Genomic DNA, 62790 nt, shown 5'->3' with positions numbered 1-62790 from the left:
CATCGAATAAACTTGAAGCAACCAGAAACAGGATTCAAGAAAGGGAGCCAGCAAAGCAGGATCGATCCCTTCCTTGGCTGGTTGGATGCTCTGGGTCGGATCCTCTTTGTGTGAAGCAGCAGGCATTGCAATAATCCATCACCATAATTTTGCTTTCCTTCCTTCCGCTCTTTCCCCTCATCCTCCTGCCCTTGGATTGCACCCCCAAAAATAGACCTGAAGGTTCGTTTTACCTCTGTCTTCAAAGGTCCCCCTGGCTAAGAAGGGGAATAGCTACAGGGTTTTGGTGAGGATTAATGAGCTCACATCTAAGAAAGCCCTTCGAACACTGGAAAGAACTGAAAAAGTGTTGGTGATGATTCTCAGACTCAAGAACTGGTCTTCGGTCTCCCCCCTGCATGAAAGTTTCCTATTAAAACAAAACAAAACAAAACAAAACAAAGTGCATCTTGAAAGAGGACCTCAAAAGCAGCCCAGTAAGCATTGAATATGCACCAACATTGTATAGGGCCGTACACCAGGTGCTATGTGACACACGTCCAATTAGACACGTCCCAGGCCCTGGGAGACTGTGGTGTGGTGAGGCTCCAAGAAAGAAAACACAGATGTAAGGAATGATAATCCCAGGGGCCCTGCATTAAAAATAGCACAGAGTGAGGGGAAAGGGGGAGTGGGGGAGGGAAGGGTTAATTCTGGGAAGGGTGGTCTGAGAGGGGCTTGTTGAGGAGTCATTTGAGCAGAGCCTTGAAAGGGTAAGAATGCCATTTGTCCTGGGTTTTACCATTCACCGAGCATTCTCCATATCCGTGATCTCACTGAGACCTCAGCAGAGTTCCAGGATGTGGGTCGGGTACCCCCAATTTTACAGGTTGGAGGACCAATGTTGAGGGCTCCAGCTTGCCTGGGCTGGATGCATAGACAGAGGCAGAGGAGACCTGAGCTCTTCCGCTTAGGGTCTGCGTCATCTTGGGCAAGTTGGCTGAGGATAGGTTGGTTTTCAAAGACAGGGATGGGTACGTTACTGAAGAAGCAACATAAGCCAAGGTCCTGAGGCAGAGATCTCAGAGACCTCTAAAATTGGGGGTATGTGACCCACATCCCGGAACTCTGCTGAGGGTCAGTGAGATCACAGATATGGAGAATGCTCGGTGAATGGTAAAACCCAGGGCAAGTGGCATTCTTACCCTTTCAAAGCTCTGCTCTACTGTTGGAGAGAAGTTGGATGGACAAGATAGGGGCTGGATGAGGATCCCTGGGTGGCTCAGCGGTTTAGCGCCTGCCGTCAGCCCGGGGCCTGATCCTGGAGTCCCGGGATTGAGTCCCACGTTGGGCTCCCTGCATGGAGCCTGCTTCTCCCTCTTCCTGTGTCTCTGCCTCTGTGTGTCTCTCATGAATAAATAAAATCTTAAAAAAAAAAAAAAAAGATATAGGACCAGACCACATGGTCAACAGTGCCAGGCTGCTGTTTCACTGCAGCACGCAGGCAGGGGGACCTGCCCAAGGCTTCTGCATGCTTCTGCTCAGGTCTGTGCTCTGAGATTACTGCGCAGTGATGTGAAGGGTGCAGGACAAGGTGGGGTCAGCTGGGAGGTGGAGGCCAAGATCCAGGAGAGAGACCCCCATACCTGGCCTGAAGGAGAAGGCAAGGAGGCAGGTGCAGATTTCCTGGGGCCACCGTGGCCCCCCCACATAGAGGAAGCATGCAGAGTAGCAGGAGGGGACTTGGGATGGTACGGATTTGACTTCTCATGAGTGTTCCTGTTGTAGGCTCCATTTCCCAAGAGCCTTCCCTGTGCCCTCTGCAGAAGGCACCCTCTATTTCTTGTGGCCCCAAAGAGGTGAGTCCAGCCATCCCCACTTTACAGATGAGTACACTGGCGCCCAAAGTGGCTCCGTGACCTGCCCAAGCTGCATAGCTACAGCTGCAGCATCCACGCACATCGGTGCCCGACACAGTCCCATTCGTGATTGCCACCCTGTGTGATATTTAGCAGTGGCCTGTTTTACTCTCCAACGTGTCCCAGCCCAGATGGCTAGTTGTATGGCCAGCCCGCTGCAGGAAAGGGGTGGAATTCAAGCCCCTCCAGTTTTCATGGCTCCAGAGCCTGCTGTCTTCCACTTCGTCTCACCCCGGCCTGGTGCCCCATTATCTAGAGCAGCGGCCGGAGGTCAGGATCGAAGGCTGGGGCACGGGTGCAGGGGACTCAGGTTCCAGCAGGGCCGGGCCACAGGACAACCTCAGCGTCACAGACTATGACCCTGCTTCCTGCAAACGGGTGGCCAGGCCCCATCCGGTCGCTAGCGCACCAGCTCAGAGCCTGCACAGTGTATCTGGGAGGCACCTGCCACACACCGACAGGCTTGGGCCTGGAGTCAGCTGCCTGCGAGCATCTCCTGGGATGTGGCTGCACAAGCCTCGCTCTAAGCTCACCAGCCCCGAGGGACAGGAACGCCATCCCCTGATCCTGGAGTCACCCTCTCCTCGGAGGTCCCGTATCACACACACTCCAAGTAACTAGTTAAGTTTAGATGGTACTGGATCAGGGTGGGCCCTAACTCCAATAGGACCGGTGTGCTTGTCAGAAGAGGAGAGGAGGGACCCAGACACACACAGGGATGATGCCATGTGATGACAGAGACAGAGATCAGAGTCCATAAGCCAAGGAATGCCAAGGATTGTCAGAAGCTGGGAGGGAGGAAGCTTGGGTAGGATCCTCCTCCTCCGGAAGGACTAGCCCCGTGGACACCTGGATTTAGGACTTCTGGCCTCCGGACTGTGAAAGAATGCCTTTCTGGGGCGCCTGGGTGCTCAGTGGGTGAAGCGTCTGCCTTCAGCTCAGGTCATGATCTCAGGGTCCTGGGATCGAGTCCTGCATTGGGCTCTCTGCTCAGCGATGTGTCTGCTTCTCCCTCTACCCCTCCTCCCTGCTCAGGTTCTCTCTCTCTCAAGCTCTCTCTCACAAATAAGTAAATAAAATCTTTTTTAAAAAAGAAAGAGAATACCTCTATTTTTTAAGCCCCCATCGTGTGGTACCTCATCAGGGGAGCCTGGGAAACCCACAAGCAGCATGGGCCTCCCTTCTGATGCGCAGACAGGCTCGGGTCCAGGTCCCCCCGCCCTGCAGCCTTGTGGGCTCATGGGCCTTTCCCAGACCCTCGCTCCTGCATCTCCTGGGGAGAAGAGACGAGCACAGGGCGGGGTATATTCAGATCCAACGTGACCCAGAGCCTCTCAGGCTCTAGAATCACGTGATGTGTGTACCAAACGCCTCCAATGTCTCTAGGGGACCAGTGCATCACCCAATAATCACACACCTCGGTATTTCCACAGCCAAACATACAAACACCCACCGGAAGGGGAACGAGAGCCACTGAGTGACGTCCTGTCAGCTCAGGTCAGCGTTCGCTGCCAAATAAGTGTGAACTTCAAACCTACCAGCATGAAACTGAGCACGTTTGGGGCCTCAGACGAACACATAAGGGACCGTGCACACAGTCTGCCCGCTGAGAACTCATTGATTTCCCTTAGTCACCTCCCTGGCGCTGGCCCCACTGCATCTCTAACCGATTCCATCCATACACACAGCAGCTCCCAGGAGGAAAGGCATTATTGCTCTCTTGCTACCAGTGGGGAAACTGAGGCAAGGAGAAGTTAATGGGACCCCCTCGCCATCGCCCAGAGCCCAGGATAGCACAGCCTCCGCACCGTGGACCCTCGCCGATGCTCCCGCCCTGTCCAGGCACCAGACATCACCCACCCCCCCTGCGGCCATCAGGTCGGGGCATCTGCTCCAAGCACAGATACCTGTGCCTCCTCTTTCTCAAAGTGCTGTTTTCTCTCCGAGCAAAACGTTCCCAAGAAGAAAGTTCCTCCATTGAGTGTCGGTCCACCAGCGGCCCTCACTGAATCCCCCCCACCCCTTGCCTCTCCGTAGAGAGAAATCCAGCAGCTCAGTGGTTGGTTAGAGCCCCCCTCACCTGATGGGAATAACTCAGTGTGTGACCGGCCCAGAGCAGAAGTAGTAGTCCCCGGCCCATGTATTCGTTCGGGGCGGGGGGATGCTGTTACGAAGCACCACACACTGTTGGGGTGGGGGTCTGCATCCACAGAGATCTGTCCTCTCACAGCTCGGCGGCTGGAAGTCCAAGAACAAGGGGAGGCAGGGCTGGTTCCTTCTGAGGCTGTGGGGGACACTCCATTCCAGGCCTCTCCCAGCTTCTGGGGTTTGCTGGCGTCTTTAGCATCACCCCAATCTCTGCCTCCACTTCTGAATGACAGTCTCCCTCTGGACATGCCTCTGTGTCCAAATTTCCTCTCTTCATGAGGGCACCAGTCTTGTTGGACCAGGGGCAACCCTAATGACATCATTTTAATGTGGTGACTTTTATGAAAACCCTGTTTCTGGAGCACCTGGGTGGCTCAGTGGTTGAGTGGCTGCCTTTAGCTCAGGGCATGATCCTGGGGTCCTGGGATTAAGTCCCGCATCAGGCAGGAGGCAGGGAGCCTGCCTCTCCCTCTGCCTGTGTCTTTGCCTCTCTCTGTGTGACTCTCATGAATAAATTGAGGGCACCTGGATGGCTCAGTCAATTAAGCATCCAACTCTTGGTTTCAGCTCAGGTCATGATCTCAGGGTCCTCAGATTGAACCCTGTGTCAGGTTCTGCGCTCATCACAAGTCCGCTTGAGAGTCTCCTTTCCCTCTCCCTCTGCCCCTCCCCTACTCTCTCTCAAATAAATAAGTCTTAATTTTTTTTTTTTAAAGTAACCTCTACACCTAACGTTAGGCTCAAATCCATGATCAAGAGTCACATGCTCTACCAACTGAGCCAGCCAGGCACCCCTACAGTTTGACTTTTTTTTTTTTTTTTTCTAAACACAGTTATTCCCAGAAGTCTCAAAGCTTACATTGCTCTGCGGGGCATTTCTAAACTATATACCTATTGCTAAGTCAGCTAAAGATGTAAGAGAAGTCCTCCGTGTTATGGATTGTATGTTGATGATGAACTGGAGACCGGCTTGTTCCTGCCATCCAAAATCCCCTTCAAACTGCTCTGGAGGCTGGGTGAGTGCCCGCAGGGCGGGGGCGGGGGGGCGCCCCTTTCCAGGCTGGGGAAAATGTTTGGTGGGTCTGGTCCAAGGCTGAGCCTCCCTGGATATTTGGAGAGGTAGGAGATGAGGAAGGAGCCAGCACGGACAGGTCACCCCTCACTGGGTGCACCTACCCCAGGCTCACGGACTGTTTCACCACATCATCGTTTATACCAATCTTGTGTCCTGCCCCCTGACTGGCAGGTGTAATTACTCACTATTTGGAAAGGAAGCCCAAGGAGGCTAAAGTGTCGTCCCAGATCTTGGCCTGTGTGTGCTAGACTCAGGATTCAAACTCAGGGCTGTCTGATTGCAAAGCCAGGCCGGTTCCACTGCCTCTGGCCACCTCCCCTTCTAGCTGGGTCTCCACCCTGGTATCATTTCAAGTTTGGAGTCAAAAAGCCTTCAGGGCAGCCCTGGTGGCGCAGCGGTTTAGCACCGCCTGCAGCCCAGGGCGTGATCCTGGAGACCCTGGATGGAGTCCCACATCGGGCTCCCTGCATGGAGCCTGCTTCTCCCTCTGCCTATGTCTCTGCCTCTCTCACACTCTCTCTCTCTGTGTCTCTATGAATAAATAAATAAAATCTTAAAAAAAAAAAAGCCTTTCAAAGGGTTTATTTCCTATCCCCCGATGTATCTTCTTACCTCCCCTGCGAACAACAGTAGTTTTCAAAGGCCAGATTCAAAACCCAGAGAAACCACGTTAGTGAAGCATGCCTGGCTCACATGTAGAAAGCTGTACACTCAACGTGCGTGACTTGGTGAGCTGGGAAGTGTGTACTCGTGAGGCCATCACCATAGTCAGGGCCATGAACTGACCCAGCATCTCCAAACATTTCCCGCTGCCCTTGCTATTTAAGACTTTTTAAAATTTTACTTTTTTTCTTTTGTGATGACGGCACATAACGTGGGATCTTGCACCTTGGCAAAATTTTGATTGCACAGGCTGGTATTGCTAACTGTAGGCCTGTGTCCCTCTGCCTCAGCCCCCTGTGAACATCTTCATTCCCCCATGGACTCAGCCCTGAAAGGGGGAACAGACATGTGGACTGGGCTGAGAGAGAGGGTCAGAACTGACCAGGTGGCAGCTGGATGGGGAGGAGACCACTGACTTAGCATGCATGCATGCACACATGCTATGTGATGGACGATTCCGTAATAGCCCCGGGAAGTTTTAACACTGTGCCTGTTCACAGAGGAGACACTGAGGTGTACCAATGTGACTCAACAACCCAAAGACACCCAGTCTATACATCAGGTGGGAGCCCTATGTTCAAATCCAGGTCTGCTGGATCCCCAAATGGCAGCTCCCAATTCAAGAGAAGCACCTGCTAAAGGAAAGGTCTCCGGTCCCCAGGGTTGGGAGTTGTAGCAGCTGATCGGGGGGGTGGGGGGAGCCCAGCGTTTGGAATCTTCAGCCTTTCTTCTGGGAGGTGTGGCCACCATGCTGACAGCCTCGGGGGGGAACCATCCTCACCACCTCCCAGTACGAGTTTCCCTGGAGGGAAGGAGGGAGTGGGGAGGCAGGTACCTATCCCATCATCCTCAGAGTCAGAAACTGTGGGCTGGCGGCCTGGCAGGTGCCTGTGGACTCTTGGCTTCACCTCTGGGAGCTCAGATTCCTCCTGGTAAAAGCGGTTGATGTGGACATCCAGTAGGAAAATGGCCAGGGAAGGACAGGGGCTTTCCAGGTGCAGCCCGACCGCCTGCAGCCCCACCGCAGGAGCCGCAGAGACAAGTGCAATCCCCCACAGGAGCCAGGCCCTGGTACCGCCTAAAATGTTTCTGTCCCAAAGCTTCTATTATTAGCAGAACCATCCTAATTAGTACTTTCACACCCACATCGTAGATTCTAAGTCAGAGGTTCAATTCTCTTTTGAGAATGAGTCAATGTGTTGTACATATATGTAGGATGCTCTTTATAAGGAGAAGTAAAGTTCCCCCGGAACCCACTGTGGGCTAAGCCTTATTTCTCTCCCACCTTTACGCCTGGAAGACTCAAGAAGTCGCAAGGGTAGAATCGCTTCTCTGATTTTCTTGCTCACACTGGGTGATGTTTTTACTTCCAGGCTTCTGGCCAAGCAGTGACTCTCACCCTGGAACATCTTTGGACAAAGCTAAGGTGCATCTGGGGGAGTAATTATTGAAGGACAGAGGGAGGAAAAATGGGATTTCATTCCAAGGCATCTTGCGTGGGTCCTACTATGTTTCAGGCATCGTGCTGGAACCTATGAGGACATGGGATGCTTCTAGGGGCTCCCAGTCTGATGGGGACAGGTTCCCACCCACCACCTCACAGGTGGGCCCCAAACAGATGCTGACGAGAGGAATGAACAGGGCCTGGAAAGCACCCAGGAGGGAGTCCCCATTCTCACTGGCAGCCTTCATACACCATCATTTGGCCCCTTCAACACCCTGGGGAGGAGGTGGGGTATTGCTGTCGCCTCCACCCTTCCTGGGTGAAACTGAGGCTCCAAGCAGTTAGGTTATTCACAAGTCACCTAGTTGCTGGACGTCAGTGAGAATTTAGGTGCAGAGGCACGAATGCACAGGTAGGTTTGGGCACATATGTGCCGAGAGAGGAGAGCGATGGTGGCTTAGCTGGGATCTAAGCCAGAAGATGGCCCCCGAGTAGGATCTGAGCGGTGAGGTGGGAGGGGATCCAGGGAGGTGATCCCAGGAAGCACCTGTGGGTATGGGAAATGGCCCGGGGAAAGGAAGGAAGCCCAAGCAAGGTGAGACAAGGAGCAGGTTCGCAGGGCCACAGGCTCTATCTGGGAGACCACGAGGCCCTCACCTCTGACTCGTCCTACTCAAGAGGAGAGAGCTGGGGCGGTTCTCCCCCAACTCTCTCCCTGGCAATGGTCAAGAGCTGCTCCCAGGGGACATTCTCCTCACACCTGCTTCCGAGGCTGCAGCATTGCAGATGAGCACAGTAGGAGCTTCAGGGCACATGGAAGGAAGGCAGGAGGGTGGGAGGAATGGGCCAGGGTGCCGCAGCATCTGCCCAACAAGATAGGATCAGAGATACACGGGGAACGGAGACAGACGCCAAATGCCCCCTAAGGCAGTTAGACAGTGGCAGGCATGGATGGGGAAGCGGGGAAGCGCTCCGTGCTGATGTCTGCGGAATTCAGACGAGGGGGTGAGGGGGCCGTCTAGACCGTCTAGACCTTGCTCCGGTAGCACAGGTGGGAGAGGCAGCTGGGGCGAGGAGCTGTGCAGTGAAAGCAGAGGCTGGAGGCCACATGGATGTGGTGAGTACCCGGACAAGAGGCTCCGCAATGCTTCTGCCGGCCTGACTGTGGGACCAAGTGGGCAATGAGCTGCCCCCACACAACCTGGGTGGGCGAGCCGGGAGGCAGGTCTGGGAGGGGCTGTGGCCCAGGCAGATGGCCGGGCGCCTGGGCGGGATGTGGAGTGGACAGCTGCAGGTTTGGTCCAGAGCGCCAAGGGACGAACTCAGGGATGCTCAGTTGTCCCCGACATGATGCCTCGAAACTGCCCTGGATTTTGGCCTCCCCAGGGGCTGATGATGGTGCTCCCAGGACGTCCCTCTGGGACCCTGCACATGTCCTTTCTGAGAGGTAAAGGAGTGGGACAGCCCAGCAGGCTGAGGTCTGGGGAGGAGGGTTCTGAAGCCTGGCTGTCACCCTGGCTGAATGACGTCTGGGCAGCTGCTTGCCCCGAGGCCCCATTTCTCCTCCTACACAGCGGAGGAGACATTCAGGAGTCAGCTGAGAGTGCACACCATGTGCCAGTGGGAATGTAAAGTGAGTCAATGGAGTGAGTGCCTAATTCTCGGTGACGCAGGACTGTTTGTCCTGGGCTCAGCTGGATCCCAAAGTGTAGACAGCACACCTGGGAGGCAGCCACCTAGCAGAGGACCTGGCTTTAGAGGCCAAGAAGATGGGCCTTAAAGGTTTGGGGCCAGGACCTGTGGGTCATTGGCTGTCCTCGATGAAGGGGTGGTGGCCCCCAACCCCGGTGGCTGGAACAGGAATGAAGCAGTGGGACCCATGGGTGAAGGTAATGGTGGGTAGGAGAGGTGGGTAACTAGACGGTAGAGTGGGATTGGGGAGGTTGGAGAGATGATGAGGTTGGGGAGCTAAGGCCCTGAGGCCTGAGCTAAGGCAGGCTTGTCTGGGGGACACGTTGTGACCCATAAAGGGCCGAGTTTCAGTGCTGGGGGAGGCAGGCAGGGGGAAAGGAAGTGAGGTTGGGGGTCGTTTTCTTCCCTGTACGGAGTTGGATATGCCCTCACAAAATTCACATCACTCCCAGAACCCCAGAACATGGCCTCATTTGGAAATAGATGAAGATGTGCCCAAGCTAGGATGAGGTCATCCTGGAGGAGGATGGGCCCCAAGTCCAATGACTGGTGTCCTTACTATTGCTATTAGTATTTATTTTTATTTTCAAAATAATTATTAAAAAGTGTCCTACCGGGGCAGCCCGGGTGGCTCAGTGGTTTAGCGTCACATTTAGCCCAGGGCATGATCCTGGAGACCCAGGATGCAGTCCCACGTCGGGCTCCCTGCATGGAGCCTGCTTCTCCCTCTGCCTGGGTCTCTGCCTCTCTCTCTCTCTCTCTCTCTCTCTGTCTCTCATGAATAAATAAATAAAATCTTTTTTAAAAAAAGTGTCCTACGGCTTTACCAACACAGCTCAGATGTGGCACAGGAGAGACATGGCAAGGCCAGCCTGGCATCCCCTTTGCCACAGCAAAGCCGAGCTCATGTGTTTGGCCCGCACCCCGAGAGGGCAGCAGGCATCTCCCGACAGCGGGGTGGGCAGCAGAGCAATGGGGTGGCTGGGTGGCACTGCTTTCTCGAGTCACAGCACACAGCAGGCCCACCTCATGATGTGGCCATAAATCCTCTAAACAGCCTCGTTTCCTTAAAAATAAAATAAAATTGCCACCCAGTAAAGCTGGAATCCAAGAACAGAGGAGTAACTGAATGCAAAGTTGGTGGCCCCACCCATGGCCTCCTGGGGCCGGCCCCGATTGAGCTCCGCCTTGATCCTGTCACCTGGGAGGGTGACCAGAGGCCATCGTGTGGTGACAGATGCAGAGAACTGCTAGGGCGCCTGTAACCCCAGAAACCAGGAGAAGCATGAACAGATTCCGCCCAGGAGCCTGCAGAGGAAGCACAGCTCTGCTAACACCTGGGTTTCCGACCCCAGACTTTCTGTTTAGAGCCGCCCGCAACCTTGGTGCCCATTGTTCTCCGATCCTGCGAGTTCCCGCTTCCGTAGCCCATGTTTGCCGGCTTAGAAAGTCGAGTTCAATTATTCATGCACACAGTCAGCATATTTTTTCCCCACACTTCATTGAAAACTTTCAAGGACTTTCAAAAAGAAAAAAAAGAAAGAAAGAAATCTCTTTCATTCTCTCCCCGTTTTCATCAGCCGAATGCCAGGACAGCAGAACGCAACGGCGTCCTGGCTCCCGTTTCACCCCCACCCACCTCCCCGCTACTTGTCTGAGCTTGCAAATTCCAAATTAAAGAGCATTTATTAGGCACCCATCATGTGTCAGGTACCACGGTAGACACTGTACGTTGTAATAGTAATAATCGGAAAATGTGTTGAATGTGTATGTATTTAGGTGCCAAGCGTTATGCTAAGGGCTTCCATGTGTCTGTATTTTAATCATCTTAATCCTTGACAAAGACCCTCTGGGTAGGTATTATTGACCCCATTGTGTAGATGTGCAAACTGAGACCAACATACATGGAGTGGCTTACCTAAGGAAGAATGACTGGCAAGTCATGGTTTCTGACCAAAAGAGACCCGAGTCCAGGCCAGCGAGCTACCTGCTACGTTGCAGCTGTGCTCGGCTTGCCAAGGATGCGCAGCCAACACTGGCCAGCAGGCTGACTGCCACGGCCCGTGGACAACACAGCCCCAGAGGCTGAAATACGGGCATCTAGCCCCAGTTTACCTCCCTCTGGGGAGCACATGGGTAAAAAAAAAAAAAAAATCTTTCAACAACCACGAGGCAGTCACCAGCGAGTGGTGGTAGAGGAGTTCCGAGTGATGAACAGCATCTATCACAATGAAATGAAGACCGTTATCAAGACCATGAGAGGTGCCACGAGCTAGTATTCATTGCGGTAATTGCTCATTTATTGGGGAAATATGAAGCTGATTCAAGGTTTGTGAATCAGGGAGGAATGAAAAAGGTAACCATGCGAGACAACGCGTGAATTTGGGAGTTCTGAATATCTGCCCGACAAGTGGTCAGAGGAGAATCTCAAAACAATTGCTTTTGATGGTCACTCCAGGATCATTCCAGCCAGGCTAAGGTGGCGGCTGAGCTGTAGAGCATCCGGGGTGCATGGAGAGGCAGGGGCGCTGTGCATCCCCTGCTGACTTACACTGGGACCAGCCCAAGGCCCACGTCCAGGCGGCCGATCACCGAAGTCGTCGTGACTGTGATTTCTGTGAGTCGCGCCGTCACGAATGGGCACCAAGTTGGGGGCATTCCATCCAGCTAACCACTGGCGTGGCCCCCCACTCATCTTGGGTGGGGGCCAGCACAGGCTTCAGTTTTTACACTCAGGTGTGTACGTGTGTGTGTATTTATCTGTGCGCCTCTGTGTTCCAATAGGGATCCAACTCGGTGCTAAATAAATATGTTAAAAACTGGAGAGCATACGCTTGTGGCTTGTCATTAAATAAATTTTCAATTTGAAACCAGGCACTCCAAAAGATTCCAGTTGCGAGATCTTACAGATGCTTCGTTGTTTATGGATGTGAAAGTTGTGGCCCCTGCCCACCGCGGCTCGCAAAGGTGTGAGGAGGGATCCAGAAGGGGCGATGGGAAGAACGTGGAAATGGACCCACAGCTCCTCACGTCAGGTCCTTAATCCGACCTCCCCGCCGCCCTCTGCTGCATCCACAGAACCCTAGGGGCTGCAGGACTGACCCTGACCAGCTCGAGAAGCAACAACTCCGTATAGAATGCCATCCTGGATCCTAATCCCCTTCACAGGTCACCGGGAACGGGCATGGGGCACATGAGAACCAGCCCCAGGGAGGTGCCCTCCGCAGTCCTGAGTGTCCAGAGTATCGGCCTGCACCTCTGCCTGAACCACCCGTGTCGCCCAGAAGGTAACAGGCACAGCCCGGAGGAGGCACCAGAGGCTGCAGCACCTATATCTTTTGGAAGGGAGACGTGTGTGATGGGGCAAGGCCATGAACCTTCGCCAGGGGATCTCCGGCTGCAAATAAAGACTGAGCCTTCAGACAGCACATTAAGACTGAATCATCCCAGGCTTTCAAAATCAGGGTCTCGTTCAAGTGAGCAAAGCGTTCGTATCAAAGAGAGAGGGGCCACTATGTCCAAGTTAATTCAATTTGGCCCAATGGAAGCTTCCTGACGTGGGGTCATAGAGAAAATGCGATGTGGAAGGAAGGTGGCCATAAGGCGAGCACTTTCCATATGTGACCTGAGCGTCCGTGGGAGGAAGAATGGGGGCAGGGCAGTATGGTAGGAGGAACAGCCCATGCAAAGGCCCCGGGGCAGGGACCACAGGGGGGCCAGTGGCGTAGGAGGTAAGTGGCTAGGATAGAAGGGATGTAGGGGATTAGGTCAAGAGATCACCAAGCCTAAAATTTGTCAGGCCTGGTGGCCCCGGTGGAAGACAGTAGATTTGATCCTGCAAGTGATGGAGGTTGTGCAGGGGACACGAAGCTTGGGCTAGGCAGAGAGGGTGGCATGGAAGCAGGGGGCCCCGATGGGTGGCCAATCAAGGACAGAGAGGAACACTGTTGGCTGGGGCAGGAGGTGGGGAGGCCGGAATCCAGGAAACAGCGGGGAGGCGGCGGGGAGGCTGCTGGGACAGTCCCACAGCCGTTCGGGTGGGACCCCTGGCCTGGGCTCTGGGGCCTGTGGGTGGTTCCCAAGTGCAGTGGGCTGGATACCTGCTGGCCCCTGCCCGTGGGGTCCTGCTTCCACCTGCCCAAACCTTCGATTCTCTCTGGGCAAATGCCTGTGTAGACATGCTCTTCTCTCTACGGCCAAGACCTTGTTTGCACCTGCTGTTTTACAACTTATAAAACCCTTTCACTCACATAAGCTCCCGACAGTCCTGTCTCGGGATATTTTGGTCAAGAAATGACAGTTCAGAAAGGCCAAAGTCGCACTGCTGGGGGTGACTCTGGAGGGACCTGGTCCCGGCTCCCACCTGTCCCTTGTCCACCTGCAAGCATTCTCTCGCTGTCTCCTGACGCACGTCCCAGGATACACGCCCCCCACCCCCGGTCCCACCCGCACCCAGAGGAAGGCTGGGCACCCTCCGAGCTGGCCCCCAGAGGCTCTGCCTTGGACACACCCCGCATCCCCTGCAAGGCGACACTTGACAGAACATTGTCAGTGGTTCACTTTCATTCTGGTTTCTGCAATGTTGAATTTTCTGTGATGACAATTAGGAGGATTCCTGATTATTTGTTATCTGTGTCCCTGTGTTGGGACCAGTGATTGCTGAAGTGAGTCATTTGATCATCCCGGTGATGCTGTGAGCAAAAGACTGGCTGACCCCGTGCTGTGGGTGGCATGTCTGTGTCCTCCCATGGTCACGTGAAAGCCCTAAGCCCTGATGTGGCTGTAACCGGAGGGGGCCTTTAAGGAGGTCATTAAGGTCATATGGCTGGGGCCCTCATCCCACAGGACTGGGGCCCTCGTAAGGAGAGGGAGAGACACCAGGGGGTGTCATTCGGTCCCTCCATCCCCCTACCTGTCTTTCTCTTTCTCTCACCAGTTTTGGATAGGGAAACCGAGGCACAGAGCGGCCTGGGGACTCCTCCAAGGGCGTTCTGACCTCTCGGATACAAGGGAAGCCCTCCCAAGCCCCACGAGCAGTGTCCTGGGCCCTGCTCCTCCCTCCGAGGCCCGGGCTGTCTGTGGGGCTGCAGAAAGGCGGCGGCGGCGGTCCCTCACGGCCCCAGCCCCCCTTCAGTGCTTTCTGGGCGGCCACCCCCGGGGTCAGGAGGCTTCCTTCTCCCTTCCTCTGGGCCCCACACCGTCGGGGTCACTTTCCCCACCCTGGGAGAGCATCTGGGCATCTGGGTGGATGTCTGTCTGTCTGGCGTCCAGGACAGCGTCCTGCCCAGGTCTCCATGGGTGGACCACCCTCGCAGCCGTGCTGGACGGGCCCGGGCAAGAGGAGGGTGGGGGCCCCGGGTGCGGGCGCCTTTGCAGCTCTGAGTGCCCATCGCACCTGGAAGTTTATAGAGTCTGAAGGGTAAAAATATACCTGAGAAGAACAGGAGGCGCCGGGACCAGAGACAGTTCCTCCTCCCTTGTCGGGGTGACAAGGGTGACCGGCCTGAACCGTGTCGCTGGCCACCTGGACGCATGAGCCAAATTCCACTGGAGTAACCTGCCCCCGTCCCGGCTGCTCCTGCACCCGCTCCAGACCTTCTGTGCCCTGTGGGTCTCCCTCAGGGGTTCAGAAAGGACTTCCGGCAAGTGCACGAAGTAGGTGCCCTAGGTATACAGTAGGCATTCCATAAATGCGGTCTGGAGTTGACCAGGTCAGTGGGGGGACTCTCTGAGGAGAAGCACAGCAGGGGGTGTGGGGCCTGCACCTGTTCGCTGGGTGCCCGGCCAGAAGCTTCCTGCCTGCAAGCCCGGGGAGACCATCCCGGGTCCAGAGCAGCAGGGACCCCACTCCCAGGGCCCTGGCCCTGCAGGTGCGTGCACGCACACAGTCACACACACACACACAGTCACACACACACAGTCATACAGAGTTACACACACAGTCACACACACAACACACAGTCACACACACAGTCATACAGACACACATCACACACACATCACACAGACACACATATCACACACACAGTCACACACATAGTCATATAGACACAGAGTCACACACACAGTCACACACACATCACAGACACACACACATAGTCACATACACAGTCATACAGACATACACACACACCGCACAGATGCACACATAACACACACAGAGTCACAGACACACAGTCACACACACAATCACACACAGAGTCACACATACATAGTCACACAGTCATACAGACACAGTAACACAGTCACACACATACAGTCACACTGATATACACACAATCACACACAGTCATACAGACACACAGTCACATCACTCACAGACATAGTCACACAGAGTCACACACACACACACACAGACACATAGTCACATCACTCACAGACATACGTAGTCACACACACACAGAGTCACACACACGGTCACATACAGACACACACACAGACATGCACACAATCCCACAGATTCACACAGACACATCACACACAGAAACAGACACAATCACATCACACATAGACACACAGACACAGTCACAGAGACACATACACACAGACCCATGATCACAGACACTGATACACACACAGAGACTCACACACACGCACACACACACACACGCACCCCTCCTGACTCTACACATGGAGACAGATCTCGCCAGTTTAATCCAACTAAACTCTCACAGTTCAGAGACTTTCAAGCTCATCTCAGATAAAGAAAAAATGGTTCAAAGCCCTTTGATTACACCTGGGTCTCCGCCACAGGCCGCAGGTGGAGCGGGTCTTTTTCGGGAGGAGGGCCTCTCAGGAAGGTCTGACCTCGTGGGCAATGACCCACAGTGGAGCCGAACTCTGCGACTTGTGCTCGAAATTTGAGGAGAAGCCCAGAGCGCAGGGTGCGACACGTTATCCTATGACAGCGTCCTTTTCCTTCCCTCCTCGACCTGAACGGGAATGGAGACGGTCTGCGCTACATTTAGCGGAGAGGGAGGTGCCTTTGTTTATTAAAAGAAACGAGAGATGTTGGATGGTTCTTAAGTTATTTAAAGTCCTTCCTTCTGCTTAATATTCTGCGTATGATACTGGATACGTGACAAGGCGCATCGGGACAGGAGAACAGACCCGATGGGGAAGTCAGCGCGTTCCGCATGTACCCGAGGGGTCCCCAGGGGTCGGGAGGCGGTGGCGGCCGTGCTTACGGGTCGCACGCAGAGGGAGAATGAAAGACGAATCCCAAATCCCGGGGTGAAGGGCTGCAAAGCGGGACGGGATCCTCAAGGTGCTCCCACCGTACCTGGCCCGCAGGGGAGGGGCAGCCTGACCCGAGGGCAGGTGCACCTGCCGGCGCTTTAGCCTGCGGGGGCCCTTCCACCTTTCAGAGGTGTCCTAACTTCCTTCTCCTTTAGTTCACAGGACAAGCCCAAGGAGGAGACCGAAGGAAATCCCCCAATGAGATTCGGGTTAAGTGTGATTTACCAGAGTCGGAGGCCACATGGATGCTGGTGGACCCCAGCCCGAGAGTGGCCGGCAGCGCACACCCTCGCCAACCGCCACCGGTGCACCTACGCTGCTGACTGAGACTTGACGCCCTGTTCTCTAGACCTAAGACTGCAATTGGCTTCAGAGCAGACCCCTGTGGATGCCACCCCCGCCCCCCGAAATCATGCTCTGCCAGTGTCCCCACGTGGTTGCCCATGAGGCATGTACCACCAAAGATCCGGCCGTTGGGCCTCTTGGCCGATTTCGTGCTGACACACCGCGCCCATGGGACTCAGCTTCCCCATGTGGAAATGGCAGGGTGGCCGGGGTGCCCAGAGGGATCTTGACAGTCTCCCAGCCCCCGAACTCCACCCCACACAGCTCCTTCCACAGATCCGCACTGGGACCTTGCTTCCCGGGTGTAGACGACTGTGCTCAGAGCCTACTAGTCACCCCCCAGTGCTCTCCCCGTGACGTCTGACTTCTGTTCTCCCTTCCAGTTTAGCAGTTACGTTATATTTGTTTTGTTAGAAGCCACCTTGACTCCTTGTATAGGTTGCGCACAGTATAATTCCAAATACACGCGTGGAAGGGGGGAGGAAAGAGGCCAGGAAGGGTGGGTGGGTAGGTGGGAGAGAGGGCAGGGAGGGCATGCACAGGGCACGCTCAGGGCGCCAGACCTCCTTTGAGCTGCCCTGAGACTGGATTGTTCTCTGGACCTGGCCAGCTGACCACCCCCTCCGAAGGCGGTGACCATTCCTGCCCTTACAGCCACACACCGCAGCGGCCGTTGAAATGCGAAGTGCCTGGAAGCCAAGAAGCCCTGAGACAGCAGCAGCCTTAGTTTCTCTAGGAGGACTCAGTGCCTCTGTGAGGTGAGGATGGGGGGGGGGGGGTTCTAGAATTTTCTCTCCCCTCTTCCTGCCGAGGATCCTGAGACCCCCAGGATGCTGATGTTCTCTCCAAGCGAGCAGAGGGCAGGGCTGGGGCTGGCCCCGTCACACAGCCCTCCCCACATGAGGTGGGTGAGCATGGGCCAGTTTCGTACCCTTCTGAGTCTCAGCAGCCACCGGTGCACAGCAAATCCAAGCAGGCGGCAGGCCTGGTCCCTTAGAGGGACTCATGCAAAGGAGGCTCTGTTTCCCTTTGTGGGAGGACGGGGCTGAACACCAGGACAGTCAAAGTCCTAAGCCGCCCACCGAATCCACCTCCAGGGGCCCGTGTGGGGTGAGGGAGAACAGCAACAAGCAGCAGGGGGCCGGGCGGCCCTGAGTCCCCGACCGAAACACAGCTCTGTGTTCATTGGCATCAGGAAGGCCTTTATCGCTACCAACCCCTGGCAGAGGCTTTGTGGTTCTCACCTGGCACCGGGGAGTGAGTGGAGTGCCCCACCTGCCCAGGGTCACGCGGGCACAGGGACAAGAGCCCCCACCTGCCCAGGGTCACACGGGCACAGGGACAGGAGCCCCCACCTGCCCAGGGTCACGTGGGCACAGAGGCAGGAGCCTCTATGCCAGGGCCCTTTCTGCTTGGCCCAAAGAAGAAGAGGCATTTTTTCTGGAAGCTGGTTCTCCCATCCACAGTCTGCAAATTTCCTGAATGGCACTGGCATTTCAACCCCCCGGGTCCCTCTGCAGTCCCAGAAGGGCTGTGAGGCCACCCCGCAGAACGCTTCTAACAGGTGCACGCTGGCCCCCGCCCCCTCTAATAGCCTTAATCTTAGGCCACATGTAGATGCTGTTTTCCTTGTTGGCCACGGGGGGCTTGTCGTACCAACAACTTGCTGGCAGCTCATCCTGGGTCTCTTTGACCTGGCACGGAGTGAGAGTAGAAGAGAACGCTCCAGTCTGCCAGGGAGACCCGTCTCCCTTGGGAACAGACGTCTGCACCTGCTCTTCCTGTCCTCTTTCGTTCAGGGGCTTCTAGCGGACGAAGCAGCAGGTCCCTGTGTTCCGTCCAGGTGGGCCAGGGCGCCAGCCCGACCCCGTGGGAGGCCCGCGTGGGTTTAGGTCTGGAACATGCCAGACTGCCCGTGCACCTCATGGCTTGGTCCTCACGTGGGAGTGGCATGAGAGAGGGGCAGAGCCGGAGGGACCTGCCCCCCCTCGCCCTCCAGGTGAGAACACTGAGGCTCAAGGTGGTGAAGCATTTGCCGAGGCCCCAGGGGGAAGGGGTGCGGGGCAGAACCACACCCGGCTTCTGCTGCCTCAAGGCCCCGCACACCTTCCACCCCGGGACGGGGCTGGGGACATACGGGCTCCCTTCTACACCTGCACCCACATTGCCGAGCGATGTTCCATACGCTCCTTTCCTTGTCCCCAGCTCAGGCTCCGTATCTGTAAAATGAGGGGGGGTGGGTCTCAGCCATAGCCCGGGGTGCAGCATCACCTTTCCCTGCAGCCACGGCCACGCCTGCCTCACTTTCCCAGACCAAGCCTTATGTCTCCCAAACCCACCTGCTGTCCCCATCCCACCCCACAGGCCATCGCCTCTTTCTCCCCCCCATCTGGCTAAATGGGGAAATGAAGCTTGGGAGTAGACGAGGGACCCACTCAGCGGGCCCGGTGTGGACACAGAGTAAGCATTTTGGATGGAAAAGAGAAGAAACAGCCCCACCACGAGTGCCCTCCAGGCCCTCAGAGGGGAGCGATGCTCCAGCCCTCCAGAGTCTCTGACGAGGGGCTGGCTATGGCCAGATGTGCTTCTGCAACCCAGATGAAGAGATGTGGCTGCGGGTCCACTGGCATCTGGGGGGTTCTGGTCACCAGGACTCCGGCTGGAGGGGAGTGCATCACCCGCCAGAAATAAAAGGTGCACTGTCCTGACCCACTGATGGGTGCTTCCTACCTTGCAGCCCTAAAGCGAGGTTCGTGGTGACACTGGAGACACAATTTGTCCCCCCTGCCCCAGACCTGTCTCTGACCAAGGCCCATTTGGAGCTGTTTGCCCCCGACACCCCTCCCCTCCTGCCCTAGTTCCCGGGTGTGAATGGAACAGGGAGCACGTCCGCTCTGCCTTTGGTCCCCAGGTCCTGCTCTCAGGAGCTGGGTCACCAGCAGGTCCCGCTTGCACACCAGTCATATAGAAGGACAAACTGTGTTCCCTGCCTTTGGGGCTTCCCCAACCGTCCCAGTGGGTGGGCTAGGGTCCCTCAAACCCACATGCGCATCCACCAGCCGGTGAGTGTCACTTATTGAGAAACAGGCTTTGCAGCTGCTAACAAGCTACGGTGAGTCCTGGGCTGGGCCCGAGGGCAGTGAAGCCAGGAGAGGAGGGAAACCGGTCGTGGACTCAGGCCCAGCCTAGAGCAGAACAAGCGCTGAGGCCCTGACGTGTGCCAGGCCTGGCCTTCTCTCCTGGACCTCGTGTCCCCACTGGGTCCCTGTGTCATGCGTTCGTGCCCAGGCTCATCCCTTCGCTGCAGCTCTGGCTTGAGTTAGAAACGATTGGATGCTCTCAATCCACCTGCCTCGCTCCAGAGATCCTGGCCTCGGTCCCCTGTCTGGGGTCACCTTGGAGATGATTCTCAGAGCTGTCCCTGTCCCTGACACCCAGTGCCTCTGCTCCAGATGGGTCACACTGCTCTCCAGGTCATTTGCTCACAGCCGGCCAGTGACTCTGGGTTGGTAGGGTCCTGACCTGCCTTCTTGCTGCAGCCAATGATCCCCTTGGAACCCAGCTCTGGGGGTGACGCTCCCCTGCCCCCTGCTGACCTGACGGCCTTGCTCGCTGCCACCAACTGAGCCTGTCCCAAAGCCTCCTTCCAGCAAGCCAGGCCACACACCACCTGGCCTCCTCCTAGGGTCCCCATTCACTTTCCCTCCTGGAGCTCCCACCCTTAAGGCCTCCTACCAGAGAAGCTCTGTCTCCCTGCTTGGGGAACACATCTCCCACTCTCTGGGCAGAGGGGACACTGCCCTGGGCTTCATTCCCATTGCCCCTCTTGCTCAGCTCACCCCAAGGCGGGCGACCCCTACACAGGTGCTGCTTCTCTGGGATGACTCATATTTCCAGAGTGTGATCCCTCCAGGTGGGAGCTTGGCCCACCGGGACCGAGTGGGTCGAGCTAAGAAAAATGGCATGTAAATAATTTTTAATATGTTGAGGGACATTAAAAATGCATTGGGAAAGCTGGCTATTTAAAGGAATGGCCTAGGGAATCATTTCCTAAAAATGAGATCCTCTTCTTAATGGGGATAATCACTCCCTAATTCGTAGAGTGCCCGTGTTTGAATCTTCATTGACGACATTGCCTCCCTTAATATAAAGAACATCTTACAAGGACATTCTCTGTTGCCAGAAGCTTTATTCCCAGGGGCGGTCATAACGCCAATGAGCGGGTGGGCCAGAAAAGACAATGAAATATTAAGTAAAATTGTCAATTGTCAATTGTCTGAGAAACTATGAAGTACATTCGTAAGTGGCTTTGCTGGAGGTAAGGGCTTACTGCCCAGCCAGAACGGTATACGTGCTTTGCGGGGCTCAGGACCAAAGTACAGGGCCCTTGTCCAAAAATGGTTAAGAATTTCAAGGCAGGGCACCTGGGGGGCTCAGTGGTTGAGCATCTGCCTTCAGCTCAGGGCGTGATCCTGGGATCCTGGGATCGAGCCCCACATCCTGACTCCCTGCTCAGTGGGGAACCTGCTTCTCCCTTTCCCTCGGCCCCTCCCCTCCACTTGTGCTCTCTCTGTCTCTCTGTCTCTCTCTCTCTCTCTCAAATAAATAAATAAATAATTTAAAAAGAAAAAAAAAAAGAAATTGTAAGGCAGCGACAGCAGAGCATTAAGCCAACCACAGCCCCTCCAAGCACCAGACACTGTGCCAGTGCCCGGGTGGCACATTCCCCGAGCCAGCCTTCGACTGGGGATCCTGTGGCTCTGAGCCCTGGATTGTGGAACACATAGATGACGGATGTCACTGGCATGGGAGTGAGAGGGAGGTCCCAGGGGACCCCAGTACTTGGGTGAGATTTTGTGACAGTTCCCAATCGATCCTCCGAAACACAGCTTCAACATCACTGGCCTGGTGTGGCACTGGCCACCCTTCCACAGCCCGCCTGGGCATCACATGCACTCTCACGCCATCGCCTGTACCCCCACCGTCCTGCACAGAGCAGGCTCCTCCACACAGAGCCTGGCCCCCTGGAGGAGCTCGGTGGTCCTTGAGCACAAGAGTGAAGGAGCAAATGAAAGGGTGGACAGAGCATGTGAGTGTGAGCACAGGCAGGTTGGGTGGGGGGGACCCTCTTTCTCACCCTCCTCCCCCCACCTTCCTTCCTGCACAACTCTGAGCCTGTTTGGACTCGTCCCCACCTCCCTGGGGGCTCTGGTCTCTTCCACTGGTGTCCCCTTGTTCCTCTGAGCTGGACTTGGTCTGGATGGCTTGCTGTGGGTCCAGTGTCAGGTGGCTCCCCACTCTTTTTGCATCCAGCTCCCCTGACACAGGGTGGAAGGACACACAATAAGGCACAGAGTTAGGGGGCTGTTACTGTGGGGCAGCATGTCACTGAGGCTCAGAGTCTTCCTCCCTGCTCACTCTGGCCAGGGCCTTCCTTCACGGACCAAGGCAAACAAGGCGGGGAGCCCTCACTGGGACCCTCTGAGATGCTGACAGGTGTGCCCCAGAACCCTCTAAAGGCAAATGCTCTCTGCAAGGTTGGCGGACTTCAGCACAGAAGTTGAAGGCAGGACTGGAGGGAGGATGGAAGCCTGGGGAAGCACAAGGAGCAGCTGCAGGGGGTCTGCACTAAGACTCCCAGCTCTCCCCACTAGGTTCAAGGGCGGCAAGGGTTGGGGGCGCCTCTGAGCTTCATATGCGCTCCTCTCCCCCTGGCACTTGCAAGACACACGGAAGTTCAGGTGGGGACAGAGCACACGGTCCTGGGGGAGTTTTTTGACTCTGTGGCCCACACTCACATAGAGAGAAACCAGTCCCTCCCAGGATCCTTAGGGCTTTTGCCAGCCTAGGGCCAGGATGAACTCTGGGGCTGGGACCCAAAGGGACTTGGGGCCCAGGGCCACTCTGCCCTGCTTCTTCCAAAAAGCCCCCCTCTGCCAACACAACTGGTTGACCAGACATGGGCTCAAAGAGGCTGGGGTGGGTGCGGGGTGTCCCCTCCCAAGAGGTCAGGGCACTTAGAAACTCCCTGCCAGGGGGTACCTGGGGGGCTCAGTCAGTTAAGCAGCCGACTCTTGATTTTGGCTCAGGTTGTGATCTCTGGGTCCTGGGATCGAGCCCCGAGTCAGACTCCATGCTTAGTGGGGAGTCAGCCTGAGGATTCTCTCTCTCTCTCTCTCAATTCCTCTGCCCCTTCCCCTGCCTTTCTCTAAAAGGAAGGAAGGAAGGAAGGAAGGGAGGAAAGAGAGAGAGAGACAGAGAGAAAGAAAGAAGAAAGAAAGAAAGAAAGAAAGAAAGAAAGAAAGAAAGAAAGAAAGAAAGAAAGAAAGAAAGGCAGTCGCAGTCCCTGCAGGCCCCCATGCAGCCTGCAGGCTCCAAACATCTACCTCTTTTCAACTAGCGAGCTGGGGGGTGAGCCCAGGCCTGGAGAAGGCAGGCGAGCCCAGCAAGCAGGCCCCTGGCGGTGTCCCCAAAGCCTGCTTCCGAGGGTCCTACTCAACCCCTATCGGACGGGCAAGCAAGGGGATGGCTGGTGTAGGGCGGGTAAGGGACTTACAGGTGCTGCCCCTTTGTCCACTCCAGCTGACCCCTGGGGTGCCCCTCCCGTGTTTCTAACCCCCCCTTCCCACCGCCTTCCTCAGGAACTCACCAAGACTGCACCTCCCTCTGAACTTCAGAAACCCCTCTTCCCCACAGCCCGCCCCCCACCTCCCCATGTGAATGCTCAGGGCTGCAGCTCCTTCCTCCCCACACTTCTCCTGCCCCCTGCCTCCTCTTCCCCAGGCACCTGAGAGCTCACATTGATCCCCATCACTCTTCTCCTTCGGAAACAAACCCACCCCCACTCTGCAACGAAAGCTCCAGGAAAGAACTTCGAGGAAATGTGGTGCAATCCCCAGCAACACCAAAGAAACAAATTTTAGGATTCTAAGAAAGAGATTTTTATTTTTCCACTTCCCACTGCTGGTCTGTGCTTATCAGAAGAGCTGTTGGGTTGGCTTTTTTTTTACTCTATGTTGTCCTAGTGATTTTCCAGAATGGATGTTCACACCCCTCTGTGTGTACAAGCTGAAACACTGTCCGAGTAATAACATCTCCCGTCGATAGCATGCCTGAGCATTGGTGGGCTTCTTTGGCATTCAGAATCTTAGCTGACCTGCGCCTGACACGGTCCGGTGGTTTTATTACTCCCAGTGACAGATGAGGGCATGGAGGCCCAGGGTCAGTACCGTCCTTAGAGCCTTGGGGCCAAGGGGGCCCCTGCCTCGTGGGGCCTGCGCTTCTTACTGCTCCCTTCTGCATTTTTCTAAGTCACCCACCAGGGCTGGAACCGACCTCGCCAGCAGGGAAGGGGTGGAGGAGCGTCCTGGCATCTGGCTGGGGTACCTCAGTCCTGGACAGCGTCCTGTGTGGGGCCTGGCCTCTGTTTCCCCCCTCTGGGTGCTATCCAACCTTCTAGCTGGCACGTGGGGTTGACCAGCTGCCCCAAGGAGTTCCAGGCCTGAGTCTATGGGATCATTCTGGGGCTTCATGGCCAGCTTAGTATTTCTCTTGCAGGCGGATGTGTTGGTTTTGGGGTGACTCCCATTCATGTCGGACACTAAACTAGTGGAGGACTCCAGGCTACTGATGGTCCACTGCCAGCCCTTGGGCTTGAGCTGTGTGGGGACCACACGTTGGCTTTCGCCTGAGCACATTCCGACTGGTGCCATCTCTGGTCTACAGCATCACCTGTCAGAGGGTCCTGCCCAGGGCCACCCCACCTCCTCCAAGGGCTTTCCAGATGGTTCATTGTCCCACACACCCATGGTCCTTCCAATGCCCCTGATCAATACTCTGAACCCGTGCTCTTCCAGGTGAGTCGTAGACCATGCTGCCGAGGGACAGCCCCTCCTTGTGTGAAAGGGACCCCTCTTCTTGTTCTACCCACGGCTCCTCGGCCATCGTCCCTGTCGGTGGCAGTGTGCGGGAGGCAGAGGTGTGGTCAGCGGTGAAAGAGATGGAGCCCAAATCCTTCAGGAGACACCGACAGAGACGAGATGGCTCTCTGTCCGCGTTGTGAAGTTCAGAATGGCAAAATCAACACGAGCAGAAAACAAGCTGTCATTCATCGTTTTGTGCCTCCTCTGGCAGATGTCCACATGAGTATCATTCACAGAGCAGAGTGACAACCTCTGAGAGAGTCCTGGAGCCAGGACCACTGGGGAGGGGAGTCAGGTGGGTGACGCACCATCACGGGTCCTCATGGGACCGGTCCTGGGCAACTGCAGAGGAGAAAGGTCTCAGTGCAGACAGGCTCCGAGGATCCACGGCCTTGCGGGTGAGAACAGTGTCACTGCCTTTTTCTTGCTGTCGGAGGCATGAAACTTCCCAGGATCGGTGCATTTGACAAGGAACACGGAGGGCTGGTTCCTGGATCTGAACAGGAAGCGAGGGCCCCCAGAATCTTCATGCACAACCGGCTGGCAGATACGTTAGCAACTCTTCTCTACCATTATTCTAAATCTAAACCACTGTACCTCTCATAGGCCCACGGATCTGCAATGTGTCTTTTAATGACATTGTTTCTATTGGCGGCCGGGCTGCCCCTGTACTCTGCTGGGACTGAAGCCCCATCCCAGTGCCCCGGGGGGGTTCTAGTTGCAAATACTCTGCTCCTTAAGACACTGGATTTGAAATGTATCCTCCCCACCAGAGAAGCAGGACTTGCCTTTATCTGATGACATGTTGTCATCCAACAGTGATTCTGTTCCTGCTGTGGGATATCCAACCGTGAGATGCAGGGTCACCACTCTGAACTCAGTGGTTGGGGTGGAGGCTGCAGGTGCATGTGAGTGGGATGGGGGGCCCAGCAGCCCGGACCTGAGCAGGAAGAGACGTGTCCAGTGTGCAGCCTGGAGATCCGGGGGGGCTTCTGGCAGCAGGTGGCTTGAACTGCATTCAGAGGATGAGGGGGGTGGAGTGAGATACAGGCATGGGAGAGGTGAACGAGGGGGAAACTGAACAGTGACCCCAATGACCTCCACGTCCCAGGCCCAGAATCTGATTGTGACCTTATATGGCAGAGGCCTCCTGCAGATGACCCAGGTGGGCCCCAAGTCATCATGAGGATCTGTATAAGAGGGAAGCAGAGATGGGAGCAGTTAGGTGGAGGAAGGGGCCCCAAGCCAAGGAGGACAGGCCGCCACTAGAAGCTGAAAAAGCCAGGAAACTGATTCTCCCCTGGAGTCCCCAGGAGGAACCAGCCTTGTCAACCCTTGGCTCAATCCATTGAAACCAATTTCAGGCTTGTGGCCTCCAGAAAAGGAAGACAATACGTTTGTGTTGTTTCAATTTTTTTAAAGGATGTTATTTATTTATTTGAGATGGAGAGAGCATGTGAGCCGGGGGGAGGAGGAGGAGGGGCAGAGGAAGGAGGAGAAGCAGACTCCCCACTGAGCAGGGAGCCCAATGTGGGGCTCCATCCCAGGACCCCAGGATCATGACCTGAGCCCAAGGCAGATGCTCAACCGACTGGGCCACCCAGGTGCCCCTGTGTTGTTTTTAAATTTTTGATAATTCATTACAGCAGCCACAGGAGACCAACTCACAAGAGAACCCAGATCTGGGGTGAGGACTGGACCCAGCTGTGTGGGCTCTCTCTTGCTTCCAGGGTCTTTTGGGCAGCCCCACCCCCTCCATCCCCAACCTCTGCCTTCACAAAGTGAAGGTCCCTTCCATCTCCACATGGCCCTCTCTGGACTTGGACCACCCTCTAGGGCTTTCTCCAGGGGAGCTCCCCTGGCTGCCCTCTGTATTACAAATGTGGGAACTCTTTCCCAGTTTGGGCTCCGGTTTTCTTGTCCTCCGACTGCTCAGTCCCTGTTACAAAGCTCTCTACCTCTGCTTGCTCCTTCCGCCACTGACCTCATTGTCACCTCAAGGGCCCTTCTGCCTCCTGAGTAGGTCTGACTCCGTCAAAGCTCACTGTGCAACTGCCCGGACTTAGCCAAGTCTGCCCAAGACTGCCCAGCCCGACCCTGGGGAGAGAGCTCAGCTCAGCTACACAGTGTGAGGGGATCGTCCACACGGGACCATGCTCCCCTCGGACACCACCTCCAAGTCCAGGGGTTCCCCAAACCATTCTCGGTTTTGATCATTCATTAAGAAGAACGCCCTGGAAGCCGTTACGCTCATGGTAGTGGTCTCCTACGGGGAAAGGATGTAAGATGGAAACCAGTCAAGGGAAGGGACTTGTGGGGCAGTCCAGAAGAGTTCCAAACCCGAAGCTTCCATTGTATTCCCAGCATCTTACCTTCCTGGCGTCTGGGTGACAATAAGCACAGAGTATTGCCAATCTGGAAGCTCAACTGAGTTTGGGTATCAGGACTTCCTGCTGGGGCTTCGTTCCACAGCCAATACTCATGATTGAACTCAGTCTCCAGCAGCCCCCACCTGCAGGTTGGACTGATGCCTCTTGGTCCCAGGGGCTCACCGTGAGCCACCTCTTGAACCTCATAAACTGCTGGGGGTGGGGGCTCTGAGGGAAAACCCCCAAGAATAATAAAGACACTCCTGTCATTCTCAGGAAACTCCTAGGGTTTAGGGATAATCTCCCAGAAGCTGGGGACAAAAGCCAGAACTCTCTGGGGAAGGCCAAATGTTTTACTACACAATGACCTTGGGCCACTCAACCTCTCCAGATGGGGCTTCCTCATCTATCAAAACCACAGATCAGATCCAATCAACAGGATGGTTCTTCCAGTTCTGGAATGCCACCATCCTGTGGGCCTTTGGTCCCGATGCTCTTTATTCAATCACAATGGATCCCTCAGAGCTGTCCCTTTATCAGTGTGATGGAGTTATTCCCCTGAAGTGAGCTCCACCTCCAGTTCCTGCCCACCCCCCACCCCCACAATCTGCTTGGAGCTGGGGGCAGTTAGGGACTCAGATACCTCACTGCCTGCCTCCTTTGCCAGATAACTTACCACCATGCTAACAACTGAGAGAGACCCTCTATTGTCATACCTCTTGTTCTGGAGAGCTGCTTGATTAGCTCTTCCTTTGTTCCTGATGTTACTCCATTTCATTCATAACAATAAACTTTCTCCTTAAAAAAAAAAAAAAGATTTTGATGAGACAGATGGATTTTAAACATTTTAATCAATATATACTTGAGCTATTCCTTAGTTATTCCCTGTCCATTATCCACTCAAAAGCAACTCAATCACATTATACTCTAATACTTTATTCGGTTAAAGACCATAACAAATTTGTGCTCTGGCCATGCATCTGTTCTCACCACTGCTTTGCATAAACTTGTATGTCCTGACGTGCAGTTTCCTACAGATTACCCCAGTTAGACCCAGGAGCAATCCGGGAACCTGTTACGTGGAAGGGCCAGCTTCTAAGAAGGGCCGTGGCCACTCGGATCCTAATAAAAAATGTCTGATGTCTCTCAGTTAAAGATACCCCGCAAGAACGAAAGCCTGTGTATGCATTCACTCACTAAATAAGCTTTATTTGAGAGTTGACCGTGTGACGGGTAATGAGCTAGAGGATTTCTAAAGTTGTCTCCCAGTTACTAGTTGTGTCCGTTCAATGGTTTTTGAAAAGTCACTTGCTCAAAACAGGTTGCAGGGCCATCTTCTCAAACTTCAGTGGGAAGCCCAGGGGGATCCTGTGAAAATGCAGGCTCCTTACAGCGGGTCTGGGGATGAGCCAGGCTGTCTAAACAGCTCCCTGCATTGGAGTCCCCACCAGGCTAGTCTGCCGGGGTGCTGGCGCTGCCGTCACGGAGCACCACGGACTGGGCGGCCTACAACAGAAATATATCCTCACATAGTCTGGAGGCCAGAAGTCCAAAATCTTAATGTGGGCAGGGTGGCGCTCCCTCTGAAGGCTCCGGGCGGTGGTGGTGGGGGGTGTCCTTCCTGTCTCTTCCCACCTCTGGTGGCTGCCAGCGCTCCTGAGCTTGTGGCTACATCACTCCAGTCTCTACCTTTGCCACCGCATCTCCTTCCCCTCTTCATTCCCTCCTCTGCCCCCATGTCTCTCCTCTGTGTCCCTTCTAAGGGCTCTCTGTCATTGGATCCAGGGCCCACTCCGCTAATCTCACCTCGAGATCATTAACTCAGTTACTTCGGCAAAGACTTCTTCCAAATAAGGTCACATGCACCGCTTCTGGGAGTCAGGATGTGGGCATATCTTTTTTGGGAGGCCACCATTCAACCCCTTGCAGGTGGCCGAGCTGCTGCGGAGGTAAGGGACACAGGTAAAGCAAAGCCCTCACTGGGTGTCAGTTGCAGGGCAGTGGGGAGGGGGGACCCAGTCCAAGGCAACCTGGAATAGAGATCCAAAGGTGATGGGAGAGGAGCTCTGGGGCTCACCACCGGGACCTTACCTGCTCTCCAAAGTATCCTGGTTCAGTTAGCAACCGTGGGCAAGCAGGCTAAGCGGCCAGCTCCCACTGGGTGGAGGAAGCGGGTCTGCATCTGCTCTGAGTCAAAGAGGGATGAGGCCCTTGGCATGGAGTGAGGATAAGACAAGCAAATTGAAGTGAACCAGGAGGGGGTGATGGGCAGGGGGAAGGGGAGTGGGAGGTCCCAGCTTCTGGTGATGCAATGAGTAGGTCACAGAAAGGAAAGACACACGGGAACAGCCAATGGTATTGTGATAGGGATGTGCGGTGATGGATGGGAGCTGCACCTGTGGGGAGCGCGGCATAATGTGTAGATGTGCCCAGTGTCATACACCTGAAACTAGTGTAACGTTGTATGTCAGTTGTACTCAAATAAAAATAATAATAACTAATAAATCAGGCCTAGGATTAAACGAATAGAGGTGCATTAAACAGGGTAGTGCCAATACAAGACCAGGGCAAAGGAGCCAAATTGTGTCCAGAGGTTTTTTTTCTTTTTAAATATTGTTTTAAGGGCTCCTGGGTGGCTCAGTTGGTGAAGCGTCTGCCTTCAGCTCAGGTCAAGATCTTGGAGTCCTGGGACTGAGCCTGGCATCCGGCTCCCTGCTCCATGGGGAGTCTGCTTCTCCCTCTGCCTCTCCTCCTGCTCATGCACGCTCTCTCTCTCTTTCTCAAATAAATAAAATCTTTAAAAATATTTTTTAATGTTCATTTTTAACATTAATATTTATATACTTATACTATGTATTCATATAAAGTATATGATATGTTAACTATAAATACTTCTATTTATTTCAAACTATAAGTATTTAGAATACATTGATATATTTATTTAATCTTTTTATTTATTTTCAAAGATTTTATTTATTTATTTATTTATTTATTTATTTATTTATTTATTTATTAGAGTGTGTGTGCGTGGGAGGAGGGGCAGAGGGAGAAGGAGAGAGAATCTCAAGTAGACTCGGTGCTGAGCGAGGAGCTGGACACCGGGCTCGACCTCATGAGCCTGAGATCATGACCTGAGCCAAAACCAAGAGTCAGATGCTCAAGGGACTGAGCCACCCAGGTGCTCCTATTTATTTACTCTTTTTAATATGGCTTTCAGGGTTATTATGCTTGGCCGTTAGGATTTTGCCTGAATTGGGGGATGGAAATGACCATTTGCTATCACGTCTCTATGGCAAGGAACTCTGTCTCCTGAACTCTCTGGGTATCAGTCTGGGGGGACGACCCCCAGGTGAAGCAAGCAGAATGCGTCCAAACCAGAATTCTTCTCTTGTCCCCCAGCCCACTCCTCCTCCTTCATCCACACCTGGGCCAATGGCCTGCCACCCATGCTGGTCAGAAGCCTGGGGCTGTCCCTGAGCCGGCTGTCACCCCATGGACAATCCGTCCCCAGGTCCCACTGCAAAAGGGCTCCTCAGGTGTCCTGCGTGCTTCTCTCACCTGGATAACTCGTTTGGCCTCGCTGCCCCTCACCTCGCCTCCTTCCACTCATTCACCACTAGGCAGCAAGTTTGGACACACGTCTCCCCAGCCCGAGCTCAGCAGCCCCACGACAGAGAGCTTCTGCGGCTGGTGCCCTCCCACCGGCCCCACCAGTCACCCCACCCATGCTGGGCACCAGCAGTCCCTCACATTCCCCAAGTGCATGCTCACCCCTGGGCCGGGCTTCTCTCCCTGCTCTCCTCCCTGCCCACCTCACTGCTGCTGCTCTGTTCTTTCATTTCTGCCTGAAGGGTGATTTCGTGGCACAGCACAGCAGGCACAGGAGCCGGATCCACGATGGACTTTGCCTGCTGGAGAGGCTATAAGCCCCTGTGACATCCAGGTGACCGGAAGGGGCGTGGTACAGTGGCCAAAGCTGGTGGCCCTTGCCAGCCTACTCTTTCTGCTGCTCTGAGCCTGGCAGCAATCTGTCCCCTTCCAGGCACACTCCTTTTCCTCGCCACCCCCTGCATCTTGACACCATCTGGGTCTAGCCTGCTGCCGGCTGGCCATCACCCCTCCCTCGTCTCTGCCCCCCTCCCCAAGCACGGACCTCCTCATCCCCTCCGTCATCCTGCGTAGCTCGGGGTGGAAATGAACCACTACTTCCCTTCCTAGAACTCTGCAGCCGTCCCTATCTCCCCTCGGAGGGTGGGCGTGCTCACCTACAAAGCCAGAGGGGTGGAGGACAAGGTGAAGGTCTTCCCTGGCTCCCAGATCCTTGAATCAGAACCTCACTGGGCAATGAAGGAAGCCCGGGCAGACAGGTCTGGTTCAAACCTTAGGTCAAATCTGACCGGCTGTGTGAACCTGAGTAAGTTATTTAGCCTCTCTGAGATCTACTTCCCTAATGAGACAGCTCTCTCTTTCTCTCTGTTTCTCTCTCTTTCAAAGAGGGTCATAATCCCTGGCTTGCAGAGGTTTTCTGGGAAGCAGCCAGGATGGATGTGAAACGTCCAGAGCATCATTGGCTCCAACTAAACAGCAGCCGTCATTACAATCTCTGTAAGGACTTGGAGCTCTTTTAACTCCGCAGTTAAAGGGGGACGTTTTATTTTATTTTAAGATTTTATTCATTTATTCATGAGAGATACACAGAGAAAGGCAGAGACACAGGCAGAGGGAGAAGCAGGCTCCACGCAGGGAGCCCGATGTGGGACTCGATCCCGGGTCTCCAGGATCACGCCCTGGGCTGCAGGCGGCGCTAAACCACTGTGCCACCAGGGCTGCCCAAGGGGGACGTTTTAAAAGTTCAAAGCCATTTCAGGTAAATCAGGTACATTCACACTGCCACTGTCTCCCAGAGCGAATTACTTGCCCTGAAAGGGGTGATCAAGGGCAGCCTGGGTGGCTCAGCGCTTTAGCGCCGCCTTTGGCCCAGGGCGTGATCCTGGGGACCCGGATAGAGTCCCGCGTCGGGCTCCCTGTGTGGAGCCTGCTTCTCTCTCTGCCTGTGTCTCTGCCTCTCTCTCTCTCTGTGTATCTCTCATGAATAAATAAATAAAATCTTAAAAAAAAAAAAAAGAAAGGGGTGATCGATAAAGTTTATTAGCCTGCGGGGGGGAATAAGTTTCAAAGCGTGGCAAAAGCGCGTCTGATCTTAATTAAGTGCTGTTTATCTTCACGCGGAAGGAAGGAGTTTCTGGGTGTGCAGAGGTGGGGTCCATTGCAAGGGGACTGTAAGTGGGAAAAGACACCCCTGGGGCCAGCTTCTTCCTCCCAAGGCCCCCACATTTGGAGCCTCCTTCCCGCGGGATGGGGGACTGTTTTGGGCGCCGTGAAAGCCTCTGCTCACAGGGTGTGCAGTGGGGAAGCCTGCATGTCACCTGTCGCCTGGGACCCCAAGATGACGGTCTCTGAGCTCCGTGCAGAGCACCAGCGGATGGAGGTCTCTTGTCGGGAGCGGCTTGTTCATTCAGGACCTCGCTGGGCAGTGAGCCCGGGAGACAGATCTGAGCTCAGGAGGCCTTTCCTCGGGGTCCCGGTCCTGCCTCCCCCAACGCCCACTCTGTGACTTCAGGACAGGCCCCCAACTTCTCTCTGTGACTCAGTTCAGTCATCTGTCAAATGGCCCAATGAGCATATTTGCACCTCCTGCCCCTGGGAGGCTGTCAGAGAGGATGACAGCTGTGACAGCGCCGGGAGCAGACAGGATGAGTTGGTACTGCTGTTCTCGTGCATCTACTGGTCTCCCCCGACCCCACAGAAAAAAAAAAACCTTCCTGGCCAGGAATGCACTGAGGAAAAGGTGATGCTGGGGAAGATCCAGGAACCGTGGATGTTTCACTGTGGAGGGCAAAGAGGATGCTTCAGGGCCACCACATCCGTGGTCCCCATTCCTGCCCCCATCCCCAGGGTCTGGGGTCCCAGCCTCCCCGGTGTGCCGCTCCCTGGCCCCCCTCCTCGGCCCCCTGGCCAGGGCCTCCCCCACCTGCCCAGCCTGAGCCTCTCCTCTCTGCCAGACTGACCACCCTTGGCCTCACCTTGGCCCTAACACCCTGTAGCCCTGAACTGTCGCTGAACTCCATGTGCAGCCATCGACTCCTGCCACCTCCTCTGGCCAGGCCTCACCAGCAGGCACCTCGGGCTTGCATCACAGTCCCGGTCCCCTGTCTCCAAACTGCCCCTCCAAAGCCACCCTGGCCTGGTTGTTTAGGGCAAAGCCCCGGTGGACAGGGACCTGGCTCCTCCCCAGCCCCCAGATGCAGCCCATCCCGGGGCTGGCAGGACCAACTCCAGGTTTCTGGGCACCAGCTCCTGCTCAAGCCTCCTGGGAGAGGTCCCCTGGGCACCCTGTGCCAGGCGGCCCATCTCCCCTCCCCCGACACACATCAGTCCTCGGTGGGGAGGCCCCAGGGACGCTGACTGCCCTCTGCTTGCACCCACACCCTTGAGGGTAGAGGCGAACCCAGGCGGGAGTCTGGTACGTCAAATGCTTTCCACTACAGCTTATTGAATGGACCCTGTCCCGTCAGACCCACCCAGCCCTCGGTCACCTCCCTCTGCTCCCCGCTAGCTCCCTGAGGCCAGCCTCGAAATTGTCTGCTCACTCCGTGCCCTCTGCCTCTCACGCTCTCTGTAACACGCCATTGGCTCCACCAAGAGGCACTCCCCACCTCCTTCCTGGAGGCCTCCGGGAAGCCGCTGCCCATCCTTCTCACACTCGTCTTGTGCCTCCTTGTCATGCCCACTTGTGGCTCAGTTGGCCAAGCCGGGCTCTGTAACCCCGGCGGGGGCGGGTGGGCTCACTATCATCCAGGGATCGGGGAGGAGTGCCCCATGAAGTGTCATTTATTTTTTTAAATATCTATTTATTGATTTATTTGAGGAAGAGAGAATGAAAGCACAGCGGAAGAGGGAGAAGCAGGCTCCCCACTGACCAGGGAGCCCAATGTGGGACTCGATCCCAGGACCCCGGGATCATGACCTGAGCCGAAGGCAGACGCTTCACCTACTGAGCCATCCAGGCGCCCCTGGAAGTGTCATTTAATTTGAGATTTGAAATATGAGAAATTGCAAGCAAAAGGAGGAAAAGGCGCACAGGTGTTCCATGCTTGGGGGCCCAGCATGGAAGACACTGGGGCTGCGGAGCATGGGGTGGGGGACTCGGGGATGCGGGGAAAGGAGGAGCAGGGGGGCAGACAGCCAGGCGTGCTGGGAGAGAGGTGCTGGGAGAGGCCAAGGCCAATGCCGGGTCCTGCAAACACCTAAGGCGCTGCGAGGAGCTGCCTTTCAAGTGGCCAAGAGACGCGGACGGGCTCTGACTTCTGAGTCTAGGATTCAAAGATCCTGCAAGTCCAGATCACTCTGTGCACCTGGCTGTGATCCGACTCCATCCTGGCCCCACCCCCGCCACGCAGGAAGTGTCAGAGGATTCTCAGGGAGCATTTACTGGATTGGAGGGTGTAGACGGGACTCCTGCAGTAGTTCCCAGGGACCCCAGGGACCCCAGGGACCCCCCGCCCCCCCCACCCCAAGCCTGTCTGCCCTGCCCCAAGGCTCTGGACCATGGGAAGCTTTGCTCAGAGGGTAACGTCAAACATTTCCTTAACTTGAAGCTCACCCTAGACTCCCTCAGGGCTCCCCGCTAGCCACCGGGTGTCTCCCCGTGGGTCTCGACACCCAAATGGCATTTTATCTTTCCTTTTCCTCTCTCTCCCTGCGACCCATCCACCACATCAAACCTCAGAGGCTGGAGTCCTTGAATGAAGACCAGTGACTTTGCCATGGTTAAAAGGAAAGGAAATTGGTTTTTAAATAACACAGTTACGGCTTTTATGAAGATCACACATGAAAGTGCATAGCACACATTAGTCCTCTCGGCTTCCAGGAAAATAAAAACACCCCAGGGGCCTCTGCTTTGCCAGCTCCCCCCAGAGAGAGATACAAAGGGAGAGCTAAGGATGCACATTCAGCGTAAAATGCAGGGACACATAGAGCTGAGGGCAACTTTCTCAATGCTGGAAAGGCAGGTGTGCGGTGGGGGGACAGGCGGGGGCCCCCTGAATTCAGGCCTGACTGTGGTCCACTTGAACGGCTCCATTGTTCAGGGTGCAAGGGGTGCCGGTCAGTGGCTGGACGAGATGCTGCTGGTCTCGGGGGATGTCAGATGCCACCCTTTGCTGAGCCCACCAGCAGGGGCCCTGAGTTGAGTCTGGCTTTTGGCACCTCTCCAACCTTTTGACCACCCCCCAAATATGCCTCCTGGCTTTCCCCAGCTGTCCCTAATGTGCCAGGTCTTTGCACTTTCTCCTCAGCATCCCGTGATACTCACTCCTTTTTCCTTCTCCTCCTCCTGCCCAGCCAACCTCTACCCACCTTTAAGACCTGGGTCCTACATCATAGCTCCGTGGTGGACCCCCACCTTCCTGTATCCACCAGGGACTGGGGGCGGAAGAAGGCTGGTGGTGACCACGTAATCCTCCTAGCCCCGGAGAGAAGGGGGGGGGGGGGTACCAGGGGCGAGTGGTCAGGTAGGCCACATTTCCTATGTGTCAGGTAGAACACATTTCCAGGCCTGGGGACCATTGTTGGGTGTCAGGGCTATGGCAGGAAGGTTGTCCCTGTGAGCCGGGAAGGCCACCCAATCCACCCAAGAGCCTGGATTTGCACCTGTGTTGACTCATTCCCGATATCTTTGCCTGAAGGCACACCTGGAGTTCCGTGTGGAACAAACACATGGAGGGCTCTGTGCGGGCACTTACACATTTCCCATCTCATCCTGAATTTTCCACTGCATCTCAAACACATAACCAAGAGAGGACTAGCAGTATTTTCTTTGCAAACCCTTTCAACCTTCACCTTTGCAGTCGATCACCAGAAACGTGTAACGGTTGGAACACCTGGGATTTTCTGCAGCAGATCGTAGCCATCGGTAGAGGTATGGGTATCAACACGGGAAGGAGGGTTCCAGGCTTCGCAGGACTGCAAGGGTTCAACCTCAGGGCTGGTGTGCGCCTGGCCAGAGCCACCTGTTCAGCGTCACATAGAATCACTCACGGTGACCCTTCTGGACACACTGATAGTCCAATGGAGGAGGCTCTTTGCGCCGAGAGCTGATTCAGTATTATTCACGACAATCGTCATAGAGGCCATCTTGCATGAATTTCATCTATACCGGGGGTGACCCAGGGGCTCAGTCGGTTAAGCATCTGACTCTCAATTTCGGCTGAGGTCATGATCTCAGAGTCCTGAGATCGAGCTCTACATCAGGCTCTACACTCAGCATGGAGTCTGCTTGAGATTCTCTCTCTCCTCTGCCCCTCCTGCCTGCTCATGCATGCTTTCTCTTTCTCTCTCTCTCAAATAAATAAATAAAATAAAATAAAATAAAATAAAATAAAGATTTCATCTATCCCAGTAACACTATGCATGCGCGTGTAGAGGTGATCCTATTGACAGTGAGGAACCTAAGCATCGGAGAGGACACAGCTCATGAGAGACCGGCAAACCCAGGAGTGAAATTTTGGTGTCTCTGGACTCTGGGCCCTTCTGCTCTGCTGTCCTTACAACATTATTCGAGACACCCTACCGGGAGGAGGAGAAGGGAGAGAGAAGAGGAATATAATCAAAACCACATGGGTAGGAGCAGGGATGATGTAAAAAGGATACTTTGGTGTTAGGAGACACATAAAACAGTGGAAATATTCTGCAGGTGCATCTGGGCATGAAGGTCATACCAGCTGGAACACAGGTCTCCTGTTTCCTAAAAATGCTGTTTGGAGAGCTTTCTCTCCAGGAAAATCAGACAAAGGAAGGAAGGAAGGAAGGAAGGAAGGAAGGAAGGAAGGAAGGAAGGAAGGAAAGAAAAAAATGAAGACATAAGCTGTGGATTTTATCATGGCATCACCCTGGAAGCTGACGGAAGTGCCATCTTTCTATGCCTGATTTATAAACTGTGGCTTTTATTAACCAAAGAAAAACACACTGAGATCAGAAACAGTGCATATGAGATAATCCTTGCATATGGGCCTCCAAAAATAATAGAATGACATATAGAAACTCAGAGAAACTGCTGACGAAATCCAACACCCGTATATAAAATAACAAGGTTAGAAATGTCTCCTTCTTCATGGGATATGTAAAGTCCCTTTCAAAGAACATTTTTTTAATCAAAGGAGGTTTTTCAACTGGAATTTTCAACAAAGGAGACTCGGGAGTGAGCGAAGGGGACAGGAACAGGTGCTAAGGCATAGAGATGTCAGTTATAAAGGCCAGGGCAAGAAGTGTCCAGAACGCAAAGGAGCCTCCCCCAGGTCTGACCGTGGGGCGTTACCTGCAGGTTATAAGGTTCGGTGTCTGTAGAGCTCGGACGGGGTGGCCAGCACCCACGGCGTGGTGGGTGAGGCTCCTGCCAGCACCACGTCCCCAGCGTCCAGAGCGGCTCCTGTCCTCCCGGCATCAACAGCAGCTTTCTGGGCTCATCTAGCTTGGCTGCCCAAGGGACCCGGCCGATGGGGGCCGAGCAGAGAGGGGCTCGGACCCAGGGCCCGGCGGGCTTGTCCAAAGCCCAGCCCTGGGGGGTTCTGGGAGCCCAGGTGCACTCAGTGTGTAAGGGTACGGGCCTCAGTTTCCCTGCCTGTCCAATGCAGGTGATGGCAGCCCCCACCTCCCAGGAGTGGTAAAGGCTAACCGAGTTGTTTCCCACACGGTGCCTGAACTAGGCCTCGGCAACTGTTAGCTGCCACTGTCACCATCAGCCAGTGACTTTCTGAGTGGGGTTCAACATTTATGTTTCTTGAATCCGCAGAGCGAGCAGAGGTGTGGAGACGAGCGTGGGGCCGGGCGCCACTCACCCCCTCTCACCACTCCCGTACCTCTGCGGGAGTTTCCGTGCAGCAGGCGCAGAGGAGGGCCAGGCCCCCGGCGCAAGGGGGTGGTGCACCCACGCCGGCTTTCACTTGCGTGTGATGCGTCCCCACAAACTCGGCAGAAATAACACTGACTTCACAATAACTCAGCCCTTGTCTCATGGCTCCTGTGGCTCAGGAGCGGCGGCTCAGCTGCCCTCAGTTCAGGCCACATGGGCCGCCGTCAGCCTGTCCCCAGGCTGAGGTCTCATCAGGGCCCCCAGGTCCCCTTCCGGGCTCGTTCGGTGCTTCGCACTTGCAGGACTTGGGGAGGGGGTGGTCAGGTGTCAAGCAGGGGCCACTCAGAGCACCCAGAAACCCCTGCAGTTCTTACCACGGACCCCCTACACGTCTATCCCTCAAAGTCAGGGTCTCTTGCTGCCATCTGCTAACATGGAGTTTGCTGTGAGGGGTGTAAATGCCTAACGACGTAACCCGACCACAGGGGTGACACCTGTCACCACTGCCAGGTTCTGTTGGCGAGAGGCAAGGCGCTGGGCCCGTGGCCTCCGAGGAGAGGGAATTGCACAGGTGAGGCCCACGGGGGGTCGACTCGGGTGTGCCCGTCTGCCTCATACTATGTGCATAGCTTTACACCTTGAGATTTTTCTCATCTACGTTCTTTTGGTTGTTTCCCGAATCACACCTACCCTCCAAAGAAAAGGTCTGTGGTTGCTGAAGAGAGTCCCTAATATGCCACATGCTGTGTGTGGTCCCTCGGGCAGGGCAAGAATAGAGGTTGGGGTGTGTGTGTGTGTGTGCACGGTTGTGTGTGTGTGGTCTACATGTGTGGTGTGTGTGTGTGTGTATGTGGTTGGCGTGTGGAGTAGACACTTGTGTGTGGTACGTATGTGTGGTGTGTTTGCGTGTGTGTGTGGTCTGTGTGCAGTGTGTATGCATGTGTGGTGTGTGTGTGCTTGGTATGTGGAGTGCACACGTGTATGGTGTGTGTGTATGTGAGTATGCACACATGTGTGTGTCTATGTGTTGTATGTGCGGTGTGCACAGTTTTGTGTATGTGTGTGCCCAACTCTGCGTGTGTGTGTGGTCTATGTGTGGCATGCACAGTTTTGTGTGGGTATGTGTGTACATAGTTGTGTGTGTGTGTGGTCTATCTGGTGTGTGTATGTGTGGTCTATGTGTGGTGTGTATGTGTGGTATGTGTATGCTTGGCGTGTGGAGGTCACACGTGTGTGGTGTGTGTATGTGAGTGTGCACACATGTGTGTGTCTGTGTGTGGTCTATGTGTGGTGTGCACAGTTTTGTGTGTGTGCACAATTGTGTGTGTGTGGTCTATGTGTGGTGTGCAGTTTTGTGTGGGTATGTGTGTGCACAGTTGTGTGTGTGTATGGTCTATGTGGTGTGTGGTCTATATGTGCTGTGTATGCATGTGTGTGCTTGGCGTGTGGAGGTCACACATGTGTGGTGTGTGTGAGTGCACACACGTGTGTGTCTCTGTGTGGTCTTTGTGTGGTATGCACCCGTGTGTCTGTGTGCGTGCGCATGCAGGGAGGGGGAAGCTGAGTGGTCCCCAGACTCCCGACCTCGGGACCCCCCCTCCCCGCAGCCCCAGCTCTGGCCGTGGCCAGGCCGCCCTCCCGCCGCCAGCGCCTCGGTGCCCCCCGTTGTGTTCTAAAGACACCGTGGGACCGAAGCAGAGGGGATGAGTCACCGCCTGGAGGACATCAGCGACCTATAAATAGCTCGGCTGCTGACAGCGAGAGGCCCGCACAGGGTTTCAGTCCCCCGCCCAAGCCCGGGTCACCGATCCATCACACCGTTGGTCCCTCGGCCACCTGGCAGCCCCGGGTCACCAGCCCCTGAAGGATGGGGAGGAGGCAGCGGCCAGGCCCCCTAGGGAACATCTCAGAGGGGTTCCCCTGCTGTCGCCAGACTGTGCCTTATGAAGGCACACACGTTTATATGGGGGGGGCGGTAGAGCTGTCCTTCTTTATCTTTGAAATACAAGTTATCCACATGCAGTGAAAGGCACAGACCGTGACAGTAGGGTCTCTGAGTTTTGACAGATGTATATACCCATGTAATCAGTAAGATCTAGAACATTCCCAGCACCCCCAGAAAATCCCCTCACCCCATCACACCACTGCTCTGATTTTTATCCCTGGGAGGCTCAGGTGGTTAAGCACCCGGCTCTCGATCTCGGCTCAGGTGGTGATCTCAGGGTCGTGGGATCAGGCCCCGTGTGGGGTTCCACACTGGGTGTGGAGCCTACTTAAAAAACAAAAACAAAAAAACCATCACTTTGCCTGTTCTGGGAACTTCACATCCATGACATAATACAGTCCAGACTTATTTGCATCTGGTTTCTCTCACTTGACATAGTTTCTGGGAGATTCGTCAGTGTTGTTGTGAGTATATTTAGATCTTTTTGAAATTACAAGAAGATTTTATCATCTATTGTGTATACGGTTCTATGGTCTCCTGGTTCCGTAAGTCGAACAGCAACACGCTTCTGAATCGAAGACTTGAAAGCACCTCAACGCTGCATCAACTGTCAACAGAAAATCTCAAACTGGAGTGCTCCCAGACCTTCAAATTCCAGGTGTCCGCATGGAATTTGTCCTTGCGAGAAAGTCCTGCACCCAAGAATGGCGGTGCCACCCACCCACCTGCTGCTCATAGTCGGAGACCTAGGCCTGATTGGCCCCCCCTTCCCCACTCCCACATCCACGTGCGCGCCAAGCCTCCTGGAGGAGGGGCAGTCAAGGGTTCTAAAATCTCTCCCTCTCTATCTCGTGTCATCCCAGGACCCTGACCAGGAGCAGGGACAGAGATAGCCCAGAGGATGCGCCCGAAACCCTGGCCTCCTGGGGAGGGGAGGGCCAGCGAGTGCCTCACGAAGGTGGGGACATTTATAGTGAGGCCTGAGGACCTCTCCCAGCCTGGAGAGGTGCCTGGATGGATTTAGGATAAATGTAGGCGCCATCAGCAATGGACCAGACAGCAGTTTCCACACAGGAGGGGCGGGTCAGCCAAGAGAGGTGTGAGGAGGCAGTGGGGGGGCCCAGGGGAGGTCACAGAAGAGCTGCCAGGGGCTCTGGCTGGGCCACGGGCCTCCCCTCCCTCCTGTTGGCCGCCCCAAGCTGCTTCCCCAAGCTGCAGGTGAGGGACACACTGGGCATTTCCAGGAGCCCACCAAATCTGGTCCTGTTCCCCGGGTCGTATCTCTGAATCGTTAGGGCTGGAATTTTTTTTTTTTTAATGAATCCAATAACTACGAAGCTAAGTACAGCAATATGAAAGTCAAAAGAAGCTAAGAAGATCCCAAGTCTTTTCTTGATCAAACACGTAAAGCCAAAAGAACTAAATTCATTTGCCCATCGATTACACTGTGGAGACTGCAGTTCCAGAGGGGAAGTTTCTGGAAATCAAGGAATGATGACAGGCTCCCTGCCATGCCCGTGCGTGCACACACACACACTGATTCTAATGCGGCTCAGCCACTGAATGGCAGAAATGATCTTGGGCAATTTATGTCCCATCCCGGAGCTTTAGCTTCCTGGGGACAGGAGGGGGATCAGAGCCGACCCGGAGATCACGGAGTTGTCGTTAATCAGACTAACCGAGTGAAGCCGGGAAGCCCCTGGAGCCCGCCTGGCACCCATTAGGAGCTGAGGAAGTACCACCCGTCGGCCTTGAGTCCTCAGTCTGGCCCCAGAGCATCCGCGGCGTCTTCAACTCCGCTGCGGGGTTATCCATTGTCGCCACCAGCCCTCCCCTCCTGCCCCCACCCCCCACCCCCGTCTAGTTAAGGGCCGTGTTGTTTTCTCCCCAGACAACATCTGCCTCCTTTGGGATCATTCCCGTTACAAGTAGGACTGGTTTTAAAGGTTTATTACTAATGACCGGGGCCCCAAAACAACTCCGTTTACTAATGGACTGGGCCTTAGAGGGCAGTGTTTGGGGCCCAGCCCCAATCTTCTGGTTTTCTCCGGCAGGGACCCCAGTGACCGTGCGGGGCTCGGCTGCCTCATCTCTGCACCGTGGGCCATGATCCCTGCCTTCCCCCTGGTGGGGCCAACAGCGGCCGACCTTCTCCCCCCTCGGAGGTCATGGCGCTCGCTCTCTGAATCACTCAGCTACAACTTCTCGACACTTCGGTTGACCCCTTTATGACCAAGGTGCGTGCTGGCCGGGAGGCCGCGTGCCTCTGCCCTGCGGAGCACCCCGGTTGTGGTCGGCGGGAGGCCCTTCGGTCTCCGGGAGGGTTTAAGTGATGCTGCGCTCAGACCCGGGGGAGCGAGCACCGGTGAAGTTCCTACTGGGGGGCTGGGACCAAAGGACAGCTGCTCAGCGCCCCCTGAGTGACACGGTGACCCTCTCCCGTTCATCAGACACGATGTCAAGAAGGACAGAACAGTCCAGGATCAGGGGGTGGGGGGGTCCGTCCAGGTGAACCGGTGGAAGCAGACGGACACTTTGCTCCTTGCACAGCCTCACCCCCACACTGGAAGGTGGGAATTATCTCCTCTGTATAAACGGGGTACCCAAGCCGATGGGTTGTGCATGGCACACTTTTTTCGTGGTTGACCTGCCACCCACGGCACCAGGAACTTGTGCCACCCCCCGCCCAGTGGGACTGTCGGGGCTCTCTTCACAGAGCTGCAGCAAACACAGTCCTGAGCGACCCTGGCTCCAAGGGCAGCCTCGCCTCCGGCCACAAATAAGCTGTTGCTTCTTCATTTTGCTCACAGGCTGCATTCCCCTGGGCCAATGGTTCCTTTTTCTCTTGGCAAGGTGGGAGGTGGGTGTGACATTTTCAGCTGCTATTTCCACGCATCTTAGTCACCGTGGGCAGCTCACAAGCCAGCAAAAGCCTTCCCAAGGCCTGGTGCCGCCTCTGACAAGCACTTGTCCCCCATCCAGGGCCCCAAGAGGACAGGGGCTGTAACAGCCCTTCCCAATGTCAAGAAAGACAAACCCAGGCTCAGTGACCAAAGCTCAGCCCGATAGAGACACCTGGCCTCTTCTGAGATCCATTATCAGCTCCTTCCCTCTTCTGGAACATTTTCTAGAACCGGAAATAGCAAAGACCAGATCCTGCATATTCAAAATAGATGCCCAGAACCCAAACCCTGAGGTTTGTGCCTAAAGCCTGTGACAGTCCCCTCAGGCTCCTACTCTAAGGCATTGATTTTTATTTTGGATACAATTTAACAGCCTTGATCTTCTCACTAGGCCAGATTCAAAGCAAGGAATTCCTTTTTGCACCCCTGCTGGGGAAGAGATTAAAGCATGAGGTGGCAATTACACTAGATGCATCTTAAGGTACCTTCCAACCCCAGTATCGCACATTTCCATGATCCTCAGCATAAATCATTATGAAATAAATTTATATAATGGACACAGTTTTGTAGTTCACTTCTCAGCACCAAGCAAAGCAAACACTTACACAAATACATACATATTTTATTTCGGGAGCTTATGAGTTCCCTCACCTTCTTTCATTCCGCTCTTTTTTCTTTCTTTCTTTTTTTTTTTTTTTGTCTTTTTTTGGGGAAAACAGTTCAGTTCTAGGAAGGAAGCCCCGGAATCAGGTGCCAAGCCTGGTATTAACAGTGTGACTTGGGATGTGTCATTTCACCCCTCTGGGCTTGTCTGCTTTTTTGTGAAATAGAGATCCACGTGCTCACCAACATTTATTGAGCAACGACTGTGTGCCAGGAGCCCCTCTAGGTGCTGAGGAATCCGCGAGAAGTGGCTCGATGGGGTTTGGCCGCATCCTGGAGAGCATGGGCCATGGAGAGGACGCAGGGTGAGTGAGCCGATCTCAGATAATAGCGTGTGTCATGAAGGGGATAAGCAGGCAGGTCAGTGGGGAGGGAGCTACCTTAGATGTCACTGTCAGGCGGGGGGGCCACTTGGAACTGTCCGAATGGTCAACAGGCGTCTGCTGCAAGGAGAGTGCAAAGCCCACACTCCAAGCAGTTGATCAGTAGGCGGAGTGTGAGTGTAGGGTGTTGGAGGAAGAAAAGGGAGTGGAGGGGGTCCCCAAAAAAGCCTCCCACTTCGTATGGGGTCCCCAGTGAAGGAATGAGCCAGAACGACTTCCAGGACACACGTTATTCAGCAGCTCAGCGGTGTTTTCAAGGACCCAGGCTCTTTCCCATGCTTTGCTCTGCCATCCAATGTGCCATTCATGCATTCATACATTCATTCATTCAATAAATATACATTGAGTCCCTATGGGGATAGAACAAACTGCTCAGACATACAAATCTCACTCCTGTGAGGAGAGCTGGTTCGAAACAAGTAACAAAATGCAGATTGTGTCAGGTGAGATGTGTGCTTTGAAGAACAATGAAGGCAGGAAGGGTGTTCAAGGTGATGGGGGGGTGGGTAGGGGAGGGAGCTGGTGTTTAGAGCGATCATGAGCCAGCTCACCGTCTTGGGATCCCTGAGCAGGGGCCCGAAAGGGGAAGGACCCATGAAGGTGGTCAGGGTGGTTGTTCCAGGCCAAGGGAACAGCTCTGGGATGTTGGAGAATCCCACACACCAGTGTGGCTGGAATTTGGGAAGCATCTCTTCCAAAAGGCAGTTCCCCAAGGGGAAAAGGGACCATCTGTTTTCCTTTCTATTTGAGTGTCTTAGCTCAGGCTGTGCTAACAAAATACCACAGACTGGGGGGCTGAAGCCACAGATGTTTATTTTCTCCAGTTCTGGGGCCTGAGAGTCAGAGAGCAGGGCGCCGGCATCCCCTCTGATGCCTGTGATGTCACTTTGTCTGGCTCCTGGTGGGCCTCCAATCCCACATGCCACAACCTTTATACCTCCCAGGTATTTCATACACTCTTCTCTCGTGTTTTCCATTCTCTTTTCTCTCTCTGGATATTTTATGCAAACATGTCTTCCAGCTCATTTACCTTCTACTACCAACAAGTAGCTATTAAACCCACCTACTGAGTTCTTAATTTTACTTATTGAGTTTTTCAATTCTAGAATTTTCGCTTGATTCATTTTTATAAATTCCTGTTCTCTGCTAAAAATTCTCCACTGTTAGGGCACCTGGGTGGCTCAGTGGTTGAGCGTCTGCCTTTGGCTCAGGGTCTGATTCGGGGGTCCTGGGATCCAGTCCCACATCAGGCTCCCTGCATGGAGCCTGCTTCTTCCGCTGCCTGTGTCTCTGCCTCTCTCTGTGTGTCTCTCATGATTCAATAAATAAAATATTTTTTAAAATTCTCCACTGTCACCTCTGTCCTTGAACACATGGATAACTTTTATTGTGATTTTCATGTCTGACGACTCTAGTTTCTGGTCATCTGTGGGTCTGTTTCTACTGTCACTTTTTTCTTCTGCTCTTATTTCTTGATAGACCTGTTTTTGTTTTGTTTTGCTTTGCTTTGTTTTGTTTTACTGAATGCTATAACATTGTGTAAAAACTTTAGGGATTCTGGATAATGTTCATCTTCCTCCAGACAGAATTTGCTTTAGATTTTGGCAGGTGCTTAGAGAAGGAAGGAGTTGATTCGAGGCTGTATTTCCGTTTTTGTTAGTCTTGATCTATTTCAGGTTTACTCTTTCCTCAAGCAGAGCCCTGTAGGGTTGGTTCCCAGTAAAGAGTCTCAGTCATACATCAGACTGCTCCTCTCTGGAGGGTTCTGAACACCAATTCTTGTCTTCCACCACTGAGAACCTCCCAGAATGTCTGCTTACCTTCTCGGCAGTTGGCAGCCACTTTCTGCTCAGTTTCTCATCCTCTGAGCACAGGTGGCTTACATGTGAGTAAATCGCTTGAGGGGCATAGCTGCTGTGTGGAGTGTTGGACCTGTGTCTCTCTGCCTTTCTTCTTCCCTGAATCTTCAACCCTCAAGTCCTGATTGCCTCAGTAGCCCCGATTTTTTTTTGTCTCCCCAGTTCTGTGAGAACTGACAGTGCTGTGAGCCATCGCTCTCTGTTGGCTTCTCAGCTTCTTGTTTCATGCTTCTTAGGAATCAGCAAATGTCTCGAGGGAAGGAGGTGTAGAACATGAGTCCCCCTCTCTCTGGGATCTTGATCCCTCATGTTACTCTTGCCTTCAAATATTATATTATTGTTATACTATATTCTTTGTATTATATTATCCCATATCCTTGGTCCAGACATGAAAAGCTTAGGTGTGATGTGATTTCTGCAATCTCACCCCAGTGCATGCTGACTTGCAGTGTCCCTCCCTCTCTCCTCACCTAGCTGATGCCCCAGGCGCATGCCTCATGCTGAGCTCTACAATGGCTGGAGGAGCATCAGGAGCTCATGGGTACAGTGTGTGTAGCAAGGAAGGTAGGGACCTCGATCCATGCAATAGGATAAGATTGAATAACAAGTAAGTCAATTGGAGAAGGACAAACATTATATGGTCTCATTCATTTGGGGAATATAAAAAAGCAGGGCGCCGGGAGACAGAACATGAAAGACTCCTAACTCTGGGAAACGAACTAGGGGTGGTGGAAGGGGAGTGGGCAGGGGGTGGGTGACTGGGTGACAGGCACTGAGGTGGGCACTTGACGGGATGAGCCCTGGATGTTATTCTATATGTTGGCAAATTGAACACCAATAAAAAATAAATTTATAAAAATTTAAAAAAAAAGATTGAATAACAAAGCACATTGTCTCCCACACCAAAAATACCTCCCAGCTTCCCAGTCCCCAAACTTCCATCTTTGGAATAGCTCTTTGGTCCCATTAAATTGCAAATGTCCTCCTGAAAGAAGCCACTAACTGTCATCAGTTTCTGGATGTGGTTTATTACCTCTTTTCAGCAAGACTGCTCACTTTGAAACTAGGTTTTCAAAAGGAAGGGCATGGAGGGGGAACACAGGCATGGGGTGCCATCATGAAGGGGGCAGTGCTGATGGGCTCAGGCCTTCAGCATTTCCCCGGAAACTTGCAGTAACCTCCTGAACGGACCCCTCATTTCTCCAGACTTCAGTCCCTCCTCAACTAACCTGTTTTCCAGGCTATGTCCAAATTATTCCAAAATGTAAATTTGTTCATTTTTTTGTTATTATAAAAATTAAGGCATGCTCATGAAATAGGGATACTATAAAGAGGAAATGATTCCAAATTCAACTACCTAGACTTCCAGGCTTTTTTTTTTTTTTTAATGGTTCATCAAACTCTTTAATTTTACAATATGCCATAAACATTTTTCCATGCAATGGACAAAAATCTACTGAAACATCAAGGGCTGCAGTTGGGTAACAGAGAGTGATAGCTAAACCAAGATTAGCATAAGGTTAAAACACAGGGCCTGGGCAAATGCCTACAAAGGACACTACACAAAAGGAATGTCTTCAAAGACCCTCTGTGGGGCCCTGCACCCACCCCTGAGTTCCCTTGGGCCCCTTGGGTGGAAGGGGTCCTGTAAACTTTTTTGCATCCAATAATCCCCCCACCCCAATTTCTGTCTGGTTTTCTTCACCGTACCCTCTACCCTGGCCATCTCATCAAATTCTCTTGTCATCTCCTCATTGCTCAAATGTATGTCGTGTATGGTCTCCTTATATTCCTTGAGGCATGGAGCCAGCCCCTTGTCACTTTTTCTTTTGGCCTTCCTGGGTACATCATCCCCAGCTGGGGCACTTTCCTGCAGCCCTTGGTTCGATTGCTGGCTTTTCTTCTTTTGGCTTTCTGTCACTCTCTGGCTTTCCCTTGCTCTCCTCTGGCTTTCCATCCTTTGGCTTTGTCATACTCTCTGACTTTTCTTTATCTGTTAGTATTTCGAACTTTTCCTGGTCTTCCTCAGTACAAGCTACTTCTGGCTCTCCTGCATCCTGTGGCTGTTCTTTGTATTCCATCTTTCCTTGGTTCTCAGTCATTCCTTCATTTTCATTGCAGAGTTTTTCCATGTTGAGATTTCCCCTCCTTTTCCTGTCCTGCAGGGATTCTGAACAGATCCCTCCTCCTTTTCTAGCCTTGCAGAGTGCTGAGGACAGATATGTAGACCTGAAAGAACCTGGAGCAACAATTAAGAGCTCGCAAACTGCTCTGGATCTGACCTCAAGACAACTTCCAGATTTTTAAATGCTTGTTTATGCATATAGATATGAGGCCAGTTAGCTGTTGCCGTAAAAGAACACTTTGCAGCAAATCATCCTAGAACATAGTGGCCTTAAACAATGATCATTTATTTTATGATCTGTAGGCTGTCTAAGGTCTGTCAATCCAGGCTGTGCTCAGCCGGGTGGCTCTGCTGCTCTTGGCCGGGGAGTTTAGTTCGGCACCAAATGCGTCGCTCATCTTCCTCCTGAGACCAGTAGCTAGCCTGAGAATGTTCTTCCCTAGTGAGAGTTTGGGTGCCAGAGACCGAGTGGAGGCAGTGTCAGAAGTGGTTCACCATCTCCTCCATCACTTTCTGTGGGCAAAGTAAATCACACGGCCAAACCCAGCCCACAGACCCACAGGCTTGCCCCACTCACAGTGGGAGGGCATGGCAAAATTGCAAGGGTAAGGGCATGGATACAGAAGGGCATGGAACTGGACTGGTGATGCAATCTACCGCAGGTCTGCTTTATCTACCCCGCTGCACAAGCTGCACTGTTTTGTTTTGTTTTTTTTTTTCACTTAATAGATTGTAGACATCTTTCCAGGTCAAAAAATTTGCTCTATATCATTAGGTTTAATGATTGAAGAATGTTTCCATACATGGGTGTGCTTTAATTTATTTAATCACAGAGTTATATTTCCAAAATTCAATCCTGACCATTGAATTCTAACTTGTAACTTTTCAACATCCCTGTCTTAGTCCAGGCTACTGGGACAAAATACCACAAATGGGGGGCTTACACAACAAACACTCATTGCTCATGGCTCTGAAGGCTAGGAAGTCCAAGATCAAGGTGCCAGCAGATTTGGTGCCTGGTGAGAGCTCTTTTGAGAACGTCTCTTGTGGGCACTGCCTCCTTGCTGTGATCTCATGTGGCAGAGAGAGGTCATATCTCTGGTCTCTTCTTATAAGGGTGCTGACCCCATTCATGAGGGCACCACCCTTATGACCTCATCAACTCCAAAATGCTCCACTCCTAGTACCATCATACTGGGGAATAGGGCTTCAGTGTATGAATTTTGGTGTGACACAAACATATAACCCATAGCAGGCCCCACATTGGGCAAAAATCCAAACCCCAAACCTGCTGTCTGAAATCTACAGTCCTCCACAGCCCAGTGCAGACAACCATTCTTGTTTCATCTCCTCCGCACCCCATTCTTCTCATCCTTCAGACCCTGTACAGTAGCTAATACAACCACTCCCTGACCCTGGACTGGTTAAGATAATGTTTGCTACTCTAACACATACTCCTCAAATCAGTGGCTGAAACCAGAGAGCTGGACTTCATTCACACTCAAATGATGGTCAGTGGTGGTTTGGGGGGTGCTCTGTTCCAGGCATCACTTAGTCCTCATAAAGGTGGCCGACCTTTATGGGGGCCACCGGGGGCATCAATATCCAGCCAGCAGAAGGAGAAAGAGAGTGGAGGGGGCTCAGGGCTCAGGGCCCCGGCTCAGGGCCCCGGCTCAAAAGTGGCGGAAATTGCCTCTGCCCACCTTCCGTGCCCTTATACCTGCACAGGAGCTGGAGGAGGCCACCTGGCCACATGCCCTGGAAGAAGCAGAACAGGTATGTGACCTGTGTGTAGCAAATTTTATTGCTACACAGTAGGGATTTTTCAAAAATATATGTATATTCTTCTCAGTTCCACAAATCTCATATCATCACAGAATTTTTCTAAAGCCTCTTCCTTTTCTTAAAGTCAGCCATATAAGACCTCCCACCCTCTGGTCTTCCATTCATTTTCCCATCACATCTCCTCTGGCTCTGACCCTTCTGCTTCCCTCCTCCCTTAGAAGGACCCTTGTGATTGCACTGGGTCCACCTAGATGACACAGGACGGTCTCCTCGTCACAAGAGCCTCAACTTAACCACGCCTGCAAAGTCCCTTTTGCCTTGCAAGCAGCTCCTTCATGGGTTGCAGGGACTAGGGCGTGGCTACCTTTGGGAGGGGGCATGATTCTTCTCACCCTACTGACTGTCAAAGAACTGGCTGCTCTATGCCTCGCTGCTACATCTGGAAGTGGGAGGAGTAGGGGCAGTAATAGGATTAGTGATAGTAATACCTACTTTAGAGAGGATGGAGTTTCTATACAAGCACACGGAACAACAGTTGATGAATAAATGCTCAATAAATGTTGACTTCAGTATATTTAAGCGGTAATATTAGCACTGTGTCAAAAGTTTGAGACTGAAAACAATGTACAGATGCCAACATATTTTTAAAATGAGAAAATCAAAATAAGAATTTAATTCACTGAGAAAATGCGTGCTGAACAATAGACAGCAAACTTATAGAAAACCAGTGTGAATTTGGAAAAGAGGAAGCCCCAGATGCCCACGAGCTGAGGAAAAGATACTTGAAAGCATCTGTTGTCCAAAAACCAACCACAAAGTGAAAATGACAGAAAGGGTTCACTTTACTCCTTGAGACCAGCAGAAGGTGGATAATGCCAGGGCTGGGAGGGATGGACGCGGCCAGCAGGGACTGGCCGGCCCCTGGGAAGGGTTCCACTCCTGCCTGTCCAGTTCCGGCACCACAAGCCTGAGATGCTGCAGAGGCCCCTGGGGACATATGTCCCCTGGGAATTGTTACATAGATCCACGACCGCTCACCTGCCTGGAAGTGCCCCCCTCCCAAGGCTGGGAGGGCCATATTGGCAGATACACCCCTTGAAGGGTGACTCAGCGTCTAGAAGAGAGTCACATGAGATGTATTCATAGGAACATGGGCGGATGTAAGGAAACACCAGGGTTGGTGAAAATGTGGGAAAGAGAATAAGGTGCAGCACACACGGAAGCTTCGAGCTCACAAGTGGCAATACTCATTTCCCCAGAGCACACAGACTGAACCCTGGGCATACTTGCCTCCTGGCGGGGATGGCATTACAGTGGGGAGCAAAAGAATGAATGAATGAGGAAATGAATGAATGAATGAAAGAGAAATCCTGGCATCCACTGCAGGTGGTGGGCTCGCTGTCACAGGTTGACAGGTGTAGGGAGGGAGAGCACCTGGGGAGCGCCGACCCTGACCCCAAGGAGGGATGCCCTAGGACTGTCAGCCCCTGGGGCGGGGAGAAGAAGTCAAAAGCAGAGGTTTTGGAAAGATTGGAGTTGAGAGGAAGGGATACAGCAGTTCCAGTCTGAGGAAACAAGGTGAGCAAAGGCCGAAGAGAGAAAGCACAGGATGTGGCCAGAATGGGCCCTAACATTTCAGGAGCAGCAGATGGATGTAGAAACCCCAGTGCAGGATCATCATTTCCTACTCAGATAACCCTCCAAGGGAACGGTCATTAACTTCCACTTCACACTGCAGACGAGGGAGAGAAGGGAGGCTCGGGGAGGCTGAGGAGCTGGCCAAGGAGCCCAGCCGGGAGGGGAGGACCCAGGGTCTGGGCAGGCCTGCCTCTTTCTAGAACCTGCACAGGGCTGCCCCTCATATCTGCCAGACTGTTAAGCCGATGACTTGGGCTGAAGGACATGAGGGGAATGGTTCATGTGGGTTTCTTTGAAGCCCATGTGGGTGTCTCCATGTAGACCAAGGAGCACATGTGGACTCCTCCCCAGTGACCCCATAATCTGAGAAAAGGAGCCAGAGTGGACTCTGGTGTGTGATCTGGGACCCAGCTACACCAGAAACTCATACGACAGGCACTGACACTGTGTGGGATGGGAAGACAGGACACTGTGTAGGACAGGACAGACCATGGGGCACTGTGTGGGGTAGGAGGATGGACCATGGGACAGTACATGGAACAGGGCATAGACCATGGGACAGTACATGGGATGGGGACGGACCATGGGACACTGATGACAAAGAATAACGAGGAACGTTCATAGCTAGGAACGGGCTTCCACAGGTCACCTAAGAGCATCAGCTCCCTCTTTTCCTTTCTATGATGTCACAGAAAGTCACACGGGTTTGGAGTCTAGCCACCCGGGACGGAGAGATGAGGGTGTTGGAGCTACAAGACCCAGGGATCATCTCAGTGGAGCTGAGTTGAGCTGAGGGCCCCGGAGAAGAGCCCTCCTTGTAACATCATCCCTGTCCCAGGGCGAGAGCCTGATGGCGGCATCTAATTTGCTTACCTGCACATGAGTGGGTATTAACAATTGCTGCGATGTCATTTCCTGCTGGGGACAGAGTGTGATGGAGCTGCTGTGAGAAGCTGCCTGCTGGCATCGCTGCAGAAGCTGGGAGGGAGTCCTGGCTCCAGGGAGGCCCCCTCCCTCCCTGCACCCCTAGTAGCTCCTGGGAGCCCTTCTCCAACCCCCTGGGTCTTGCTTACTTCAGATGGAGGCTGCAAGCATCCACCATGCTTGGTGAATCTGAGACACAAAAGCCCCCCCTCTTGACCTTGAGGGGCTCCTGCTTTGAGGTTCTTGCCCCACCTTGCCATGGGCCAGTGGGCTACATCCGGGCAGGGTAAGCTATGCTTCTAGCCTCCTAGGAGCAGTAATCCAAAATGGGACTGGGGACTCGGGTGGGGGCAGGACGGGGGAGGCAGATGGTCCGGGCGGAAGCTGGGCAGCGTGAGGACCAACCAGGAAGGCTGAGATGCAGTGGCCGAGGCCCTGGCCAGAGCCCAGGCTGCAGAGGGCATCACACAGGCCATATCTGAGCCCAGGGACCCTGGGGGCTCTAACCCACCCTTACCTCCCAGTTCTCCACGGGCACAGAGCAGGGATGGGTGAGGCTGGCAAGAGGGTCTAACAGGTGTCCAAGCCCTGCTTGGAGCAGCTGTGCTTTGTAGGTGCCTAGGGTGCTGCACCAAACCTATTCCAGGGTCCCCCCCTGGCCCCCAGCTACAGAAGCGGAATCTCCCCGGGTGGCCTTGGGCATGTCCAGGCAGTGGGGCCCTAACCATGGTGGGAGAAGCCTCCACGGGTCTCAGGCATCCTGCAAACATAGCTCCTGGTGAGGCTTTCAGCAGAGCACGTGGAGTCATCCTCAAGCCTGTCCCCAGCACCGGCCACCACTGCCTCTCTCCACCTCTACCTGGCCCAGAGTGTGTCCCCAAATCAGCTCCCGGGGCTCTAGCTGTCACCCCTAGAACTCTCACACATGCTGGGGGGAGAATAGAGTGGTTCAGCGCGCTTTGGAGAACCACCTGAAAATGTCCCCTAAAGCCAAACATAAGCCTCCCTGGGACCCACACTCTCACTCTTAGGTTCATGCTCAGGAGAAGCAAGCACGCATGTCCCCACACACGTGCACAGATATGTTGGTGCCACTTTACTCACATGAGCCAAAGTAGGAAACAGCCTAAAAGCACACCGACAGGATGATGGACCGATAAAGTGTGGTGTGTGCGTTCAGTGGAACGCTACATAGAAGCACCACGGAATGATCTACTGCTCCGTGCAAGAAATTGGATGAATCTCACAGAGGTTATGTAGAGTGAAAGAAGCCAACTCGAAGGATTGCATGGTTCCATTTACAGAAAATACAAACAGGCAAAGTCATCCACGGTGACTGGTCCGAAGGGTGGCGCCTTTGCGGGAAGGGGGATGAGCCGTCTCCCTGGGCGCTGGAAATGTTCTATATCTGAAGCTGATGGTGATGAGACGAGTGTATGTATCTGTGAAATTCCATCAACCTCTAGATTGACGAGTGTGCACGCTATGGACCTCCCAGGACGTATGTCGTACTCCAATCTTAAGAACTTGGATGGGCCCCATTGCCAACAGAGTTGGGTCCAAACTGTGCGCCTGGTTCTCCACGGTCCAACCTTTGCCCTTCTTTCCACCCTTACCTCGCACTCCGCCCCCGCCTCATATTATGCCCCAGCCACGCTGGCTCCGCATACACCTTCTGCGTGTCCACACCTGCCTGGCTTTGCACATGCTGCTCCCAACTTGGAAACTTCACCCGTCTCCACCTGGACGTGTCTCTCCCCCTCCTCCCCGCCCTCTGCGCTCTCTGTCCCTCTCCGTGTACGCACGTCCACAGCCACAAACCCGGTGCTGTACTAGGTGTCCTCATGGTTATTATCTGACCTTATTCTCACGGCCAGCCTGGGAGACAGATGCCACTATGAGCATTTTATAGATGAAGAAATGAGCGACTTGTGCGGGCCCACGAAGTTAAGAAGCAGGTCAAGGTGGGATTCATGCCCGGGTCAGCTCAACAAGGAGGTGTTGAGTGCATGTTCGTGCTAGGTGTGCACACAATGGTGAGAGCCCGTCCTTGTCTTCTGAGAGTCGCCAGCTGGAGGGGAGGCAAACCAACAACTGGAAAGGGTGTGGGCTCTGGACTGGTCCCCGTCCTACACTGGACATATCCCTTCAATGCTCCAAGTCTCTGTTTATTGATCAGTGACATGGTGATAACGCCTCCCTGCATCTCGTTGTCAGGTGGCGGGAATGTGACAGACGACAGCAACATCACTGCCCGTCTTTCTGATGGTAAATATCCTCCAGACCCATCAAATTGTCCAAGGCCAAAGTCATATGCCACCTCCTCTCTGAAGACATCTTTAACTTACCTCCCTTTCTAAGCCCTGACCATCACCCTCCTCCTCCTCATGATAATAATGAAATAATAAAACCATCTGGATGGAGAATTTACTACGTGTTAAGGGTGATGTAAACCATTTACACACATTCTCACATGTAATCTCCATGATGACTTTTTTTTTTTTTAATTTTTATTTATTCATGATAGGCACACAGTGAGAGAGAGAGAGGCAGAGACACAGGCAGAGGGAGAAGCAGGCTCCATGCACCGGGAGCCCGACGTGGGATTCGATCCCGGATCTCCAGGATCGCGCCCTGGGCCAAAGGCAGGCGCCAAACCGCTGCGCCACCCAGGGATCCCCATGATGACTTTCTAAGGTGGGAACCGCTGTCCCTACTTTTTAGCTGGGAGACTGAGGCTTAGCGCTATTTGGGGCATGCCCAGGGTTGACCGCCTTTGAGGAGGAGGCCACAGTTTCGGGTCAGTCCAACTCTCGGGCTCGGAATCTCAGCCACGAGCCAGCCCACCCCACGTGCCTCTCTTCTAGTATCGAACCACCTCACACCTGACAGTTTATTCAGTCACATTAATGAACATTTGGGTGGAGTTTTACTGTTTACAGCACACACCCCTCATCCTACAGGTGCCAACAGAGGGTCTTTACGTTGTCTTCTAACGAATGATCCTTGAGGGCCACCGATGCCAGGATGTGGCAAGGAACAGCCTGAGCTGGGGGCCCGCTCTCCTGGAACTTAGAGTTTAACGGGGAGCTGGGGGCACCCATGACAAACTGACAAGTACCACCCAGTGAGGTCGGGGAGGAGGGTCAGACAGGAAAGAGAGAGACGGTGTGTAGCTGGGGACAGCTCTAGCTGGGGGCCTCTGGGGACAGCATCCATGGGGAGGTGAGTGACCAGAGGGAGGGTCTAGAGGATGAGATGCTGGGGCATGGCACAGCAAGTGCAAGGGCCCGAGAGAGGGGGCAGCGTGGCCTGTTTGAGGGACAGACAGATGATGGAGACTGGAAGCACCTTTCTGGAGCCAAGAGTGGAGTGGGGCGACCCAGGAGCTGTGAGTGGGGTGAGCCACTGAGGCTTCATGGGCATGGTGGGGAGTTTGGATTTTATCCTAAGTCAGAAGGGAAGAACTGGAAGGTTTCAAGCAGGAGTGATAGCATCACACTTATGCTTCCAAGAGGACCTTCCGAGGGCATGACTGAGGCCCGGGACAGGGGCCCGGCCCAGGCAGGAGACGCTGGTAGTCTGGCCAAAGATGGTGGCAGGGAGTTTGGTGGGGAAGGGCACGGAGCCGGGAATGGGGTGGAGGTAGGGCCTACGGGACACAACTGATTTGATTTCAGGGTTGAGGGGAAAGAGGGAATCCAGGATGATCCGTGGTTTGGGCTTGTGCTCCTGGATGGGCGGTAGTGCCATTTACAATGACGGGAAAAACCAGGATAGGGCAGGCCCGGGAGCCAGCAGACCCCCACGAGGGAGCAGCCAGGAGGTTGTAGGGCAACAGGGAGCGCCTGGCCCTGCTTTGGGTACTTTCTCCCACCACAAACACTCACACTCGTCCTCCAGCTGACCTGCTGCCTCAAGGTCATTCCTCGGGCCTGCTCACACAGCACTTCCCGGCCCACTACACCCCCCGGGAGTGCTGTGTCCCGGGACCTGGTTTCCCTTCCTCCGTGGCATAGACCAGCATCGGCACCTGTTTTGTTTGTCCGAGTATTTCTTTTCTTCCCCGTAAGTGGAATGTTGGCTTCTTCTTGACACTATGTCCTGCCCGAGAGCTTGTTTCCTCCAGCACCTACAATGGGCTTGCTAGGCACCCAGTTCTATGCGCTGACTCACTGACTTGATCTATTCGGAGCAAACCGATGAATTCTTTCCAGCTCACCGTGTGGGACAACAGTGCTTATGGTCGGGGCAGATCGAAGGGTCCGGCTTTTGATGGGACGTGAGTTCCAATCCAGGCTCACCCTGTCCTACCCAGGTGCCTTTGGATAAGTCCCATGACCTCTCTGGGCCCCAGAGCGAATAAGGAATAAGGCCCAGTTCACAAGGTTGTGTGGCAGTAAATGAAATCACGTTTATAAAGAACCCAGCCCTGCCTGGCACACGTAGCTCATAAAGCGAGCTGAGGACATAAAGAGTGATAACTGGAGCGACACTTTTAAAAAATTATTTTTGAAATTACGTTTTGCTCTTCATTCCCTACGGTTGTCACACAGAGAACTTAAAAATTATTAGTCACATCGGCAGAGATCTCCCTTCCCAGGCCACTGGCACATCAAAAGGGTGTGATAGCACAAGGCTGTGGATGGTTCGAGGGTGAGAAGCAGAAGCACATGCCCGCACCGTTCTCCCCCATCTCCCGACAGAGGCAACAAGGACTCAGTCAGGAATAAGCGGTGGCTACGAGCTCTTCTTTCCAGAAGGGATGATCATCTTTTGTTCTAAGATTTGACTCACGGGCCCCACGGTACTTGCCTCTGTAATTCTTAACGGAGCTTTGCAAAGACGCAGGGGGTCCTCCATTTGCTCTGCGGGTGCTTGGCACAAAGACCCCGCTCCTGCATCCTTCCGGCACCCGAACCCTTTGCAGTGGGACCGTGCCGCTCCTCCACTGAGAGATGCAATCCTTTGCCAGCCTCTCTCTGGGATGATCTAGGCGGGACACGGGATGGCTTTGGTCAACAGGACATGTGTGTTCCAAGCTGCAGGAGCCCTGCCCCTTCCGGGAAGCCCAGGGCTGGCCTGACCGAGACACATCACTCCCCTGGGAACGGCCTCATGCCTTGACACTCTGTCCCGAGGGCATCCCCAGCCCAGGGCAGGACGGCCGAGGGGCCCAGCTGGGAGGGCTGCAGGTGCCTTGCAGATGAGCATAGAGATGTTTTCCCCGTAGATGAGGAGAATGTGTAGGTAAGAAAGTTCCTTCAAGGGGTCCCAGTGGTTGAGCCTCTGCCTTGGGCTCAGGACATGATCCTGGGGTCCTGGGATCGAGTCCTGAATCAGGCTCCCTGCAGGGAGCTTGCTTCTCCATCTGTGTCTCTGCCTCTCTCTCTATGCCTCTAATGAATAAAATAAAATCTCTTAAAAAAAAAAGAAGAAGAAGAAGAAAGGAAGTTCCTTCTAGGACACAAGAGTGGCAGAGGCATGGTCAGGGGTCCAGCCAAGAGGCTGTTCAACTGGTCTAGGCCGGACTTGATGGGGTCCTTACAGATCATGAGGACTTTACACTAAGGCGCTAATAGTGGGAGTGCAAGATGGGGAGAGACAAAGGGTACCAAGTTGTCACAGAGCTTGGGGACAGACAGGCAGGGGAGCGGGGGAACAGGCCGGGTGGGAGGCTTGGGGGCCTTGGGGCCAGGGCATGTGGAGAGACCCAGGCAGGGCCCACCTCCAGGGACAGTGACCAGGGGGATGACCTGAGGCTGTCACCCCAGGAGTCTGCTTGGTTCACTACTGCATGGCCCCTTCCCCACCTAGAGCAGAGTCTGTCTCTAAGGAGCTGCGTTAACATGACTGAGACATAGTAATTGGTATTTAAAAGCACTTACTATGTGCCAGGCATGTTCTATGGCTTTATATGTATTTATTCATTCCAATCCTCAGATGAACCCTGGGAGGACTGTATTATCACTGTCCCCATTTGACAAACAAGGAGACTGAGGCACAGAGATTGGAGACCTTGCCTGCCGTTCCAAATTGAGGAATGGCCAGAGCTGGGATTCAACCTCAAGTGGCCCCCAGAGCCAGCCTTCTCCCCTGGGCACCGTCCTCTGCGGCGGGACACGGATGCAGCATCCCTGGCCACCTCCCACCATGTGCCAGGAAGGTGTCCTGCCCCCATCGTGACAACCAGGACAGGGCTCCAGGGCCCGAGAGACAGAACGGCCACCAGTGGAACCCACTCCAGAGTCTCAGCTCTCTTTTTCTTTCTTTGGCCCTCTTCCTTGGAGGAGAAGAGAGACGTGCCCATGAAGCTCTTCTGTCTTCAAGAGGACCTGTGACCGAGACGGTTCACCTGGAAGACGGGTGAGAAGAGGGGCCGACAAAGCAGCCAAATGTTTACATGACTCGGAAATACAGGTGTCAGTGCCCACGGTGCTACCCAAGGCCACAACTTCCTGAGTCAGACAAGCAGCTGGAATCAGACCCTCCAGAGGTTGGAGGGAACTGTCCCAGGACCTAACACCCACCTCTGCAGGTCCCTGTCTTGGAAGTATCTGCAAGGATGGTTTACAGTGCAGAAGGTTCTGGGCTCTGCTGCAGCTGCGGGGGACAGACCCCCTTCCCCTCATGCGGCTGAGGTTTCTCCAGCAATTAGGGGCAGTTTGTCTCAACGCCAAGGACTGGAACTCTCTCAGCACTGACAGGGCAGGGAGGGAGACAGGGCAGAGAGGCTCCAAGCTGCACCCTCCTAAGGAAAGGAGACGCGGGGAGGGCAGCTGAGGGAGGGCAGCTGAGGGACGGCATGTGACCCATGTGATGTTTTCCAGCGACAGCTCCATAAATACTGATGACTGAACCAGACAGGAATTCAGGGGTGTGGGTTCGCAGAGGTCTGAGCAGGGCCTGCAAGACCTTTCACCCAGCCACACCCCTGAGCCACCCACCTCCTGTCTGGGGGCAGGAGTGCCCGGAGTCAGCTCTCACTGTGGCCTTAGCGAGTCGGCAAGTGGCCTAGTCAGGAAAGGTGGGGAGGTGACTGCTACCTCTGTGTTCCTGCTTTGTCTTTGTCACCTGTCACTGCCCCACTGCGGGACTCAACGCGTGTGACGTAGAGAATGTAAGATACCTCATCAGCAATTATGCAGATTACATATTGAACGGATAATATTTTGGATGCGTGGGGTTAAATGAGATGAAGATCACAATGAATTTCAACTGATTTTTATTTTTTATTTGGCTACTACACAATTTTAGATGGCCGACAGGGCTCAAGTAACCTTTCCATGGGACCGTGTGGGGGTAGGGGGTAAACCCTGTGCACGTCTTTCTTACCAGTTCTTGCCTGAAATTTATCTACAGAAGAGAAAACCTTTCTGCCCATGATTAAGGCCAAGGGAGAGGACCTAGTGAGTCTGCAAGCCTGATAGTGGGGACTGCGTCTCTAGTCCTGTGGTCATTTCGCACAGTTGGTTTGCATGGTCCTCTCCCGGGTTCCCGAGAAGCCCTGGCTGCCAGTCAGTCGGTGGGAGTGTTTACATTTTCCGGAGCCCGTGAGGTCCTGCTCCCAGCTCTGGTAGGGACTTGCGCTGCACTGGCGCTTTCGTAGGCTTGTCCTGGCCAACAAGGCGATCTGTCTCCTAAGTTACCAAAAGCTTATCACTCACAGTAAAAGTGGAAACGAAGCAACAACACAAGGAGGAGCCCTCCAGGATGCAAATGATTTCCTTACCACTCTCTACTGAGTCGGTCATCTCTTTGGTTCCAATGTCAACCACATGGACCTGTGCCTTCGAGGGAGTGGGAGCATGCACACACGCACACACGCACACACACGCACACACACCCCTTCTTAGAAGAAATATGTGAAATTCATGCATCCGGTAATAATCTACACAGTGATTTTTTTAGTTTGCATCAAAATGTCTTGCCCTGCAAAACGTGGGTCCCAATCAATAAAACTAATGTCCAGTTCCAGAGAAATCTATGGCTGCTAATTAAAATCACCTTCATTGAAATAAAATATAAAGGATTTACCTCTTGATTCTGCTAATCATTGCTGATGGGTTACTTCTTTTTAATTTATTCTAAAACCGTATCTTTCTGGCTGCCAGTGGTTTTGCAGGACCCCTGAGCGATCTGGTTTCCTTGCACATGTACACACACGCATGTGTACAAAGATGCTCACAGCCACAGGGTGGACTTCCGGAGCTCAGGCCCGGAGGTGTCCGGGGATGCATGCCTGAACGCATCACTTGACACTTCCTGACGGGACACGTGCGCTGGGTAAGGAGGCTGAGAGGTAAAGTTTGGGCCAGGCACAAAGTTGGAGTCAGCAGAAAGGAAGGCCGTGGCAGGAAAAGTCCCATCAACAAACAGACAGAGAGACAATGGTGCGCGGTGGGCCAGCCCTGGGTTCTGTTCTACCTGCCTCTGCCTCTAACTCACTGGTGACCTTGGACCGGTTCCTAACTCTGACACTTCCTTTGCTAGCAGGGGAGCTGGTCTAGAGGACCCAGTGGAGCCCTGCAAGCACTGATGCTGGGTGTGGGCTCCCTTCTCATGCCGCCAGCAGGTGCGTGCCTACTGTACATGAGGCATCGCCGTAGGCATTGAGGACACCCAGGCACTATGTCCTGTGCATACCACGGTACAGGAGAAGAGGCACACCTGGCAGCCCGGGTGGCTCAGTTGTTTAGCGCCGCCTTCAGCCCAGGGCCTGATCCTGGAGTCCCGGGATCGAGTCCCACATCGGGCTCCCTGCATGGAGCCTGCTTCTCCCTCTGCCTGTGTCTCTGCCTCTCTCTCTCCCTCTCTGTGTGTCTGTCATGAATAAATAAATAAAATCTTAAAAAAAAAAAAAAGTCACACCTGTAACAGGCAACCACTACACAGTGAGGGGAGGAGGAGGCAGGAGCTAGGCAAAGGTCATAAAATAGGTCATAATAGGTCAAAACCCCCCTTGGTGGGTTTTGATCATGTCTTAATTCCTTGTGTGCTTTGGTATTTCTGATGAGCGTCAGACTCAATCATTCTATGAAGAATTATAGGTGAAGGATGGCAGAAAAGCCGCCCAGACAAGGGGACCAGCAGCTCCCTCTAGGATGGTCACCAGGGATCCAGAAAGCCCAGCACTGAGTAGGCCCGGGTGAATGTGGGGGCCCAGAGGCGAGAAACAGCACGGCGAGTTCAGGGAGACGAAAATCATTTTGCTGGGCAGGGGAGAAAACAGCATATATGGGAGGGACGGGGGCGGGGGGGGAGTAAGAGATGTGGGCAGGAGTCAGACCGTGAGCTTTGTATCTGAAACTGAAAAAAAATGTGAACTTTAACCACTACTGAATGGTTAAAATGCGCAAGATGCACTCTTAAAGACACTTGTGAGACGCTCGCATTATTTCTTCTTGACTGGTTGGTAGAATTTACCAGTAAAGCTCTCTGGGCACAATATTGTCTTCATCAAGGGGCCTTTATTTACAGGGGCGCCTGGCTGGCTCAGTCGGTTAAGCATCGGACTTTGGCTCAGGTCATGATCTCAGGGTCCTGGGCCCTGGGATCGAGCCCCGTGTCGGGCCCCGTGTCGGGCTCTGCGCTCCGTGGGGATCTGCTTGTCCCTCTCCCTCTGCCCCTCCCCCTGCCATGCTCACTCTCTTTTTCTCGAATAAATAAAACTTTTTTAAAAAGAGGACTTGACTTATACATTCAAGTATTTATAGGATTTTCAGCTTTTCTATTTCTTCTTCTGTCGATATTGGTAAGTTGTACATTTCCAAGGGGGTTTTTCTCTTCCTCCTAAATATTAACATTAATATTAAAATACTGCATTTTGCTTCTGATACCCTTTATAACCCCCTCTCATTCTGGACACTAGGAATTTGTGCCTTTTCTCTTTTTTCCTGTTTCAGCATCACCAGCCACCATGTCCTGGTCTTCCGCAAGACTTAATCTTGGTTTTGTTGATCATCACTAATACATATTTACATTCTACTTTATTACTTTCTGCTCTCATCTTTATTTTTTCCTTCCTTCAATTAGGGGAGGGCAGGGTAATTTGTTCTTTTTTTCTAATTTCTGGAGATCATAGCTAAGCTCATCGATTTTCAGCCTTTCTTTGTTTCTAAGATATGCATTGGGGGTTATAAGTTTCCCTCTAGGCATTGTGTAAGCTGCACCCCACAACCTTAGATAATTTGTCTTCAGTATCATTCCCTTCAAAGTATTCAGTTCAAAACGTCTTGATGTCATTCTGTTCAAATTCTCTCTTCTCTTTCTGGGACCCTGTCTACGTATATTAGACTTTCTCAGCACATCTCCTGTGTCTCTTACCCTATCTTTTGTATCTGTGGATTCCATTCTGATGACTTTCCATTCTTTATTTTTATGACCTATTTTTGATTCATTGAGTCTCCTTTTAGCTATGTCCATTCTGCATGAAACCCTTCCATTCTGAATTTGGGTTACTGTATTGTTCAGACATAGAATTTCAATTTGGTTCTTTTTAAAAATAGTTTGTAGGGATTTGCCATAACTTAACTCATTATTTTTTGTCTTTGAATATATTAAAAACAGAGACATTAAAGATTCTACATTGGGACACCTGGGTGGCTCAGCAGTTGAGCATCTGCTTTTGGCTCAGGGTGCGATCCCGGGTCTGGGGATCGAGTCCCACATCGGGCTCCTGCAGGGAGCCTGCTTCTCCCTCTACCTTTGTCTCTGCGTCTCTGTGTGTGTGTGTGTCTCATGAATAAATAAATAAAATCTTAAAAAAAAGAGAGTCTGTATCTGTTCATTCTATTGGCTAGAGCCCTTGTGAGTCTGTTTCTATTACTTATTATTTCTCTTGGGTTTTGATCATGTCTTA

At 53.6% G+C, this 62790-nt stretch overlaps 1 protein-coding gene and 2 long non-coding RNA genes across 4 annotated transcripts; 1 reads left to right on the top strand and 2 right to left on the bottom strand.

The window, feature by feature from the left end:
• Window positions 1-23320: 23320 nt before the first annotated feature.
• On the bottom strand, window positions 23321-29095 carry LOC144323549 (uncharacterized). Of its 2 annotated transcripts, XR_013388945.1 has the most exons (5): window positions 28887-29093; window positions 27512-27593; window positions 25558-25616; window positions 25215-25438; window positions 23323-24922 (listed from the first exon to the last, which is right to left on the bottom strand). It is a non-coding gene; the product is annotated as an uncharacterized LOC144323549 (long non-coding RNA). The 2 variants fall into 2 exon arrangements; XR_013388944.1 differs by having other exon boundaries at window positions 23321-25438; window positions 28887-29095.
• A 14064-nt stretch (window positions 29096-43159) lies between these two features.
• Window positions 43160-54359, top strand: LOC144322996 (uncharacterized). Its single transcript, XR_013388549.1, has 2 exons — window positions 43160-43520; window positions 51698-54359. It is a non-coding gene; the product is annotated as an uncharacterized LOC144322996 (long non-coding RNA).
• Window positions 46920-47642, bottom strand: LOC144322995 (transcription elongation factor A protein-like 2). The gene is given in 2 exon segments (XM_077913197.1): window positions 46920-47321; window positions 47323-47642. Coding segments are annotated over 2 exon segments (573 nt in total). The 5' UTR covers window positions 47590-47642; the 3' UTR covers window positions 46920-47015.
• Window positions 54360-62790: the final 8431 nt, after the last annotated feature.

Source organism: Canis aureus, chromosome 11 (genome assembly GCF_053574225.1).
Source record: "Canis aureus isolate CA01 chromosome 11, VMU_Caureus_v.1.0, whole genome shotgun sequence".
NCBI classification, from domain to species: domain Eukaryota; kingdom Metazoa; phylum Chordata; class Mammalia; order Carnivora; family Canidae; genus Canis; species Canis aureus.
This window is presented reverse-complemented; position numbering and strand designations above follow the sequence as displayed.